Source organism: Oncorhynchus nerka, linkage group LG15, assembly GCF_034236695.1.
Source record: "Oncorhynchus nerka isolate Pitt River linkage group LG15, Oner_Uvic_2.0, whole genome shotgun sequence".
Lineage (NCBI taxonomy): Eukaryota > Metazoa > Chordata > Actinopteri > Salmoniformes > Salmonidae > Oncorhynchus > Oncorhynchus nerka.
Window position 1 is genome coordinate 41006648 of NC_088410.1, and position 66726 is coordinate 41073373.

At 40.5% G+C, this 66726-nt stretch overlaps 1 protein-coding gene across 5 annotated transcripts; it reads left to right on the forward strand.

Annotated features, from left to right (window-relative positions):
- Window positions 1-10164: 10164 nt before the first annotated feature.
- On the forward strand, window positions 10165-59307 carry slc8a1a (solute carrier family 8 member 1a). 5 transcript variants are annotated; one of them, XM_029682293.2, is made up of 11 exons: window positions 10165-10289; window positions 18770-20622; window positions 42063-42169; window positions 44666-44686; window positions 45117-45134; window positions 45235-45249; window positions 49168-49236; window positions 50081-50208; window positions 51135-51234; window positions 52957-53229; window positions 53566-59307. In XM_029682293.2, the coding sequence occupies exons 2-11, from the start codon at window positions 18809-18811 to the stop codon at window positions 53940-53942; spliced, it is 2922 nt and encodes a 973-aa protein (XP_029538153.1). In that variant the 5' UTR covers window positions 10165-10289; window positions 18770-18808; the 3' UTR covers window positions 53943-59307. The 5 variants fall into 5 exon arrangements, with proteins under 5 accessions (XP_029538153.1, XP_029538157.1, XP_029538158.1 ...); XM_029682296.2 differs by lacking the exon at window positions 10165-10289 and adding an exon at window positions 16967-17051; XM_029682294.2 differs by lacking the exon at window positions 10165-10289 and adding an exon at window positions 17060-17230.
- The last annotated feature ends 7419 nt before the right edge of the window (window positions 59308-66726 follow it).

Consider the following 66726-nt stretch of genomic DNA (forward strand, 5'->3'; position numbering starts at 1 on the left):
AAATCCAAAAGTGCGATCTGGTCCAGTCAGACGAAATGTTCAAAAAGTTATATTACAGGTCGAAGAAACTTGTCAAACTAAGTATAGAATCAATCTTGAGGATGTTTTTATCATAAAAGTTCAATAATGTTCCAACCGGAGAATTCCATTGTCTGTAGAAAAGCCATGGAACGAGAGCTAATTCTATTGTGACCGCGCGTCATGGGGCTGTGACACTCTGCCAGACCACTGACTCAAAGAGCTCTCATCCGGTCCCACTTCACAGTAGAAGCCTAATTCAAGTTTCTAAAGACGGTTGACATCTAGTGGAAGTCTTAGGAAGTGCATCTTGACCCATATCCCACTGTGTATTCGATAGGGCGGAGTTCAAAAACATCAAACCTCAGATTTCCCACTTCCTGTTTGGATTTTTTCTCAGGTTTTCGCCTGCCATATGAGTTATGTTCTACTCACAGACATCATTCAAACAGTTTTAGAAACCTCAGAGTGTTTTCTATCCATTACTAATAATATGCATGTATTAGCATCTGGGACTGAGTAGGAGGCAGTTCACTCTCGGCACGCTATTCATCCAAAAGTGAAAATGCTGCCCCCTATCCCAAAGAAGTTAAAGGTATTTCCTCCGACACATTGGTCCGGCTGGCTTCCGGGTTACGCATGCGGGTGTTAAGAAGCTTGGCTTAGCGTGCCATGTTTTGGGGGACATATGACTCGACCTTCGCCTCTCCCGAGCCCCCCATTAGGGAGTTGCAGCAATGAGACAAGATCGTAATTGGAACGGCAACTGGATATCACGAATTTGGGGAGAAAAAGGGGGTAAAGACAAATAAAAGTACTTGCCTTCTCAAAACACAAATACGTTAATGAAAACTATATAACACCATCAAAATTGCAAATACATTCATCAAAAGAACATGACTGCCTGAAAAAAAGATTAATGCAACCATACTTATCTCTTGAGTCCAAACAGACAAAACAGAAAGTTATTGTTTTAAATATTCAGTAGATCAATACATTTTCTTTCCAGTCACTAAATCATGATGATCAAAATTAGAAGTACAACTATCCAAAGGTGCAGTATTATGGGCAATTACTCTCCTTTTATGCATATTTAACCAAACGTTCGCATACACATCAAATCAAATATTATTTCTGATGCATTTTTAAAATCAAAACAAGCACATTGTGTGCAGCATTCATTCATTGGTATTATCACAATCCAAATACAGTACATGTGTTCAATACAAAGGTTGGTTTGCTCATAGATTTGTAGACGTTCCATTGGTGCACAGAACACAATCCACAGTAGAAATAAAGAAAGGTGAATACAATGGAGGAACACAACTGTTATGAGTGCATTCAGAAAGTATTCACACCCCTTGAATTGTTCAAGATGTTGTTGTGTTACTACCTGAATTTAAAATTGATTAAATTGAGATTTTTTTGTCACTCGCCTACACGCAAAACCCCATAATGTCAAAGTAGAATAATGTTTTTCAAAAGGTTTACAAATGTATTTAAAATGAAAAGCTGAAATGTCTTGCGTCAGTAAGTATTCAAACCCTTTGTTATGACCAGCCTAAATAAGTTCAGGAGTAAACATTCACATAATAAGTTGCATGGACTCACTCTGTGTGCAATAATAGTTTTTAACATGATTTTTTAAGGACTACTTCATCTCTGTACCCCACACATAGAATTATGTGTAAGGTCCCTCAGTCGAGCAGTGCATTTTTAACAGATTCGACCACAAAGACCAGGGAGGTTTTCCAATGCCTTGCAAAGAAGGGAACCTATTGGAAGTTGAATAATAATTTAAAAAGCAGACACTGAATATCCCTTTGAGTATGGTGAAGTTATGAATTACACTTTGGATGGTGTATCAATACACCCAGTCACTACAAAGATATAGGCGTCCTTCCTTTTGTGCAGTAGTATTTACTGATTGCCGGAAACAGTCAACGCAATTGCACATTTTTCTCTTCTGATGAAAACAATTCGCTAATATTCTGTGAACAAAACACTTAATAGTGAATTTTGTATTCACTGATGACATTTGTATGTCATGTTTTGCGAAAGGTAGCCTAAGATATGCAAGTCAGGTACTAAGGCAAGAAAATTATCAGAGGTTTGATCATTGCTTTTCCGCTATAGATTACATTTCAACAACAATCTAAAATTGCTTGTACGCTATTGAGAAAAACTGTAATGACTGAAAAGTACAGTGTGTAGTGTATTCTACAGTATACTATGCACTTCTATAGTAAGGCGTAAACAATTGAGGGATACTACAGGGTGTAGTATAGTATTCTACAGTATACCACACAATTCTATATGAGAGATCACCATGATATCACAATAGCATACAAATGTAGTTCTGGGTGAAGAAAGTTGCGGTCCGTGCATGGTTGTGCTCTGTACTTACAAATCAGTAATCGCATAATGTAGTTGACAGTTGTTAATAATGGGATATGATAAAGGGTGAGTCGGTCAAGGATCGATGCAGACAAGGTGGTAGATTGTACAACAAGCGACAGGTTTATTTCAGAGTGGAGATATCTGGTACAGCGTATATACGGGCCCCTCTGTTAGCTCATCAGAGACTAGCAAAAAGGCCCTAGCTAACAATGGGTACAAGCTTCATATACAGAACAGAAAGTAGGTTGATATCTAGGAGATTGGATCTTCGGATTGGATCAGGCTGGGGTGTAGTCATCCGGCATTGGCTCTGTTGTCTGTCCGTCATCGTAGAATCCTGCCATGCCTGTTCTTGGTCGTCACACCATGTTCAGCTGAAAAGGAGATCTGGTGTGTGCGCTATCTTCAGTCACTAAGTCTAGGCTTTCTGCCAATCTGTGGGTGTCTTATCTGGGTGTCCTCGGCAGCTATGTGTGTACTGTATGTGCGTCGTCCCTGTCTTCTGGGGTCAGTGTGTAAAGTGTGTGCGTCCCTATCTTCAGGGGAGTTGTGGCCGAACTGCCGGCTAGCACCTGTGGCTAGGAGTATCCTGTTGTGACAGTGTTCTGGATGATTACAGTGAGTGTGTGTGAGAAATATCCTGTATGGGGCCCGACCTGTTTTACTATGTGTCTCAGCTATAGTAGTGTAATGTCACCTACATAGGAATTAGCAGTAATGTAATGTCACCTACATAGGAATTATCAGTCCTCTACACAGTACAGTAAGGAGCTGACAATAACATGAATCATTGTCAATGTCTCAGTGCTATTTCATGGTGTAATCTCACAATTATCTAGCAGATGACGGTAGTGAGCCAATACCTCTATTACCTGGCTATGTGAAGTTAGTGTGCCACGTTGGTTCGCAAGTGATGACGTGGATAGAAGTGACTGAACCTGAAGGAAGTCGTTTGGGGAAGTCCCCCACACGGAGATGGAATTCATGTCGGAGGCCCGGGTGAGGAAAATGGCGGATGGCGATTTCGATACAGACAAGATAACGCAAAAGTTGTACAAACCTTCCATACCATTTTGTTACCATCTCACAGTATGCATCTTTATTTTATGGCTAAGTTGGTCTGTGAGAGGAAGCAAAAGTTATGAATCACCATGGATATTACTGGTATGTGTTGGTGGTATTATGTTATCGTTGTTGTAGTGTCTTAACACTTAGTACTTATTTATGTAATAAGAAAGACTCGGAATACAAGCAATTGAACTGGAGCTTCACATTTACTCAAACTAGTTAGTACCAGAATAACATAGAACAATACTGCGCATGACCAAGGGTGCTCCATCCTTAAAGGGGACATCAGTAATTAACAGAACATAACAGTTGTTATACCATTATTATACATTTATTATAATTATTATTATTATATTGATACAATTTGTTTGCGATGAAATGATTTATCAGCCCCCGATTCAAATGTTTAAGATATGACTGCATCAGTCCTCGGACCCCATACCGATCCAAATGTAACATGCATTGGTCAGAAAATCAATTAAATTGTCAACATACCAGGCTGGTCTGCGCATGCTCTGAGGACGCGGCTGGGGATGCCGTCTGGGCCTGCAGCCTTGCGAGGGTTAACACGTTTAATTGTTTTACTCATGTTGGCTGCAGTGAAGGAGAGTCCGCAGGTTTTGGTAGCGGGCCGTGTCAGTGGTACTGTACTGTCCTCAAAGCGAGCAAAGAAGTTGTTTAGTCTGTCTGGGAGCAAGACATCCTCCACTTTTCCTACTCCGTTCCAGTGTCCTGCGCTTGACATTTTACACACCGCAGATAAAAAAAAAAAAAACAGATCTACTGGAATGTTGGAAAACCAAGTGTCTGCTTCTCGTCCTCCTGCGGCAATAAGAGAAATGTTACCACTCGAATGATGTCACGACGGAACTGCTTGATGTTTTGTTGCACTGTGGTTTAACGAATTAACATCCAACTGTGACCATATAAGAGAAGTGATGCCCTGTGTGACTAAGCTTTTATGTATAATGCCTTGGATTGTCATTACCATACATTATGATAATGAAATGTATGTGAAATTGTGTTGTAGTAATGTATGTAATAATGTGTTTTAGGGGATAATACAGAGAAACGGGATAATTCATTTTTACATATTTAAAAAAAAACATTTATTTAACTAGGCAAGTCAGTTAAGAACAAATTCTTATTTACAATGACGGCCTACCCCGGCCAAACCCGGACAACGCTGGGCCCAATTGTGCGCTGCCCTATGGGACTCCCAATCACGGCCGGATGTGATACATCACACAAAGAAATATCCAGATGATTGAATCCTTTTGAATAAAACAATGTACAATCCATTTCCCCTACTATCAGTAGCCTACTGCAGATCCCCAAATCACTTGGTATTGACTAAGAATCTGCAGCCAGTGTTGTGTCTGGAAGCATCATGGCAGAACCAGGTATTCGTATGTCTCAGCTGTTTGATGTTTGATGAATAATATTGATGAACCATAACTTGTGTGTGTGTGTGTGGTAGAATTAGTCCGATACCTGCTAATTATCAAAATCCAGAAAATAGACGTTAAATTCTACAACCACCTAAAAGGAAGCGATTCCCAAACCTTCCATAACAAAGCCATCACCTACAGAGAGATGAACCTGGAGAAGAGTCCCCTAAACAAGCTTAGCAACACAATTAGACATAACCAAATCACGAGAAAACAAAAAGATAATTAATTGACACATTGGAAAGAATTAACAAAAAACAGAGGAAACTAGAATGCTATTTGGCACTATAACAGAGAGTACACAGTGTCAGAACACCTGAACACTGTGACTGACCCAAATTTAAGGAAAGCTTTGACTATGTACAGATTCAGTGAGCATAGCCTTGCTATTGAGAAAGCCCACAAAATTAGATGGAAACTGAGCTGCAATTCCTAACCTCCTGCCAAATGTATGACCATATTAGAGAAGCATATTTCCCTCAGATTACACAGACCCACAAAGAATTAGAAAACAAACCCAATTTTGATAAACTCCTATGTCTATTGGGTGAAATACCACAGTGTGCCATCACAGCAGCAAGATTTGTGACCTGTTGTTGCCACAAGAAAAGGGCAACCAGTGAAGAACGAACACCATTGTAAATACAACCCACATTTATGTTTATTTATTTTCCCTTTTGTACTTGAACTATTTGCACATAATATGACATTTGAAATGTCTGTATTCTTTTGGAACTTTTGTGAGTGGAATGTTTACTGTTATTATTATAATAATAATAATACGTTTTCATTGTTTATTTCACTTTTGTTTATTATCTACTTCACTTGCTTAGGCAATGTAAACACATGTTTCCCATGCCAATAAAGCCCCTTAAATGTAATTAAATTGAGAGAGAGCGCGAGTGAGTGACCAAGCATGCGTTGGAAGTAGTGACAGTTCCGGATATGTTTCTTGAGTACATTTCCTGTGAGGCCTTAATAATCATACTTGACTAAATGTACATTTTGTGCTAAATCACAAGAGATAGAGTTGGTAAATCTCAGTGTCATTGGACACTGTGCTATCTAACCTCCAAACGAGCTTCAATGCCATACAGCACTCCTTCCGTGGCCTCCAACTGCTCTTAAACGCGAGTAAAACCAAATGCATGCTTTTCAACCGATCGCTGCCTGCACCCGCATGCCCGACTAGCATCACCACCCTGGATGGTTCCGACCTTGAATATGTGGACATCTATAAGTACCTAGGTGTCTGGCTAGACTGCAAACTCTCCTTCCAGACTCACATCAAACATCTCCAATCGAAAATCAAATCAAGAGTCGGCTTTCTATTCCGCAACAAAGCCTCCTTCACTCACGCCGCCAAGCTTACCCTAGTAAAACTGACTATCCTACCGATCCTCGATTTCGGCGATGTCATCTACAAAATGGCTTCCAACACTCTACTCAGCAAACTGGATGCAGTCTATCATAGTGCCATCCGTTTTGTCACCAAAGCACCTTATACCACCCACCACTGCGACTTGTATGCTCTAGTCGGCTGGCCCTCGCTACATATTCGTCGCCAGACCCACTGGCTCCAGGTCATCTACAAGTCCATGCTAGGTAAAGCTCCGCCTTATCTCAGTTCACTGGTCACGATGGCAACACCCATCCGTAGCACACGCTCCAGCAGGTGTATCTCACTGATCATCCCTAAAGCCAACACCTCATTTGGCCGCCTTTCGTTCCAGTACTCTGCTGCCTGTGACTGGAACGAACTGCAAAAATCGCTGAAGTTGGAGACTTTTATCTCCTCACCAACTTCAAACATCAGCTATCCGAGCAGCTAACCGATCGCTGCAGCTGTACATAGTCTATTGGTAAATAGCCCACCCATTTTCACCTACCTCATCCCCATACTGTTTTTATACTGTTTTTTTTATTTATTTATTTACTTTTCTGCTCTTTTGCACACCAATATCTCTACCTGTACATGACCATCTGATCATTTATCACCCCAGTGTTAATCTGCAAAATTGTATTATTCGCCTACCTCCTCATGCCTTTTGCACACATTGTATATAGACTGCCCATTTTTTTTTTCTACTGTGTTATTGACTTGTTAATTGCTTACTCCATGTGTAACTCTGTGTTGTCTGTTCACACTGCTATGCTTTATCTTGGCCAGGTCGCAGTTGCAAATGAGAACTTGTTCTCAACTAGCCTACCTGGTTAAATAAAGGTGAAATAAAATAAAAAAAATAAAATAGCATATATTGTTGACACTTGCATAGCAACACTGTTGTCTTAAGAATGATCAGTAATTAGGCTACAGTGCTTCTGACATCTGAAACAACTGTACTATGAGGCATGCAACGAAAGCGCTAAACCACAATTCCAATCATTAACATTCGGCGCATCATAATAGTCCAATCTAACAACTTTTTGCCTGGAGATTTTTGTGGGCCTTTATTCATTTTTTTTTTTAATTGACCTTTTGTAGTTTCTTTCTGACAGCTTGAGTTATTCTTTGATGGGTCCTTTGTTTTTGGGATCACTTGAAATGTGGTTCATGTAAGACTCTTTCTCCTGAGCATCAGTAGCGTTGAGCAGCTCCAGCAAATCCCCTCAGTCACATGAAAATCTTGCATCCCGTCACGGGCGGCAAGAATGAGAAGGCGCATTGGGTCCATTGCAATGATTTCATGTCTTCCATAATTATTTGAGTGAACGTGTTATTGTCTCTGTATACTCAAATGATTTACCCTCACAATAAGAAACTGCATTCGCATGGGTATTAATGTCTTAGTTGAGTTTTCAAAACAAATTGCATTGCAATGGGTTTGAATCCCCAAAGCAGGTGTAATTGAAATATAAATGAGAAGAAATCCACATTAGCCTTCATAGTTCTTTCTGTCAGTCTTCACCAAGTTAACTCTTGGATATGAGGGGAATGAGGCATATGACTGTCTATTAATTCAAGTACTTTTTTATTTTTACTGTCAGTTGACTCAAGTCAATCAGCTTGTGATTCAAATCCTCTAACACTCAATTTTCAGTTGCAGCAAAGTACAAGGCCACAACCTAAAATGATATGTACGTGTATGTAAGAAAAGCAATGCATTTCCAATGTCTCAAACAAGACTGGCTGGAATTCAATCATTGCAGATGATAGTTTTCCACACTGCCCTTTACAGCAGCATGTCCGGACGAGAAGAAGTTGACACTTGATTTAGGAATTGTCAGTGCTGTTGTGTGCCCTGGGTGACTTCTCAGCCAAGTTTGGCATCAATACTGAACAGTTCACAACACGAGACTGCCCCTTTCTAAATCACATGTCAACTTCTTCCTTCTGAGGTAAATGCTGTGCAAATCAAACACACTTCTGAAAAGGCAGAATGGAAAACGTAACATCTGCAATGATTGAATGCCAGCTTATGTCTCAAGACTTTTGACTAGATAATATGTTGTAGCATTGTCCTCCAAAATGGTTAATGCTCCATGATGTAAGTTACTCTCAAAACCAAAATAATGTCTTTTGAAATAATGGGGTATTTTGTAGAAACATTATCCATGATTATTTAAAGAGGAAAATATTTAAAAAACAGAGGAAAATAGTGGCAACTTAAGTGGCAAAACCAAGGACCCATTCACTAGGAAAAAGATAAATAACATTTCCGAACATAAACGCTCCCAAGACACCTTCTGAGCTCGTCCAATAGCACCGCTTATTTATGCTTCAAAAGCGATTGCTCCCACTTGAGGTTAATGTATGCGTCCTAACTCTGTGTGGAACAGACGTTTGGCATGACTTGAATTTTCCAGCTTGGATTATGATGTCGATGGAGCACAAAGGCTAGTCCAGTAAATAGAGCAGCGTGCTGCTTGGGGCCAAATGAAATGGAGCTCAGGCACAGATTCTGTGCCACAGACGGGGAGAGATAAGGCTTCTATTTCAAGGAAAGCGAGGAGGGAGCATTGTCACTGCAAATAAGTCACGACTACGACTCGATTGGAGAGGAAAACCAAAATGGTGTGAAAATACCTACGACATTTTGCTTTACAAAGCTCAGCTACATGCTTCGTATTGTTTTATAACACTTAGCATAGCAGAATATAGGGTATGTAACACCCTCATTGATTTAGATTCATGCCTGCCTATAAAGTGCATGAGGGCTAAAATGGCAGATTATGCTAATCAGCTGATTATGGGTTCAGATATGCAGATATGTCAATCATTTTGTCTGAGAGAATGAGTCCTTGTTTTACAGTAGCTTTAATGAGCCTCAACCCCTTTAAGCCTGCCACCCTTCCTCTCAATATCTCTTCTCTTCCACCAGACGCTAGTAGACGATGGTTGATATCTGTGCGCTCATGACAAAGACAGATATCAGTTGGGTGTGCTATCTTCTTCAAATAATCACTGCCTTGCTCTCACCTCAGTTTTGATAGGGAGTTTGTTGGCTTCACACTGGAAAAGGGAGGCACATAAGCCATATGGAAATGGCTATTTGAATGCCTCTGATTTATTATCAATCATAATGCATTTGGCAGCAAGTGGTCATAACTTTGAAACGAATGTTTACAGACTGTACAGTGTCTTAGAGAGTAAAATGATACGATGCATGTAGTCCGTCACACACTGTGAACACGTGTAAAAGGGCTGAACACATATACACACACACACATTCAATAAAGCTTGCAAGTGATGGGAAATCACACAACGTACCCCTATCGTTCACATCTCTGTTACAACGCTTCCAAACGTATCGACAGACTGAAACCTTGTCACTTTGATGAACACATTGGGGAGAACTGAAACACTACTAAGATCCTCTTTTTTTCTCCTCTCCTCTATGGATCCACCTCTAATCCACCCATCCCCTGGATCCATAATATGGACTTCAAGACAATTAATGGAGATATCCAATCTCCATATACCACCTCCACGGTCAAAGGGCCTGGAAGCAGTGGAAAATCACCCTGGAGGGAACCACTTATCCACCACATTCCTCCACTGGTGGGTGAGTTCTACATTGTCTAAAAAGTACCCACCATCCAAATTACCCACCATCCAAACCCTTTATCTCCCATGTGTCGGTGGCGACAAAGAGCTTCCAGATAGCCGGCCTACTCCAGAAGCCCAGAGTGACAGGCTCTATCAGCAGAGTCCTTGTATGGCCATGGATCGGGCTGAGGGGGACGATAAGCAGCAGCCAGCCCAGCTATGCGGCCCATGTTTAGAGAGACACCTTGGGACCGGGCATCCGCGGGAACAGTCTGTTTCTGTTCAATTTAGAGTGGTTATCGCACACCGTTCTTCCCGCTAGGCAGTACGTCTTTTTCTCAGCTCCATTGGGACTAACAGAGGTGAGTAGAGGGGTTTTTGTTCGGTTGGTCATCTCGTTCATCTTTGACAAATTGGAAATGTATTTGTCACCAATGGAGTTTTTTCAAACATGGTGAGATGTTTGGCTTTGTTTTTTTGACTGTGTGAGGTGCATGGATGGTTGAACTTCCATGAATGTCGGTCACCTTGGAAATAATGATGGTGCAGTTGACTAGCAGATGGGGAATCATCATGTATCATCATAATTCTATGTTTTTGCATGATTGTTTTAGTGATATGATTGTCTTGTTTACGGCAGTGAGTATTTCCATTATAATATGGATTATGGGAGATTCAAATATTACATTAGCAAACCATACGATATTGATTTTCAACCCTTGTATCCAATTGGTGGCAGAAGCACCTGAACAAAAGTCCTCTACATTCAGTGAGAAATTGGACTTCCAGGCAAAGGGGGTCAGATAAATCTTCATTCAGACTTAATTAACTGGTGCAGCTCATGGAGCGGGGAAGTTAGACCACGAATAATTACAAGAACATAAATAAAATATAAATCCATGACATACATTTTATATGACATTTAAAGAGATAGTTCTCCCAATTTACAAATGTGTATGTTTGCTCCTTTACCCAGAAATCAGATTATGGACAAGGAGGGCCTGCAATCCACACTTTTGTTTGGTTGAACTTTTGACTGCCACCAACAGCGATGGGACAAGACTGTAACTACCAATTGGATACCACGAAATTGGGGAGAAAAATGGGTATAAAAATAGAAATAGAAATAAGTGAATATTAGCATTTTCTTACCGAAATGTAAGTTGATGTCCCACAGTTAACATAATTAAAATGGCATGCAGTTAACAGACCCGGATACCCGGATGCTACGCTTTTGTCCTCCCAGTTTTTGATTGTCTAACGTAATGTAATGTGCTGCCTATACTCTGAAACTAGGAGAACATGAATATACAGTCGCTGAAAGTGTACACAACCCTCACACAGTCTTCACATTTTGCCACCTTAAATTTAAATCTAAGAAAGGATTCAATTCAAAATTTTCCCCTATCGATCTACACAAGCTACTCAAAATGTTCAAAGTGAAAGACGAATTTTAGATTTGTATTATTTATTATTAAGTTGCATTGACTGCGTATGTCTTCAGATCCCTTTAGGTGGAAGAACCTTAGGCAGCCATTACAGCTGGGAATCATTTTGAATAAGGTTCTACCAACCTTGCACAACTCTTAGGGCAACATAATGGGCATTTGCAAAGTATTCAGATGCCTTTACTTTTCCCACATTTTGTTACATTAGTCCTATTCTAAAATGGATTAGAAACATTTATTAATCCTCATCAATCTACACACAATACCCCATAATGACAAAGTGAAAACAGTCTTTAGATTCCTACATTTTTTACAGTTTTTTATTAAGAAATACCTTATTTACTTAGGTATGTATTCAGGCCCTTTGCTGTGAGACTCGGAATTGAGCTCATGTGCATTCTGATTTCATTCATCATCCTTGAGATCTTTCTGCAACTTCCTATGAGTCCACCTGTGATAAATTCAATTGATTGGACATGATTTGTAAAGGCACTCACCTGTCTATATAAGGTCCCACAATTTACAGTGCATGTCAGAGCAAAAACCAAGCCATAAGGTTGAAGCATGGTGGTGGCAGTGTTTTTTCAGCGTCAGGGAGTTCGAGCCTAGTCAGGACTGAGGGAAAGATGAATGGAGAAAAGTACAGAGAGATCCTTGATGAAAACCTGATCCAGAGCACTCAGGACCTCAGACAGTATTGTGTGTAGATTGATGAGGGGAAAAAAACAATTTAATCTATTTTAAAATCGGAATACTTTCCGAATGCACTGTATATCAATTGATTTTGTTAAAATTGCTCAAGCTCAGTAATTTGGGTGGGAATCATTGATAGACAACAATCTTGTCTCTGATTTTCAAGCAGATTTCAATCAGGACCGAGACTGGACCATTCAGGAACACCTATTGGAAAGACATTCTGGTGTGTCTTTGGCATTAACATTTGTGCTGAAATTGTCCCGCTGAAAATAAAACTCTGTCCCTGTGTTAGGTTTTCAGAAGACCACGGCGGGTTTTCCTCTAAACTCCCCAGTCCCTGCTGGTGCCAAGCATACCCATAACATGATGCTGCCACCACAATGCTTGAAAATACAGAGGATCAACAACATTGCATTGTATTTTTGTTTTAAAAAAGGAGAAAGAATAGTGTTGAAGCCCATGGGCCTGTTATTATGATTTTTGAGCAGATGGATCATCATTTGACTAATAGTCTGCAGTAACATTTTACAGACACCGGTCCCAAAGTAGTTTAGTGGAACGTCCCATCAAACAATAAATGCATACACATATATGGGATGGTGTGGAGAAATGCTATGGGAGTGATTTCTGTTCCCAATCCATACTTGGCCTTACAAATGTGTACACTCTACCGTCCAAACCTAACTTTCATTCAATTAAGCAGCAAACTATCCATGAAAGCTTGCATTCCTACTATATCAATACCTACTTTAGATATATTGTGACTGCTTATCACATCTTTCACTTAGTATGTGTCATACGACGAAGCAAATGACTGTTTAAGGACTAAGGGAGTACAAGCAAAGACTGGCCAAGTGCCTGTAAGCCAAAATAACCCTTTAAGCAAAAATAACTGATAGTAAAATCATGAATGACTAACTATCTGACTGACGTTCAATAAAGTGTGTCCAGTCTGCGTGAGCCAAGAGCAAAAACATGACTGACTCAACTGTGAGTTCACCTCAACTCTCCCTCTCGCTCGATGATGAAGTTATTTGAGGTGAAAGCTTCCCAGCCCTACAATATCCGTCATTCAAACTCCACTGACTCAGAATGGAGTCAGGTTCAACTGCAGGCTGTGTCTCTGCCAAGGGACTTGCATCTACATTGTTTCAAAAGGAAACAAATCACGCACTGCGCATTTGATGAAACTGTGAAGGAAGCACTCTCGCCTCTCCCATAAGGTGAAATTCTTTCCAAGTCAAAGCTTCAAATAATGAAAGGTAGTCACTGTGTAACCTAATGTAGTAGGCGTAGAAAGAAGCCTGAGCAGAGGTCCCACTTCCATTTTTCAGGGGAAACGGAAGTTAGGTTGAAAATATTGTATCCCTGAAAACCGAATGTTTGCGTTTTCTGGTGACTCTGTAATAGGCTAGTGTAGTGCATTTGGAGCAGCATGGGCTAATTCAAAAAGTGACTGTTGCAGCATCATCTGACATATTATTCATATCTGTCAGCTGGTAAGCTAGCCTTCTACCGGAGGCCTGGAGATAGAGTGGGCTAACAAGGGGGGACAAAAGATGTCAGAGAGCTCAGCATTGGGTAACTTGACCTGACATGGCATTGCAGTGATTCAAGATTACAAGCAGGAGCAGAAACTCTTTTCTTTAGTGAGTTATAATTGACCTCAGCTTATCTGACAGGCTGGTCTCATAGACTCGACGTAAGATAGTAAACGGAAATTGGGAACACGCAAATTAGTATGATATGTTATGTTTGGTGGGGTTACATAACACATAGAAACCAAGAACCAAAACTGAAAGGAGGGTGGTTGGTCAGGTGGATAGGTAGGTGTATAATGAGAACATCTAGCAACCCAAGGGTTGTGTGTTTGAATCTCATCATGGACAATTTTAGCTAATTAGCAACTTTGCAACAACTTACTACTTTTTAGCTACTTTTTAACTACTTGGCATGTTATCTAACCCTTCCCCTATCCCTTAAGCTAACTCTTAGAGATATACATATTTCCCTTTCAAGACAATTTGATAAGTATCTAGATACATGGGGTTAAATACTATACAGGAATGATACATTTTAGTTTGAAATTATTCAGTGTGATTCAGTTTGATTAGAGGAATAACGCAAATGTCTAGCAACCCAAAGGTTCTGTGTTTGAATCCCATCACGGACAACTTTAGCATTTTAGCTAATTAGCAACTTTGCAACTACTTACTACTTTTTAGCTACTTTGCAACTACTTAGCATGTTAGCTAACCCTTCCCCTAATCCTAACCTTAACCCTTTATCCAAACTCCTAGGGTGTGAATCTTTCTCTTTCAAGACGATTCGATACGTATCTAAATACACAGCCTCCGATACGATACAGGAATGATAAGTTTTAGTTCGAAACGATTCAGTGCAATTTGGTTTGATTAGAGGAACGAATCGATGCGATTCGGTTCGATGAGATACGATTCGATGCACTAACATTTGTTGCATAAACACATTCATTTTCCATTCCAAATTCAAATCTGCTGTTCATGAGCTGGGTCTCTCTGAGATGGATCTGTCTAAGCTGACTTCTGTGTGTTGGTGTGCGTGTGTGCGTATCTATGGTGTATGTAGGCACCTAAGCTGAGTCACAAGGGAAACTAGGTATCTACCACCCCACTATCAGTGATCTGAAAGCATCCACTAATTAATTTGTAATTTTTGCAGATTCAAAGTGTTTTAAGAGCTAGTAATATATCAATATTTATCTTTAAAAATGAGCTATGATATAGCCAATGAATATATAGCACAACTTTGGATTTCAACCCCGTCTCATAATTTAACGATTTAGACCGTTTGGAAGTTTTGAAGGACTTGGAGCTTCTCTTCTTCTCCTGCTTCGACCATGCAGTGCGGGTAGCAAAAGTGATTGCTGTCTTTGTTATGAAATTATCAAATTTCCCCTGATTGTTTCAAGCAAAATTACCAAAACTATTCCTGATGGTGAACAACGAACAATGTAAATACAATCTAATGTAAGCCCCGATCAGCATACAGTATAGCCTACCTATAACAAGATGAAAGTTGTAGCTTAGGCTGGTAAAACACAATTTTCAACAGTGCATTTAATCAAAATAACCTACTGAATGACATTGATTGTCACTCAACTAATAAAGCCTAATAATGCGCAAGCCATTTTACAAACATTTGAATGCTGAAGTTAACACGCAGATGTGCAAGATCGAAAATAGGCCTACCTCTAGTTGGTCAGCGCATGAAGCTGCGCACAGCACGCAGTTTGAATATAGTAGGGTACTGATATTGCCTGGGGTTGTTTAGCATGCAAAATGACTGGAAAATCAATGACCATCAACATAATTACATGCTTAGTTCGACACTGAAGGAAAGGACACATATTTTTGGAAGGAAGTCTTTTGAGCAACAACCCTAACCTTAACCCCTAACTCCTAGCTAATGTTAGTGTTAGTCACCTAGCTAACGTTAGACACAGAATTTGTAACATATCATACGTATTGCAAATTCTTATTATATTGAATGAATTGCAATTCGTAACATATCATACGAAATAGATGAAGGACATCCACAAATGAATACATACCATACCAAATGTAACATACTAATTTGAGTGTCGTATTTTTTTTTTTGTTTATTATCTTACGTCTACCTCTGAGTCCAGGTTGCATTGGGGCTTCTCTGTAAATACTCAATGAAATAAATAGCTTGGGATCAGACTCCTGAATTGTCCAAATGGGTAAAAAAAAAAAAAAAACGTAGGCCTATATCCTGTCAAACATAACAATATTGCAGTTGGATAAGGATCCTACCATTTTTTTCAATTTTTGCCTAAATTGATATACCCAAATCTAAAGCTGCTTGTAGCTCAGGCATTGAAGCAAGGATATGCATATTCTTGATACCATTTGAAAGGAAACAAACGTTGAAGTTTGTGGAAATGTGAAAATAATGTAGGAGAATATAACACATTAGATCTGGTAAAAGAAAATACAAAGAAAAAAACAGCTGTTAATATTTTTTTTTACCATCATCTTTGAAATGCAAGAGAAAGGCCATAATGTATCATTCCAGCCCAGGCACAATTTAGATTTTGGCCACTAGATGGCAGTAGTGTATGTGCACAGTTTTAGACTGATCCAATGAACCGTTGCATTTCTGTTCAAAATGATGTATCAAGACTTCCCAAAATGTGTAATTGGTTGATGAATAACTTTTCAAGTTCATAACTGTGCACTCTCCTCAAACAATAGCATGGTATTATTTCACTGTAATAGCTACTGTAAATTGGACAGTGCAATTAGATTAACAAGAATTTAAGCTTTCTGCCAATATCAGATATGTCTATGTCCTGGGATATTTCCTTGTTACTTACAACCTCATGCTAATCGCATTAGCCTACGTTAGCTCAACTGTCCCGTGGGGGATCCACTGATCCTGAAGAAGTGTTAAATATCTCTTGTATAAAGGATATTTAAAAAAAATAGCATTATGGCTAAACAAAATAGAGCATATCTAGGTTTGTATTAGGCCTAGGTTGCATTAACCTCCAATACTATATTAATATTGTGCCAATAATGTAGTTTCCTCAAGTAAGTGCTTCTAAAATACATGAGATGAAGATACAGTACTGATTTGTTCAAACTTGATTCATGTTCAAGTTTTGGTTAGATATATTGAAACTAATCCTAAAATAAACTGTTAGAAGAAAATGCATTATTTTTTCTCAAGACAGCAAATCAAATAATATATGGAAATGAATTCCCCCATTGCTTTGCATCAGTATCGAAAAAACATTATTACATCACTTGGGAGATGAGAGCATGTACATTAAAACCAGGATGAGAGAAGAGAGGGGGGGGGGAGACAGAGCAAGAGAGTGAGAGAGAGCAGTCCCGAGGAAGCGCGCGTTGAGAGCCCATGATTGTCTCTAGTCGGCTATCTACAGTGTGGCAGAACATTTCGATTTTTGGGGTACGAAGGGTTTACCTATACAACAATTCAAGATTGATTGACGATGGCGCAACTTACATCATTGTTTTATAAAGGGTTGGAAATTGAGGATTTCTCAAGTACTTCTGTATCCTTTCTTCAACCTCAAATTATTTTTGAGTAGTTTAGAAATTCCGTTCCCCATTACGTGGATTAAAACGGTAGGCTAGCATTCTGGGCAACTACTGTCACTTGAAATGTTACACATTTTTGTAGGCTACTTTATCAGCTAGTTGTCTTTAAATCTTACCTGTAAAGAACATGTGAATGGATGTACTGTAAATTGCGGACTAGATTGCTGTCAGCTGTCATTTTCTGATACTGTATCTTTGTGATTTCATGTTGCAAATGAGAATCATGTAATTAGGACAAATGTTGCCTAGCCTTTCTCAAAAGAATAACCTATGTAAAAGAAAGATAAGACTATGAAATACATTTTACTATCACCAGCTTAAGCCAGCCCTAGCCTTCTGGGGGCCCTAAACAAGATTGGGTTGGGGTGCCCCGACTTCGGGCAAACATTTTATTGACTCCCCTCTTGATGGTGGAGAGAACGTTTTTTGTTTTTAAATTCATTTCCTGCAATTCTACACATTTTGTCATGGGGGTAAATAAAATGTTTCAGTTTTAAAGCAAGTTCTCTGCAATTCTACACATTTTACCATGGGGCAAAGAGAAAACTTTGCCATTTTACACCAAATTTCCTGCAATTTTACACATTCTGTAATGACTTTGCAATGTTAGTATGATATCTGAGGGAGAATGACTAACAAACTCAATGTGGCCCCCATGGATGTCAGAGCCCCTGGACACATGCCCTGTGTGCCCAGTCGGGATTCGGCATGATTACTATAAGTTTGGATGTCTGGCTAGACTAACTGCCAATCTAAAAATATTTTGCTGACATGGCTAATTGAGTGACTGTCAGTGACTGACATAACAAGAGAAAAACTGCTGACGTACCACCAAATTTCGAAGTTGCACCTGGTGTATTCTACTGTTCTTACTCTCAATAGTAAGTTAGACCCCAACTGAGTAACAAAAACATATATAATATGTCAATCAGAACTAGACGTTGAATTGGTTTGAATCCCCGAGCCGACTAGGGGAAAAATCTGTCAATGTCTCCTTGAGCAAGGCACTTAACCCTAATTTGGCAGTATGTCAAGAGGACAATGTAAGAGAAATGTAATCATTGGTGTCATTTTCCCATCTAAACCAGTTATTCAAATGATACAATGCAGGTGATCACTCTCTAAGTAACACACACACACACATACACACACACACACACACACACACACACACACACACACACACACACATACACACACACACACACTCAGAGAGAGAAGTGTGTGGTACACTTGTGTGGTTGTCTGGTTAAACCAGTGTTATTTTCTTGATATTATTTAGGAAGTGTTTCCCCAACCAGGTTAGCCAGATCCCCCTCCTAACCTGGTAGCTAGCCCAGAGAACACCTGAAGCACCCCCACATCTGACAGAGAGAATCATTTAGCTTCAATTGGCTTCAATACTGAATGTGTGATGTGTGCATTGGAGGCGGCTCTGTGGGATGTTGCTTTATATCTACTGTAACTTAGGGAAACACTGGAGTTAGGAATATTGTCATTTGTCATTTTTCAAATTTGAACAGTTTTTGGTAGTTCTGTTCTCATCTATCCCTTTTTTTTGCATAGGTGAAAGGAAGAGTTGGCGCATAACACCTCGTCAGAATCATGGGTCAAACTGGGACATCATCTTTCCTCTTTTGCACTCTTCAACTCACAGTGTTGTTGGCAGTTTTTTCATCTGAAATTACATTTGTTACAGCGGTGAATTCAAACCCAAGCCTCGGAACAAACTCTTCCATTGGCAACCAGACTAACAAGAAGTGTGATTCAGTGGGTACTGAATGCAAAGTGGGTGTCATTCTGCCCATATGGTTACCAGAGAACCCATCCTTTGGAGATAAACTGGCAAGAGCCACAGTTTACTTTGTGGCCTTGTTTTACATGTTCCTGGGGGTCTCTATCATTGCGGATCGCTTCATGGCATCCATCGAGGTAATTACATCACAAGAGAGGGAGATCACCATCAAGAAACCAAATGGTGAAAAAGTGACAACCACTGTGCATGTATGGAACGAGACAGTGTCCAACCTGACCCTTATGGCCCTGGGTTCCTCCGCCCCGGAGATCCTACTGTCCGTCGTTGAGGTGTGCGGTCACAACTTTGACGCAGGTGATCTGGGCCCGAACACCATCGTTGGTAGTGCTGCCTTCAACATGTTCGTTATCATTGGATTCTGTGTTTCTGTCATTCCCGATGGAGAGCACCGGAAAGTCAAACATTTGAGGGTATTTTTTGTTACCGCCACCTGGAGTATATTCGCGTACACATGGCTTTATCTCATCTTGGCTGTCATCTCACCGGGCATCGTACAGGTGTGGGAGGGCCTTGTCACACTGTTTTTTTTCCCGTTGTGTGTCGGGATGGCTTACGTTGCGGATCGCAGACTTCTTGTCTATAAGTACATGTACAAGCGCTACCGCGCAGGGAAGCGAAGGGGGGTGATCATTGAGACGGAAGGGGAGGCTCAACTTCCTTCAAAGATGGACATGGAAATGGATGGGAAAATGCTCAACTCAGAGGGCTTCATGGACGTAGCGATGGGTTTTGATGAGAAGGACCTGGATGAGGAGGAGGCCAGGAAGGAAATGGCCCGGATCCTGAAGGAACTGAAGCAGAAGCATCCAGAGAAGGAGACGGAGCAGCTGATAGAACTCGCCAACTACCAGGTATTGACACAGCAGCAAAAGAGTCGCGCCTTCTACCGATGCCAGGCTACCAGGATCATGACGGGAGCAGGGAATGTACTGAAGAAGCATGCAGCAGACCAAGCCAGGAAAGCTGTTGGTGCATACGAGATCCGCTCCGAAGTTTCGGAGAATGACTTTTCGTCAAAGATCTTCTTTGACCCCTGTACATACCAGTGCTTGGAGAACTGCGGTACAGTGGCCTTGAATGTAGTACGCCTTGGTGGGGACTTGACTAACGCTGTTTCAGTGGAATACCGTACCGAAGACGGCACAGCCAATGCCGGCTCGGACTACCAGTTCACTGAGGGCGTTGTGGTGTTCAAACCTGGTGAGACTGAGAAGGAGATCCGGATAGACATCATTGACGATGACATCTTTGAGGAGGATGAGCATTTTCTGGTCCACCTTAGCAATGTGAAGGTCATATCCGAGGGCACTGGCTACGGACAACCAAGGGCTAATCACGTGGACACTTTGGCGGGCCTTGGCCTGCCCTGCTCAGCCACTGTGACTATCTTTGACGATGACCATGCCGGGATCTTTACTTTTGAAGAACCGGTAATGACCGTGAGCGAGAGTATCGGCATGATGGAAGTAAAGGTTCTTCGTACCTCAGGAGCGCGGGGACTAGTGGTCGTACCCTACAAGACCATTGAGGGTACAGCAAAAGGAGGGGGAGAAGACTTTGAAGATATGCACGGAGCGCTGGAATTCCAGAACGATGAGATCTTGTAAGTTACATACTTGCTTTTAACGTTGTCATGTTTGTATTGTTGTCATGTAAATGAGGTGAGGCCCACAGCACATTGACGTTCAATTTGGACAAATTTTATGTCTAAGTTATGCCAATGTCCCTGTTTCTAGTTTGTCCCACAGAAGCAGCTTTCTGTCTCAAAAAGAAAATAGTTGTATTGTTATCGACTAGCACTAAGAGACTTTCCACTGGGCACAGATGTCAACTTATTTTTAAAATTTACACTTGGTTTAGTTGTCAGCTAATGTGAATTTAATGTGAAATCAACAAAAATGTCATCATGTCATTGGATTTGGGTTTAAAGTTCTGTAAAAAAAATATGAAATTCCGATAAGTTGATGACGTTTTGCAAATCCAATCAGTTTTCACATTGATTCAACGTCATTTTTTTTGTTTATGACATGTAAACAAAGTTAATTCAACCAGTTTTTGCACAGTGGGTTGTACTTTGTATGGCCTGTTGACCTCGTCATTAGTATCCATTCATCTCAATGTGCTGTCCATTCCTATTGTTGTTTTAATCTATTGTCTTAGGTTACATTTTCTCAGGGGATGTAAGTGTCTCTGGGGTTCAGGAAGGAATCCTGTCTTAAGTTTCTATCTGTCCACTGTACTTCATCCTTTATGCTTCACTGTCTTGTGTTCTTTTTCTCTCAGCTTTGCCCTCACTGCCCCTATTGTTTTAATCCTTCATGTGAGCATTCGATTGACTGCCTGACTAGCGCCTGTCTACAAATCTACCAATTAGTGTTTTGCATACCGTATGTAGAGATACTGTGGACTGTAATAGTATTGCAGAACTGGCTTCATTTCATTTCAGTTAAATGGGTTTTTCTGCAATTTCTCCTCCACTTTCGCTCAACACCAGTTGGATATTTTTTGACTTGTAGTGCTTCATCGTAGAACATACTGAACAATTGAGAGTATTCAAGTGTACCAAATACCGTGGTGTATCTCACTGAAGACGGGACTTGATGACTCACTGGTGCTGGAAAAAAAGAGAGAAAACGCATCAATAAATCATAATTGTGATGCTAATGATAATGATACATTAGCATGTAGCATGAATAGACCTGAAACCCCACCTCTTTCAGGAATACCTAGGATAGGATAAAGTAATCCTTCTCACCCCCCCCTTAAAAGATTTAGATGCACTATTGTAAAGTGGCTGTTCCACTGGATGTCTTAAGGTGAACGCACCAATTTGTAAGTCGCTCTGGATAAGAGCGTCTGCTAAATGACTTAAATGTAAATGTAAATGTAATGAATAGATTAGGTATGGAATATGTTGGAGCCCAGAGGCAGCAGCTGTTCTTTGGCTGTTCATTTTGTGTATGCGATGTAAAAACAGTGGAATACCTTCCTGATAAAGATAAAACAAATATATAAACACTAACAGGTGTATCAAAATATGTAATTGACTCTAAACAGTTGGCAAACAGTTACTATTTATGAAGAGCTCCCAACAACTACTAAACTAATTTTACTATGTTATAGGTTCCAGAGAGATACGAGTAGAGAGTCATGAACATAAAACAGTAGGACTCCTACATGTTCACTCCACATGTAGTTTACATTCTAGCTAAAATCATTTGGATCTTGAATTGCTCCGCAGTCTATCCTGTTTTATTTAAACTCAAAACAAACTCCTCAAAACAAACGACCGCCGAGTGCTGCCCGAACAGGGAGAGGGGCCACCTTCGGTGGAAGTCGTGACAAATGCAGCTGCCATCGATACAGATTTTCCATATCAGTGTGTCCATCATTTATAGGAACCCACCAGAATAGAATGTGAGTAAGGCCTTTTTGCCCTTTTTCAATGGGAAATCCAGCAACACTTTTATCACTCCCCTCTTCAAACTGGAACTCCCGTAAATGATATACTGGTATAGTCAGGTATACTGTACATAACTAAAATAGCAGTTGGGCCAGACATTTTCCATGGATTGTGGGGTAACACATGTATTCCATCGAGGATAATCATTGCCAGTTTGAGGATAGCACCAAATGGAAAAGGCCCTGTGCTTGTTTTAAGTTTGAAGACATCCACACATTTATACAGAGGCACACGGATCGCTTTGAAGTGAGCAGTGTAAATCTCCTCAGCAAGCTTTGCATAGAGAAGCAGCACCATATATAGACAAGGCAGCAGCCTCTGTTGGGAAGTCGGTTCTTAAGTTATCATTTGGAAAATGTATTAACGTTGGCATTGACACATTTGAGAGGATGCAGTTGCAGGTTATTTCCAAATCTATTTTAAGATGCGTGCAATGTCCGTTGGAATGTAAACATTTATTTATGTTTCTGCGCATATCATTCACTTATGCTACAGACAGAATATGATTGATAGTAATTCCATTTTTCACTGAAGCAAGAGGCCTGGTTACTCTCAATCATACTGTATCCAGGTAAGGGGAGTTGATTAGTCAAAGATGATCTAGTTATATCGTTACAAGAAGTTACACGGTCAGGACCATGTTCTTTTGTTTTGCTAGTAGGAGCAAGTGTTAGTTGTTGTGATGATATTGGTAGACATTAATGTGTACTAAGGGCTTCGCTTCTGACTGAGCCAGTATAGGTGTTAAAGAATCAGCACCAGGTACTCCGCCAAGGACCTTTCAGCCACCTTTGAAATGTCAAACTAACAATGTTCTACCAAGTACCCATTTCAGTTCAATTTCTACTGGATCTATTCTCACAAAATGTGGTTCGGTCCACTGTAAACTATACTGAATGACGACTATGCTGTAAATGTCCTTTTACATCACAATTTATTATAGCCAGAATGTGTCCTTTGTGTCCTACTGTCCTTATCAGACAAGATCATATCTGCTGCCCTCAACCGTAGAGAATGATGGTTCAACCATGCCTTTTTTTTGTTTTGACAAGACCCGCCCTCTGGTAATGTAGATATTATTAACTTTGCTGCCTACATGTAGTGAAATTAATGACTTTGCTTTGACTACACACATTGACAAGCATGAAACTTGACAGGGGGTTACTTTGGGCTTTAGGAGGAGGTACTATTTTAAACAACTAATTAAATCGTTTTTTTTTGCCTATGCTAATTTTGCCCTCTCGTCTCTGGCCTGCTCTCACATGAGGACAGACCTCGTGCTCCTCCTCAGACCACTGTCATGATCCAGGGCTAGCGTAGCTGCCCCCGCGGCCCAGTGGCGGCACTGGCCTGTGGATCACATGGCTGGGGGAGTGACGTGTTCCCTTGGGCTGCATGACAGCGGGGCTGTCACCACCGCTTCATCAGACAAGCAACAGACAGAGGCAGGGGACCAAGGCACTTTGGACCACAGAGGAGCAAGAAGACCAAGGGTTCAAATCATGTTTGAAATCTTTCAAATGACTCCAAGCTGTGCTTGATTGAGCTTGCCTGGTGCAGGCTCAATCAAATGCTTAAAGTATTTGAACGATATCAAATGCTGTCCAAACCCAGGCCTATCCAAACCCAACCCCCTCAACCTCTGTCTATATACGCCTCACGTTTTCCCTTGCAGCCTTTGGATGTTTTTGAGGGGGTTGGTCAGTGCAGTGCAATGTCCCAATTTCTGGGGAGCTAAACACTTCAGGGGTGATGGACGTATTTGTGTCTTTGTTTTCTGCAGGCAAAAGAGGACCCTGTTGCCTGAAATGTTTATCAGGCTTTCTACATGGCTGAAATAATGTTTTTCAGGCCTCTAATTGGCTGAGACACAGAGACTGGGAGCAGATAATAGCAGACGTGTTACTTACAAAGCACAGTTTGATCAGTCACTATGGCCATCTCGTCTGTGCTGACGGATTCTCTTAGCGTTGTATCCGATTGTATACTTGGTGCAAAAACCGATCACACTTACGAACTTGGCTGCTGCTCAAGTAAGCACATCAATGAAGATGCCATGAAATAAACATACCATGTCATAGCAAAATACATTTACTTTCGTGGAAAGACACTCAATATAGGACACACATGCCCGATAGTCAGAAACAGCATAGTTACATTCTGCATCTCAGCCCCTTTGGGACACTCGGCTGCCTCTCTATCAAGTTACATATTTGTACACACAAGATTACAGTCTATAGGTTATGAATAGCTGTAAGAAAAACTGTGACAAGTGACAAATTGTAGAATTATTTTGACTTTTTTGGTAGCTTTGCTGATGTAATACCATAGGACTTCTTCCCACCAGAAGAGGGATACTTAACATTATGTACACTGCACATAGGGGAACCCATATCTCTTTGTAAATCAATTTAAATTCTGAGACCTCATGAACTCAAATGACATTTTCCATGCTTTAACAGGGAGGAATAAAGGACAAGGAAACCTTTCAGTAGGCTGCATTGTATATTTTGTGACGGAAGCAGCCATTAGCATTGCAAACTGCCTATCTTTGTGAAGCCGTCTTTGGTGTGTAATTTGAATTGTATGATTTACAAAGAGGAAATAGCTTATTGGGGCATTTAAGATGGTAAAATGTGACTACAAAAATGTCTTAAAAATCTTGGAATACGGTTTTCAAGCCTCCTATTCGGCATCTTTCGTACTCCTGCTTCCAGCCCTATGCATGAATAGCAAACATATAAAAAAATCTGTTATGTAAATTACTTTACAGACATAGTGTACATTTTTTTCAGTCTGCACGAAAATATTCTACCTAGTATTACATAGATATCAACAGAATAATGGGCGGCAGGAAGCCTAGCGGTTAGAGCTTTGGGCCAGTAACCGAAAGGTAGCTAGTTTGAATCCCAGAGCCGACAAGCGAAACATCGGTCAGCATTTTTCATAATGAATCTAGTTCTAGAGGCAGCTCTGCAGAGTGGTCACTAGCTGGCAAAGTCACAACATCTGATTCTAATTGTAACCACACTGCTAACCCTAACTGTTAACATTAAATGAAGACCAAAGAGCAAATGTTTGTTATCATTAATTTGTACATTATTCCCAATTTTGACTTTACAGCTGGCAGAAATCGCAGAAATCCCTCAGATCTGCATCCAGGGTAAGATTCATGACAATAAATATCAACCTGCAGAAAAATCTGTCAATATGCCGTTGAGCAAGGCACTTAACCCTAATTGCTTGAGGGTCACCGTTGATAATGGCAGACGCTGGCCATGACACCACTCTCGGAGGTGTTACCTCAGCTGGAGTTGAGATATGCGCATTTTGTATTTTGCCATCCTTTTACCAGGTAAAAAAAACACATTTCATTTCACACATGCTTATTAATACACGTGTACATGTGTGAAATAGGGCAAATAAGCATCCACCAAATTATTATTATTATTTTATAAGCCTCCCTCACTTTATGAGCTGTCTGCCTTCTTACTTACCGCAGTCTTCACGTTCACAAAATCTGCAAATGATTTCAAGACCACTGGCATAAGGATCTTATAGCAGGGCCAGAAATAGAAAATTAATGTGAGGCAGGAAAAACAAATTATATTCATGGTAGGGAAGGCAACTTATTGGTCTGCCGGCTCTTTTAGGCACCTAAAGAAAATGACTCCTGACAGAATCCAATGAGAGACAGACTGTAGCCTACTTTCTGCATGGAAGTATGATGTACTACTGTATGTGGTTGGAAGGTTATAATTGAGTAGGTCGCGAAGGAGTTGGTTAATAGAGTTCTTTCATTAGGGAGTTTTCCTCCTCGGTTACAGTCACTGATAGAGTGGAGTCGCTGAGTCAGGCCTTGTACAGTATTCTCCTCTAGTTAATCACAGATACTGCCGGTCCAGCTGGAGGGCTTGAATGTAAAGGCTAAGCTTAAGTGTATTGGGACTGCTACTCTGTTGTCAAGACTCGCTCTCAGTCTCCTTTTGTGTGGCTGGGTCTGAAGACTAGACTGTTACTGGTTGGTGTTAACTTTTTCCCTGTTAGAATTCTCCATAACAAGGTATGATAACATGGGAAGACCCAAATACACTGAAAGCAGAGCCAGGTAAAACCAGGGTTCCTAGTCTGATGTATGTGGCTCTTTGGAGGTTTTCCTCTGTCACCTCTTGGTGTGTCATATCTATTAAAGCCAGAAATGCATGGATGTGTACAAAAGCATCAGATCTTTAACTATTTAAAAAAGTGTTATTTCCTCTAAGAACCAGACCAAACACAGAAGGTGGGTTGCACCAACATGGTTTACATTTATCTAGGATTAGAGCTAATCTAGGTTTTGTAAATCTAGATTCATAATTAATCAGATATGTGTTGCACCACTTAATTTAAAATCTGGATCAGTAAATCTATGTTTTAAACTATGATTAGTGACATGTTACACAAATATAAGAGGTATTTTGTGAGTTGAAACGAAGTAGCTAGTCGATTTGACAAATGAGGCTACAAAGTTGCTGTTCCATGATAAAATAATAACAATGTAACGTTAGAACTACTGCAACTCCATCGTGAAAGGTTATCATGGGTTGGTTGATTTGAAATAAAATCTGTTAATTGCCAGTACTAGACAGGAAACTAATTTGTTACAGTAGTTTATAAACCAAGCTAGATAGCATAAAATATGATTTATTACTGTCATCATTTAACATTATTTTGCCATTTATTATTTGTCCGTTAGCCACCTGATCATGGCATTTAAAAAAGTTATAATTTCTCCACTTATGACAAAAAAACTATTGTCGGACCTGATAGAGGCCTATAAACCAGTTACACTGTTAGAGCTGAGGTGGTGTGCAATAGTAGGAAGACCACTTTATGCAGCTCACCCTGCACTATCAGCTCCAATGTAAATAACATGAGTAAGTCTACCTCCGATAAGCTTCCCAGTAAAGCATTAAAAACAATCAAGCAATGCAAAAACGTGCTACAAATAGCCCATATAACATATGTAGCCTAAGAAACAAGGTTCATTAAGTCAATAACTTGCTTGTAACAGATGACATTCATATTCTGACTATCTCTGAAACTCACTTAGATAATACCTTTGATGAGACAGTGGTAGCAATACATGGTTATAACATTTACCGAAAATACAGAAATGCCAACAGAGGCGGTGTTGCGGTCTATATAAAGAACCACATTCCTGTAACACTTAGAGACGATCTAACGTTAAATACTGTTGAAGTAATATGGCTACAGGTTCATCTGCCTCACCTAAAGCCCATTCTTGTGGGAAGCTGCTATAGACCACCAAGTGCTAACAGTCAGTATCTAGATAATGTGTGAAATGCTTGATAATGTATGTGATATCAACAGAGAAGTATATTTTCTGGGTGATTTAAATATTGACTGGCTATCATCAAGCTGCCCTCTCAAGAAAAAACATCAAACTGTATCCAGTGCCTGCAACCTGGTTCAGGTTAGTTACAAACAGCACATGAATTAAATCATTGATCACATCTTTACTAATGCTGCAGAATTTTTCTTTAAAGCAGTATCCAAACCCATAGGATATAGTGATCACGATATAATAGTCATATCTAGGAAAACCAAAGTTCCAAAGGCTGGGCCTATTATAGTGTATAGGATGTCATACAATACATTTTGTAGGGATTCATATGTTGATGATGTAAATAATATTTGCTGGTCTGTGGTGTGTAATGAGGAGCAACCAGACTTGACGCATTTTGTGGAACTAGTTATTCCAGTTACTAATAAGAACGCACCCATTAAGAAAATTACTGTAAAAACTGTTAAATCCCCTTGGATTGATGAGGAATTGAAGAATTGTATGGTTGAGAGGGATGAGGCAAAAATGTATGGCAATTAAGTCTGGCATCCCAACTGATTGGCAAACATACTGCAAATTAAGAAATCTAAACTACATAAAAATAAACAAACTATACTATGAAACAAAGATAAATTATATAAATAATGATAGTAAAAAGCTTTGGGGCACCTTAAATGACATTTTGGGAAAAAAGCCAACTCGGCTCATTCATTCATTGAATCAGATGGCTCATTCATCACAAAGCCCACTGATATTGCCAACTAGTTTAATTACTTTTTAATTGACAAGATAAGCAAACTTAGGGATGACATTCAAGCAACAAACGCTGACACATTAAAACAATTTTATTGTCTATCAACAATGACAAGCCACCGGGGTCTGACAATCTGCATGGAAATTTACTGAGGATAATAGCAGACGATATTGCCACTCCTATTTGCCACATCTTCCATTTAAGCCTACTAGAGAGTGTGTGCCCTCAGGCCTGGAGGGAAGCTAAAGTCATTCCACTACCCAAGAATAGTAATAGCCGACCAATCAGCCTGTTACCAACCCTTAGTAAACTTCTGGGAAAAAATGGTGTTTGACCAGATACAATGCTATTTCACAGTAGACAAATTGACAACAGAATTCCAGCATGCTTATAGGGTAGGACACTCAACAAGCACAGCACTTACACAATGACTGATGATTAGCCAGTGCAGCTTTTGACATTATCAATCATAGTCCGCTGCTGGAAAGACTTATGTGTTATGGCTTTACACCCCCTGCTATAATGTGGATAAAGAGTTACTTGTCTAACAGAACCCAGAGGGTGTTCTTTAATGGAAGTGTCTCAAATATAATCAAATTAGAATCAGGAATTCCCCAGGGTGGCTGTTTAGGTCCCTTGCTTTTTTCAATTTTTACTAACGACATGCCACTGACTTTGAGTAAAGCCAGAGTGTCTATGTATGCGGATGACTCAACACTATACACGTCAGCTACTACAGCGACTGAAATGACTGCAACACTCAACAAAATACTCACTAAACCCTAAACCTCAACTAAATCTTGTAATAAATCATGTTGAAATTGAGGAAGTTGAGATTACTAAATTGCTTGGAGTAACCCTAGATTGTCAACTGTCATTGTCAAAACATATTGATGCAGTAGTAGCTAAGATGGGGAGAAGTCTGTCTATAATAAAGCGATGCTCTGCTTTCTTAACAACACTATCAACAAGGCAGGACCTACAGGCCCTAGTTTTGTCTCACCTTGACTACTGTTTAGTTGTGTGGTCAGGCGCCACAAAAAAAGGAATGGCAATTGGCTCAGAACAGGGCAGCACGGCTGGCCCTTGCATGTACACAGAGAGCTAATATTAATAATATACATGTCAATCTCTCCTGTACTACATAGAGGCATGACTACATGGAACTCTATTCCACATCAAGTAACTGACGCAAGCAGTAAAATTACATTTAAAAACCTATTTAAAAAAACACCTTATGGAACAGCGGGGACTGTGAAGCAAAACAAATATTGGCACAGACACATGCATACACACACGCACACACACACGATAACATACACAATAGACATACACATGGATTTAGTAGTGTAGATATGTGGTAGTGGTGGAGGAGGGCCTGAGGGCACACAGTGTGTTGTGAAATAGGTGAATGTATTGTAATGTTTTTAAAATGGTATAAACTGCATTAATTTTGCTGGACCCCAAGAAGAGTAGCTGCTGCCAATGAGGATCCATAATAAATACAAATCAGATGAAAGCGTGCTGGGAAAACAATAAAAGTGAAAGCCAAAAAGGATGCGGCAGAGGAGAGTCGGGGGCTATTTCAGACCGGAGACGGAGTGGGCCTTCGGAATTGATCCTATCACGCAGAAAATATGCGAGATGATTCCCCAGCAGTTTGCCCCTCTCCATAACCCCTATGATGACGACGGACAACTCAACCCACCAATATTTAGTAAGCATAAATAACTTGTGAATATCAATGCCTATAATGCACATTAAAACTAACGGTTAATGCAACTTCACTACTATTACCGTTATCAGGTCTGTTACAGCATGTTGCGTAACGTCATCACTCGTATCAAGGCAGGGTATATCATAAGCCCCTGTTCAATTGTTGTACAAAATGGGCACGTAAATAGCCTACTAATAATGAGTTAATTATCAAACTCAACAGGATTCAACCTGTCTCTAATTATTCTCTGAGGAACTCTGTCGTTTTGGTCTCTCCACAGTAGATATGCTTCCATTTGATCAGTTAAGCCACCTCAAGTGGCAGTTTAGAATTAACCTCCAATCTAAATTGATATTAGATTGGAGGCTAGATTTAGATTTAAGCAACAGGCTTAAAATTAATCTAGGTTAAAAGTGAAAACTAAACTTAGATTAGAGGAAGGACTTAATTTAACTAGGATTAATTTAAAACTAGGTTTAAAATTTGGTGCAACAAGATGAATCGATAAAACTTGATTTAACCCAGTTTAAGAGCTAATCCATGTTGGTGCAACCCACCCAGAGAGCTATACTGCAAAGGTTGCAATGATGTCATTATGAAGTCTTTGATGGTCAGGTTGTATACTAATAGGATGTTTTGTAAATGTCTTTATAACAACCAGAATGATTCTTTTTTTACGTGGTTGAATATGAAGTCTTAACCATAATGTCTTGATGTCGTCATGAAAAACACATAACCGGTTGTAACAGATGTATTCTGATTCTATAACGTCTTCTTAGCCAGGGGCCAACCTATAGGGGCTAGTATTCCACATGCACCCAGTTTATGGTGGCTGAGAATATAATTAATCTGTTTTCCTCAAGGTAAAGAGGAGTCTTTGAACTTTGCACACTAAAAGTGGAAGATTAGGCAATCAGAAATGTTAGAGATTTATGCCACGTGTACGCTCCTCTTGGTTAAATCTGGTTAATGCCATTATCCATAGTCAAAAAGTGGAAGACAAGTGGTCGTAACCGAGCTCTACGCAAAGCAGAGGCAGAAATAACAAATCAAATCAAATCAGAATTATTTATATAGCCCTTCGTACATTAGCTGATATCTCAAAGTGCTGTATAGAAACCCAGCCTAAAACCCCAAACAGCAAGCAATGCAGGTGTAGAAGCAGCACGGTGGCTAGGAAAAACTCCCTAGAAAGGCCAAAACCTAGGAAGAAACCGAGAGAGGAACCAGGCTATGAGGGGTGGCCAGTTCTCTTCTGGCTGTGCCAGGTGGAGATTATAACAGAACATGGCCAAGATGTTCAAATGTTCATAAATGACCAGCATGGTCAGATAATAATAATCACAGTAGTTGTCGAGGGTGCAGCAAGTCAGCACCTCAGGAATAAATGTCAGTTGGCTTTTCATAGCCGATCATTAAGAGTATCTCTACCACTCCTGCTGTCTCTAGATAGTTGAAAACAGCAGGTCTGGGACAGGTAGCACGTCCAGTGAACAGGTCAGGATTCCATAGCCGTAGGCAGAACAGTTGAAACTGGAGCAGCAGCACGGCCAGGTGGACTGGGGACAGCAATGAGTCATCATGCCAGGTAGTCATGAGGCATGGTCCTAGGGCTCAGGTCCTCCGAGAGAGAGAAAGAAAGAGAGAATTAGAGAGAGCATACTTAAATTCACACAGGACACCGGATAAGACAGGAGAAGTACTCCAGATATAACAAACTGACCCTAGCCCCCGACACATAACCTACTGCAGCATAAATACTGGAGGCTGAGACAGGAGGGGTCAGGAGACACTGTGGCCCCATCCGATGATACCCCCGGACAGGGCCAAACAGGAAGGATATAACCCCACCCACTTTTCCAAAGCACAGCCCCCACACCACTAGAGGCATATCTTCAACCACCAACTTACCATCCTGAGACAAGGCCGAGTATAGCCCACAAAAATCTCTGCCACGGCACAACCCAAGGGGGGGGCGCCAACCCATACAGGAAGATCACATCAGTGACTCAACCCACTCAAGTGACGCACCCCTCCTAGGGACGGCATGAAAGAGCACCAGTAAGCCAGTGACTCAGCCCCTGTAATCGGGTTAGAGGCAGAGAATCCCAGTGGAAAGAGGGGAACCGGCCAGGTAGAGACAGCAAGGGCGGTTCGTTGCTCCAGAGCCTTTCCGTTCACCTTCACACTCCTGGGCCAGACTACACTCAATCATATGACCCACTGAAGAGATGAGTCTTCAGTAAAGACTTAAAGGTTGAGGCCGAGTTTGCGTCTCTCGCACGGGTAGGCAGACCATTCCATAAAAATGGAGCTCTATAAGGAGAAAGCCCTGCCTCCAGCTGTTTGCTTAGAAATTCTAGGGACAATTAGGAGGCCTGCGTCTTGTGAGCGTAGCGTACGTGTAGGTATGTACGGCAGGACCAAATCAGAGAGATAGGTAGGAGTAAGCCCATGTAATGCTTTGTAGGTTAGCAGTAAAACCTTGTAATCAGCCCTTGCCTTGACAGGAAGCCAGTGTAGGGAGGCTAGCACTGGAGTAATATGATCACATTTTTTGGGTTCTAGTCAGGATTCTAGCAGCTGTATTTAGCACTAACTGAAGTTTATTTAGTACTATATCCGGGTAGCCGGAAAGTAGAGCATTGCAGTAGTCTAACCTAGAAGTAACAAAAGCATGGATACATTTTTCTGCATCATTTTTGGACAGAAAGTTTCTGATTTTTGCAATGTTACGTAGATGGAAAAAAGCTGTCCTTGAAACAATCTTGATATGTTCGTCAAAAGAGAGATCAGGGTCCAGAGTAACGCCGAGGTCCTTCACAGTTTTATTTGAGACGACTGTACAACCATTAAGATTAATTGTCAGATTCAACAGAAGATCTCTTTGTTTCTTGGGACCTAGAACAAGCATCTCTGTTTTGTCCAAGTTTAAAAGTAGAACGTTTGCAGCCATCCACTTCCTTATGTCTGAAACACAGGCTTCTAGCGAGGGCAATTTTGGGGCTTCACCATGTTTCATTGAAATGTACAGCTGTGTGTCATCCGCATAGCAGTGAAAGTTAACATTATGTTTTCGAATGACATCCCCAAGAGGTAAAATATATAATGAAAACAATAGTGGTCCTAAAACGAAACCTTGAGGAACACTGAAATTTACAGTTGATTTGTCAGAGGACAAACCATTCACAGAGACAAACTGATATCTTTCCGACAGATAAGATCTAAACCAGGCCAGAACTTGTCCATGTAGACCAATTTAGGTTTCCAATCTCTCCAAAAGAATGTGGTGATCGATGGTATAAATAGCAGCACTAAGGTCTAGGAGCACGAGGACAGATGCAGAGCCTCGGAATAAAAGGTAATTTACCACCTTCACAAGTGCAGTCTCAGTGCTATGATGGGGTCTAAAACCAGACTGAAGCATTTTGTATACATTATTTGTCTTCAGGAAGGCAGCATTTTCAAACATTTTTGAGAGGAATGGAAGATTCGATACAGGCCAATAGTTTTAAAAATATTTTCTGGGTCAAGGTTTGGCTTTTTCAAGAGAGGCTTTATTACTGCCACTTTTAGTGAGTTTGGTACACGTCCGGTGGATAGAGAGCTGTTTATTAGGAAGCAGCTCTTTCAGTAGTTTAGTTGGAATAGGGTCCAGTATGCAGCTTGAAGGTTTAGAGGCCATGATTATTTTCATCATTGTGTCAAGAGAGATAATACTAAAACACTTGAGTGTCTCTCTTGATCCTAGGTCCTGGCAGAGTTCTGCAGACCCAGGACAACTGAGCTTTAAAGGAATACGCAGAACATTGCCAAATGTCTATCTGGAACTTCAGGAAAGTGCCAGATGCTTTGTGTTTGTATGCAGGCAACTCAACAAGTCATAGGGAGGGAATGGATCCCTTGTGCCTTGGCCTATGAGGTAGGGAGATGTGTATGTGAGGGGAATCCCAAGATGGCACTGTCGTAAGAGATGCTTAATGATTTTAATTCACAACCTGTTCGTGGGTTATCTTTCACACACTACTTCAACTTGAGCTTACCATGTATCCTGGCTGTCAGGAAGGCCATGGTTGTCCCCTAAGGCCAAGCGGCCTTGTCCCTAAAAGTTCTAGGACTGAAACCCACAAATTCAGTGATGTCAAAGAAAGCATGTTTGAAAAATAAGATTGTACCACGCTGAGCCAGGTGCATCCCAGTAGTTTTAAAGATGTTATGCTGACTGGACATCCTTTTCTATTTGGTTTCGTCTTGTTTAGCATGACTGTTCATGTTCTTATAATAGTACTCATTTGGGTCTGGTCAACTCGATGGCTTTGCTAAGCTATTCTTTAGCACTTAATGTGTCTCCTTTGATTTACTCAATTAGAATAACTTGAAAATGGCAGATCTTGTCATTGATAAGCACCTTAATTGGAACGCAGTGGCTGTAGAGTAACGTGCTATACATGACTTCAGAGCTCAGGTTCTCCACTTCACAGCGCTGCGTGGGTTTTGACTGACAGCCATTATAAACTTGAGCACTACACGCGACAACAAGATGTTCCCATCCCTCCCGCTAATAGGGCTACTTTTGCACATTTGTTGTTGTCTGAGTGAGGGAAATGCTGTAAATCGAGAGGAGTCGATGTGTTCTGAAAGATGAGACATTGAGGGTTATAATAAATATCGCTTTGATGTGTGCTTCACATTTCCATATTTGAAGACATACATTTACAGTATCAAGCTTTACGAGCGCCGTTTGATCCACAGTTACAAGGACGATATGCGTTATACTCCTCTCGATTTACAGCATTTCCCACTTTACAGCACTATTGTAAAGTGGCTGTTCCACTGGATGTCATAAGGTGGATGCACCAATTTGTAAGTCGCTCTGGATAAGAGCGTCTGCTAAATGACTTAAATGTAAATGTAAATGTTGTCCTGAACACAATGAGCTTATGTTTGTCGTATTGTGAAGAAAATTAGACACGAACACGCACTTAAATACACTAATTCTATATGCACCAAAATTACAATCTGTTTGTCTGAAGTGCCTTTTCAAAGCCTAACAATGTACAATCTTATTTTATAACTTAGCTCGCCATGTTGTCAATAAAATAAGCTTTCAAAAGATGCCCACCTGACCCAGATTGCAATTCATAATGGAACGTAATTGTGTGACGGTGCTGTGTTCCAAACAGAAGACTATAAGTGGGCTTGCTTCAGTTCCTTAATGGCAAAGCTAGGAGAGCTCAAAAGAACACGTTATAGTTGATGGCTCTTTCCTTGAGTCATAAAAGGGCATTGAAATTACTTAGGAAATGTGCAGTTTGGAGAGGTGTGTGGCCACCTGGAAACACCAGTTAGACCTCTCACTCAAACCCTTGTCATTGTTTTTTTCTTAGTTTGCGCCAATCCAACATTTCAGTGAACATTCTTAGTATGTTACTGAATGTAACCAGAGTATTTTCAGATTTTGTTATTGACAAAGACTGTGAAAAGTACAGCAAATGTAAAATGCACATAAAATCAACAGTGTAATGTTTGGATTCAGTTTCGTGTCCTCACCTCTGGTTTATTATTTCCCCATAATCTCCAGTGTTCTCTTTCAGTTGCTACCATTGTCCTGCATATGCTTTTTTATAGTTCTGTTAGAAACATTTAAATGTAGCCCTAACCAAATAGGCCAATTTCCACAAGTGTAAGGGTTTTTAAACCATTCATTTTTATTCAATTCTGGTCACAGTAAAGCCTACTCTGAACTTGAGTCTTTCGCAAATCGGACATTAAAGTATAACTATCTGGGGCTGTCTTTCACTGGAAATAAAATTGTCAAGGAAGGTAACTGACGTTGACAAGGCCACTGGTGTTGACATTCAGTGGCAGTGTGACCGTTGACACTGCCTGTTTTGTGGGATGGATGCCTTTGAGTGGGAGTATGGAAGTGCTGAGGACTGGGGAGATGCTGGCTCGCAGCTGGTGGTTGGCCCTGAGTCAAACAGCGCATCGGCTGATTTGACTCAGTTGGAGGGCTGGCTCTTAGGGATAGGATTGACACGGGGCTAAGAAGCCAGAGGAACATTTTCTCTCCTCCCCTTGTCCCCATGTCCTCTTTCTCTCACTCTTTATTTTCTCTCTCCCACTCTCTCTGTCGTTCGCTTCTCTTTTCCCCTTTATGTCCTCTCTGCCCCCCCCTCTCTCTCTCTCTATCAATTCAATTCAATGGGGCTTTTCTCTCTCTCTCTCTCTCTCTCTCTCTCTCTCTCTCTCTCTCTATCCCTCTCTTACTGTCATTGCCATTCAGTCGCTCTGTCATGACTCACCCATTGTCAGTCAGTCTCCCCCCCCTCTTTCTCTGTATCTCTCAGTTAAACTGCTTGTACACTTGGCTTCTGCAAAAGTTACATCCAGAACGTGCCTTTGACAAAGCTGTGAGGAAGCTGTCACATGTAATCCTGCTCAGAGCCAACACTAGAAATAGCCCCTCCTTTTTCAAACCGACTGCTCAACAGGGTTGTTTGCCTCCAACTTTAACTTTGTTGCGCATCCTTGACAAAGGGGACTTTATCTCTTCAATAGCCAGTTGAAATGTGGAGACAGTCCTATACCCGGTTCCTCTTGCTTGTGAGAGTAACAATGGCTCACTAGGGGTGTCTCTCTGTTGATTTTTGCAGATTAGAGCCACTGAATAGGTTTTGTATCCCAAGCCGTCTGAATTTGCCAAATGAGTATTAGTTTGCAGGCTGTACCTGTTTGAAGTTACTGTTTCAGACTGTGGCTATTTGATCATAATGTAGGCCTACTAGAGTGGCCTACCATCAAAAACAATGGAGAAAATGCATCCATAACATTTTAACATGGAAATAGCTGTCAGCTCCTTGTCTGAAGGACAAGTGGATGAACAGGTTAATGCCAAGCCTATATTGAACACCACACATTGGCTGCTACTGTAAGCTTATGAACCATCCCTCCAACTGAGTCAAATCAGCCGATGCACTGTTTGAAACAGGTTCATGTCAAGCCTCACGTCTTTTTCAAAAGTCAAGGAATGTAGACCTACATTGAACACCACACATTGGCTGCTACTGTAGGCTGACAGTAGCAGTCAATGTGTGGTGTTCAATGTAGGCTTGACATGAACCTGTTTATCCACTTGTCCTTCAGACAAGGAGGTGACTGCAAATGTTGTTGTGCTGTTTGATGCAAGAAACCACTTTACAAAATAAAATGCATTATCATTCCCCTTCCATTATTACAGAGAATCAGAGAAGGTATGCTCCCCTCTGCCTAGTGGCTACTTAGCTTATTCAAGCCTGTTTCAAAATACAACACTGCTCATTTAAGACAAAAAAAAGCTCTTTACCGGACTCGCTTTTCAAAGATGTCTAAAAATGTACACGTTTTGTGCTCTTGTAGGAAGCTATCACACCCCCATTGCTGACTACAAATGATATATAACTGGGCTAATAACTCACTAACTAGCAAAGGGTATGAACAAAATGTGCACACCTGGCTACATGCAGCTCTTGCTTTGATCTCAAAACAAACGCATCTACTCACGACGATATGTGAAAGGGAAAGACCTATTTGCATATAGGTCTGCAGCAGCTCTGATTGTTTCTGCCATACAGGTCTGTGTAGAGAACGGCTGAGTCATGCATGTCACTGCAATAGAATCCTACTCAGATGCGTTCTGCCTTTGCATTCTAAGTCTTGCGCAGGTCGTTTTGTTTCAGTATGTTGAATTGAAAGTGGCTAATATTGTGTTGATTCGATCACAATTCCCACAGTTGATAGTGCTAACTAAGGGGGAAAACTGTAGAAAGTTGAGTAAAGTTCAATCTCGTGCTTCTCTTGTGTGGCAGTCTTGGGGGAGCTGCGCAGGTGGATTTAAAATAACTAAAACCAAATCTAAACTGTGTATAAATGATAGTGGACCTACAATGCATTCATATAGTTTATTGACTGTCCAGCTCACTAATAATCACTGTGCACAGTCAATAGACCTACACAAGCGTTCAAAAGTTTGGGGTCACTTAGAAATGTCCTTCTTTTTGAAAATAAGTTGTATTTCTTCTTTAATCAGAACAACAGCTTTCAGCTGTGCTAACATAATTGCAAAAGGGTTTTCTAATGATCAATTTGCCTTTTAAAATGATGAACTTGGAATAACTAACACAACGTGCCATTGGAACACAGGAGTGATGGTTGCTGATAATTGGCCTCTGTACACCTATGTAGATATTCCATAAAACATCTGCCATTTCCAGCTACAATAGTCATTTACAACATTAACAATGTCGACACTGTATTTCTGATCAATTTGATGTTATTTGAATGGACAAAAAATGTGCTTTTCTTTCAAAAACAAGGACATTTCTAAGTGACCTCAAACTTTTCAACGGTAGTGTACATTAGTACAGTTTCTTGACTGTCCAAATCTCTAATAATCGCTAGACAGTTAGGAAGCATCGAAAATTCCCAAAACGATGGAATTTTGATGGCAAGGAAGCATAACCAATTTTCAGTGCGGCCCACCGGACCTCGTAGAAGACCGAATGTGGCACCTGGGGCAAAATTACTTTGACACCCCTGGTTTAATCCATGACACCCAGGGCTGCCTGAGAGGGTGAATAGGAAGTGTCACAAGAGGAAATGACTGACTCCCTGTTATGTCACCTAAGGACCCACCCAGCAGGACTCTTGCTATTTCCTTTCACCAGAGACGCATTCACCTCTGTGGCACCAAGAAGCCGTTGATCAATAATTCATGTTAATCTTAGTTAATCACGTGAACATCAGCTTAATGAAGCTATAAAAAGGTCCTCTGTCACTTAGTAGTTGACTTTGAGTAATGGGCAATTCCAGCGTGATGGATGTGACATTTCCACACCAAATCATAAATTACATTTCTCACAGAATAGACAAACAAAACGTTAATTAAACTGTTGCATGCTCGGGTTGACTATCCCACATAATTGCCCTAATTCTAATCAGTTTGGAGGTTCCAATAAGTTTGAACTAGTTTGTGATTTGGCAATCCCTCTCTAGCTTCCACCTAATGAGGTTTTGAAAAAGTAAGCAAAGTATTTGGGTTCCCGAGTGGCGCCACTGTCTAAGGCACTGCATTCCAGCACTAGAGGCGTCACTACAGACCCTGGTTTGATTCCAGGCTGTATCACAACTGGCTGTGATTGGGAGTCCCATAGGGTGGTTCACAATTGGCCCAGTGTCGTCCGGGTTAGGGTTTGGCTGGGGTAGGCTGTCATTGTAAATAAGAATTTGTTCTTATCTGACTTGCCTAGTTAAATAAAGGTTCAATATGACATTATTACTGACAATTCACCCTTACTGTATTCACACTGTGTAATATTAGCTTCCAGTCAACTCGTAGCCTCTAACCCAAAACCATGTAATGTTAGGAACAATGTAAGAGCAAAACCAGCATACCTCCAATATGCCTATGAGAATATACCTACAAATCACTGTGGAACCCACGTTTGCCAGCCTGGTCTCATAGAGTAGACGTAACATAGTAAATGTAAATCCGAGATACTCAAATTAGTATGAAATGATACGTTTGGTATGGTTATATAAGACAGATGTTGACTTACTGTGGTGGTTGGTCGGGGTGGATGGTAGTTCCATGTAGCTCAGTTGGTTGAGCATTGCGCTTGCAACACCAGGGTTGTTGGTTTGAGTCCCACGGGGGACCAGTATGAAAAAAGTATTTAAATGTATGCACTCACTACTGTAAATAGCTCTGGATAAGAGCGTCTCCTAAATGACTAAAATGTCAAATGATGGATTGGCTTATAATGTGAACATCTAGCAACCCAAAGGTTGTGAGACCAAATCTCATTACGGACAACTGTAGCTACTTCACAACTACTTAGCATCTTAGCTAATACTGAACCTTAACCCATAGCCTAGCTAACATTACCCACCTAGCTAGAATTTCTAACATGTCATATGTTTTGGAAATTTGTAACATATTGTACATTTAGCAAATTTGTAACATATAATATGAATTGTAATTATTAACTTATCAAACTAAATGTGTGATGGACATCCACAAATTAATACTTAACATACAGAATGTAACATATCATACTAAATAGGAGTGTCTTGGATTTACATACAGAATAATATGAAATGGTCTGAGACCAGGTTGACTATACAGCGTGTGTTTATTTTCTATGGCAATTTTCCCTTCCAAAAGTTTTTGACATTTCCAGTTGCTACAAAGCAGCACTGTTTTATCAAGGGACAGCGTAATTCCATTCCAATTAATGACCCTGTTTATCCCACACTCTCTGAATATGTGTAAGCAATTAATATCGCACCAATGTTAACATAATGCCATTAGGACTCGTAATCAGTGTTTAGCCTACCTTTAATAAAGGAAATACATGTCATACCATGGACATGATCTGTTATTAGATGCAGTTAACTGCCCGATTTAAATGGTCCAGCTGGTAAGGGGTGAAATGTGGCAAACACAGCAGTCTTGAAGTATCGTTCATCAACCATCCACCAGGTTACATTTTGTGTGTCACATGGATTGGCGGTTTATTTTATTAGGACGATAAATTGTCAACAAATCGTGGATGCATTTTCTCCATTGTTTTTGATGGTAGGCCACTCTAGTAGACCTACATTATGAACAAATAGCCACAGTCTGAAACTTGTCATAATCTGTTGTGATTATTTGCTATTATTTCAAATCCAACAGCAAATGGCAATCTGCTACAGCAGCTAGTTTCTGCATTATTCAACAGTAGCAATCAGACAATTAATAACTTATAAATTGGCAATGTCATCTCCTGTTTAGGGTCAAGGCAAGTAGAAAGACTTTTCTTTCAAAGTTACCTACATAGTTTTTGTCATTACTTGTATATTTTGTCCAAGTTTATTAGTAGTGTGGTGTTTGGAGATATGTTCAGACATGTTTGGCTAGCTCTTAGAGCGAGAAGCCTGTCATCTCCCTCTCACCTTACCCCTGGTCTGGTCTGGTCCCAGATCTGTTTGTGCTGTCTTGCCAAGTCCTATGGTCATTGTCATGAGTTGGATATACAGCACAAACATATCTGGGATCAGGCAATCATTTCCCCCTGGTTTAGTTTCTAAACAATATGCAAGAGTGCGTCTTCAACCCATGGGTGCTCTGTTTTTGTCTCAGAGAGTTGTTTTAGTCTCCATATTTGGGTAGCATCGCTGTTGAGAGTATCCTGGTCATTCTCAAACATGGGCCTGAGCCACAGTATAAGACTATAAAATAGACTGATAGACTCTCTAGGCCTTATTATAACTTATAATAACTTATAACTTGACCTATTGTTGAGAAGAAGGAGGGAAAAAATGTCCACCATGCCTGTCTGTACATAGTGTTCTTATAGGCCACAGGCCTTAACAGTACAATACAGCACTGCAAAGTCACACTCTTGAAAATATTGTTTTGTTGTGAATTGTTGTGTCCCTCATTTGTCTTAAATAGTGTTTTGATGAAGTGATATATGGGGGAGTTTTCATTTTTCCATGACATTTTTGTATAAAATACATTCATTTCATTGTTTGTGATTTATTGTTTCCCCCCACCGGAATCGTTTAATGTCACCCTACAACCCATCCTCCCATTTTGTTTTTGTGCTGTTGCCTTTGTGTCGTTTGGCGATGCATGGCCCGTCGTTCTTCTTCCCTCATGTTCGCACTCTCCATACGCTGTTCTATCTGCAACCTTGTCTTCTTTCTCTCTCTTCCTCTCTCTCTCTTTGTTTCAGCAAAACTATACAGATCAATATAATCGATGACGAGGAATATGAGAAAAACAAGAACTTCTTCCTTGAGATGGGAGAGCCTCAGCTGCTGGAGATGAGTGAGAGGAAAGGTGGGGCGTTCCCTTCCCAGGCTTTGGTCCCAACCCTGTACCCCTTAACCCCGCCCCCATTCCATTCACCATGTATGGCGTCCCCTACTGGATCCATCCACTATTACTTTGTGCTTGCTTGCCCAGACCTACTGAATTGGGTATACATAGATAAAGGCCACATTTCCATCCTCCATGGAGCATTTTCCCAATCCTGGGAAAATTGAGAACAGAGGAGAACAGTTATAGGCAGGTTTTCCTACCCACTTATCTTTTTTCATTGTTACCTTTCAACCATATTTGTGTAATGGTCAGGTGTATATTTCTTGATTATAAGTCCCAAGATTGATTGGAGCCGAAACCGGCGTACATAGTGGTCCTCCAGGACCAGCATTGATCCTAAAACAATTTTAGTCAGACCTAGACTACAGAGCACTTGTTCTGAGTAGTCACTGTTTTTTAGCTGTGACCTTTTATTTACCTCAGCACCTAGACAAAACAATATCAATGTTATGAGAGGTAAATACCAGGACATAACAATATCAAATGCACAGACAGAGCAATATTGATATTATGATCAGAGGTGAAGATCAATGAAGACAGTTGAGGTGAAAAGTTTTCATCTTTAAACTCAAACTGAGATCATAGAGGCTTCCAAAAAGAGTTCCAACTGTCCCTCCATGTATGCACCACGAGGTGGTACGGGTGTGCAACAGAGCACGACTTCCCCCCTGCCCCCGAACCCCGACAAACTGTTCCATCTGTACATCCATGGATGGCCCAGTGGATAGGTGGATATCGAATCCAGACCAAATCCTTTTTTGGTGTGTGTGTGTGTGTGTGTTTGTGAAACTTGCACAATCTATCCTTCCCCTTTCCCCCACCTCCCGCCCTCGTCCTTCACCTTGCCCTTTTTGTTTTGTACCTTGTCTTGTGTCCCCTTGCAGGAAGACCATAGCGGTTAGAATACTTGACCACGACGAATATGAAAGACAGGCCAGATTCTACATAGAGCTGCAGGAGCCCCATTGGAAATGGCGATTGACAGGTGTGAGAGTAACTGAAAAGAGTAGAAGATGGGCTCAAGCTTCTGACCTCCTCCTTCTCTCCTTCCTCCCACTCCTTCCTTCTTACGCTCCTGTTCTTTTTTTTCACCCTCTTCTGCTCCCTCTCGTATTTTCTCTGCTGTCGCAAGGCTACCTACCCTCTCCTCTGGTTTCTTGTATTTCTACTGCCCCTGGTCAACGCCGCTGTTCAGTCGGGGTGGGCTGAACAGGATTGGAGCAGAGTCAGAGAAGTTTCTTTCTGTCTTGTTAAGGAGTCCCATCCTATGAGGCGTGCAGAGCGATAATAGCTTTTTGGTTGATAAACAAAGGTGGAACGTTGAGTGGTAGTGGTTGTATGCTCAAGAAGGTTCTGTAGAAATGTGTACCTCCACATGTTCTAGCCCTTGAGGGTCTTGTGGTCTTCAGCCAAGCAAATGGTCCGAGTTTACCCTTTCCTAACCATACCCCGTGGGTACTAACTGTGTTCCACTGTTTCTGTTTGTGGTGTTGCTTGGAACACACACTCACAATACTCAAGAACGTTATGAGTTTTGCAGTGTGCATTTTGGACTTTGATTAACTCCTTACTGTAGGATTTTGGAAGAAACGCCATAATACAATATTAACGTCTATATATGGTACCAATACATGTACTGAATCACCACTCTCAATGTATGGAAATTACTTTTTAACATATTTTCATTGTGCTAATGACAAAATGGAGTGTTGCAGTGGTTCAGTTATTAGGCACATTTTGCCATCATAGAGAAGTGATTGCAGTACATGTTTATTGTGGTGCCATTTCATTTAATATTTGTTTTATGTTGACCTCCAAATTAAGCTATGCCAGAGCCTAAGGCCCTGTTTCCCAAAACCCTCGTAACATTACATTTTCGAACATTAGGGACGGTGCATCGTTAAAACGCTCTTATGAGTCTTCTCACGAAACTTGGCCCAGAAGAGTACACTGCAGGTTAATGTTAGCGCATCATTTTGACAATAATCTGTTTTGACTTATTCAGTGTGCGTTTAGGCATCATTTGTCATTGTTTAAACTTCCATCCAGTGGAAACATTTAGCGTGTAACAAATACCACTATTAAACCCTTATTTTCATTCCCGAATGTGTTACATCTTTAAATACTCTTAGATATTGGGAATTGAAATTGTGCTTCTGAGATTTGATTGGCCCAAGTCTTTTATTGGCATTTAGTGTATAACATTTAGAGTCCTACAAGCCTGATTTGAAATTCAAAAACTTGCTAGACTTGTCTAGTCTGTAGTGAACAACAATCTAACCATGACATCTATATATTATAACGAACTTGCCTGATGACTATAACTTTTTGCCACCGGCTTGTGTATATTCATTCCTCTGTTTTCCTTGCTACTTGTTTCCATTTCTCATGTTTCTCATCTCTCGTTTCTCTCTGCTCAACTGTCTCTTGTCTCATCTGTTTCCATCCTATCAGCTGTGTTGCTTCAAGAAATTGGTAAGAAGTCTACTTTTTCTCGCTAGTCTGCTCTGGTGTTCTGTCACACTATTTGTTTCCCTCGCTTCAGAAGTCACTTATTACTTCAAATGTCAATCATTGTCTGTTACTGTTGTCGTGACGTGTCAAGCGTGCAAACACTGGCAGTCCCTGTACATGGTAACCTTCTACGGAAGGGTAAATACATTTCCTAAATGATGTTCTCAGTTGCAAGTAAACATGTGTAACTGTTCTTATTAAAGAGTGATTTAGAGTGAGTTGGAAGTAGGCCTATACAGTATTTTTATTCCTAGAGTTTAATTATCATTTGCTGATCAAAATGTGTCATTAATCAATAATGCTATTAAGATACTTCATATAAACTAATACCCACTCACAACCAAAAGGCATGCTTTGATTTATTTTCTTTATTTTTTTTTTATGGTTTTAGGTGGATTCGTGAAGACAGGTATGGTATATTACTATTGCAAAAAAGTATATTATTTGGATTCAATGTATATATTGATTGATTGATTAATTAATGGGTAATTTTTTATTAATTTTAATAGACAAAAGGCTTTATGGTAAGAGACGATTCAGTGTTGCAATTGGTTGCTTTAAATCGTTGCAGTTTAAAGCAAGTCAAATTCAAGTAACATGTGTCACCTTTGTGAGAATCGTGCGTTCTCCTACCCACTACTAATGGCACAAGCCTTTCAGGCTACTCTTTCATTGTTTAGACTATCTTTGTAAATATGTCTATTTACACAGAGACATTTATAACAAACCGATGTAATATATTGATTATATTGAGAATGCTTTGATAGACTTTAGTTGATTTGAGCATGGCATATTTTCAAATCAAATATACTCCAAAGACAGCACTGAGTACACTTGAATGGATATGTTTTGTGTACTACTGTAGTACTACTATAGTATTTTCTTTGGTGAGTACTAGAAATGTAATTTGTTTGGTTTGCACCTTGATTTGTGGCACTTCCAGGCATTCAATGTGTAGGCCTATCCTATCACTGAATGAGTCACACTTCACTGTGTGCGAAAGAGTGTGAAAGATGATGAATGCGTGTGTGCGACCTCACTGTGTGTTCATGTAGACGTGTACCAGTGGGGTGAGGAGAGGACGGCTCATAATAAAGGCTGGAATGGAGTCAATGGAGTGTTATTAACCGTATGGAAACCACGTCTTTGATGTGTTTAATACCATGCCATTGACAGGGTCGGGGAGCAACGGATTACATGTCATCTGTTACATGTAAGGGATTACAAAAAAACTGGTAACTGTAATCCGTTACATTACCAGAAAACATTGTGTAATCAGATTACAGATACTTTTGAAAAACTAGATGATTACTTTGAGGATTACTTTTCAATTCAGAAAGGATGTTTGCGAAAAAATATCTTTGACCCTTCTCTGTTTTGTCAATGACATTCAACTCAGCATTGAAAAAAGGCGCACATTTAAATTTGTTCCACCTGAGCGAGTCTGACCACTATGATGACTATCAAATGGTGTGTTTGATGGATCATGGGAAAAGAGCAGGAAAAGGCTTTTGTAGGCTAGTCCAAGCTATGTCTTTCAATGGTACGACTGCTGTCGGCATCCAAAGACTACCCAATTTGAATGAACGCTTGGAGGTAAGGATGACAGCAGTGTAGTGTACGGCGATACAGATATCACTTATTATTGATATCTACATAGCGCATTGATGTGAATCACACTGCTGCTCTCTCATTTAGCTATTTGCACCTCATGAATTGTGGTTGTTGTGGATGGCTGCTCACAAATCTAAATGTGTAATGGAACCCAATAATGGTTGAATTCAAGAAGTTCAAGTGAAAAATGTATTCTTGCAACAGCTGCATAGTGCAGATCCCAGCCTATGGAATAAAAGTGGGGCTTTTACTGCTCAATCTAATTCATTCTGATAAAAAAATGGACATACTGAGCGCATTCTGTGGTCCTTTAACGGTTGGGTCGTGAACCGTTAATGGTAGGGTCACACTATTCATCAGGGTTCAATCAAGTCTTTTGGGAATGCAATTTCTTCAAACACGTTGTACTTACTCAACTGTATACAGTAGGCTAATTGCAGATAAGGTAAATACAACAGTGTAATGAACTAGCTCAATTCTGGTTCAAATCATTTCATGTCTCCAGAAACTTGAGTTGAATTCCCCCTATTTTACAGGAAATAGAAATTCATAAAGCTTACACACTTGACACACTTTAATAATGGTAATTTAGGTATTACAAATGATTCATGAATGGTTTATGAATGTGTTCTTTGTTGTGTAAGGTGTGACCAGTTGTAATACCATCTAACATGCCTGGCGATTACTGTATGTGCTGTAGTACAGTTGAAGGCAGAAGTTTACATACACTTAGGTTGGAGTCATCAAAACTGTTTTTTCAAATGTCTTGTTAACAAACTATAGTTTTGGCAAGTCGGTTAGGACATCTACTTTGTGCATGACACCAGTAATTGTTCCAACAATTGTTTACAGACAGATTATTTCACTTATAATTCACTGTATCACAATTCCAGTGGGTCAGAAGTTTACATGCACTAAGTTGACTGTGTCTTTAAACAGTTTGGAAAATTCCAAAAAATGATGTCATGGCTTTAGAAACTTCTGATAGGCTAATTGACATCATTTGAGTCAATTGGAGGTGTACCTGTGGATGTATTTCAAGGCCTACCTTCAAACTCAGTCCCTCTTTGCTTGACATCATGGGAAAATCAAAAGAAATCAGCAGACCTCCACAAGTCTGGTTCATCCTTGGAAGCAATTTCCAAATGCCTGAAGGTACAACGTTCATCTGTACAAATAATTGTACGCAAGTATAAACACCATGGGACGACACAGCCGTCATACTGCTCAGGAAGGAGACGCATTCTGTCTTCTAGAGATTAACATACTTTGGTGCGAAAAGTGCAAATCAATCCCAGAACAAGAGCAAAGGACCTTGTGAAGATGCTGGAGGAAACAGGTACACAAGTATCTATATCCACGGTGAAACGAGTCCTATATCGACATAACCTTAAAGGCCGCTCAGCAAGGAAGAAGCCACTGCTCCAAAACTGCCATAAAAAAGCTAGACTACCGTTTGCAACTGCACATGGGGACAAAGATCGTACTTTTTGGAGAAATGTCTTCTGGTCTGATGAAACAAAAATAAAACTGTTTGGCCATGATGACCATCGTTATGTTTGGAGGGAAAAGGGGGAAGCTTGCAAGCCGAAGAGCATCATCCCAACCATGAAGCACTGGGGTGGCAGCATCATGATGTGGGGGTGCTTTGCTGCAGGAGGGACTGGTGCACTTCACAAAATATATGGCATCATGAGGTAGGAAAATGATGTGGATATATTGAAGCAACATCTCAAGACATCAGTTAAAGCTTGGTCGCAAATGGGTCTTCCAAATGGACAATGATCCCAAATATACCTACAAAGTGTTGTCCTTAAGCCATTTTGCCACAAAAGCCAAGTTGTTGGAGTGGCCATCACAAAGCCCTGACCTCAATCCTATAGAAAATTTGTGGGCAGAACTGAAAAAAACGTGTGCGAGCAAGGAAGCCTACCTTCCTGACTCAGTTATACCAGCTCTGTCAGGAGGAATGGGCCAAAATTCACCCAACTTATTGTGGGAAGCTTGTGGAAGGCTACCCAAAATGTTTGACCCAAGTTAAACAATTTAAAGGCAATGCTACCAAATACTAATTTAGTGTATGTAAACTTGTGACCCACTGGGAATGTGATGAAAGAAATCAAATCTGAAATAATTCATTCTCACTATAATTATTCTGACATTTCACATTCATAAAATAAAGTGGTAATCTTAATTTACCTAAAACAAGGAATTTTTACTAGGATTAAATGTCAGGAATTTTGAAAAACTGAGTTTAAATGTATTTGGCTAAGGTGTATGCAAACTTCCAACTTCAAATATATTTCAGTGGTCACTCCGGTCCTGAAGATGTATTGAGTTTGCAGGCTTTTGTTCCAGCCCAGCAATAACACAGTTGATAGCACTTAGCCTACACACTTCAATCAGCTCTTCGGTCTGGGCTGAGATTAGCTGAATCAGGTGTGTTAATGATGGGCAGGAACAAAACTCTTCACATTCAGTTACTCTCCAGGTGGAGTGTTTGGATCCAATGCTATATGAAAAACAATATTTTCAATCAAACGCAGTCACTGGTTTTCCCCGGATAACTTTAAAAACATATTTCCTCTAGAGCTGCAACTTTAACAAAAGTCTCAAAGCAAATGTACTCGAACTCATGTACTCAACAAAGTAAAGTTTACAGTAGGATCAAAGAATCTCCACAGCTTTTCATTTGAAACGTGCGTTCCTCCACCATAATATTGTGAAATATATTGGATAGTGTTTTTGACTTATCCGGAAACCTTTGAAACTGTTTTTTTAATCTAATGGGAGCTCTTTGTGCAATGAACTGTGAACTTGTCCCTCAGGCAGGGACGTCTACCGGAAAGTGCAGGGTAGGGATAACCCTGTCCCCGCCACCATTATCAGCATTGCAGGTATACATCCTCCCTTTGTACTCTCCATCCTCCCCTCACTTCTCTATCGCCTCGCTCTCCTCTATCCTCCCTCTCACCATCCATGTGCCGGTGTTGTGTCAAAGGCTGTACATACGCCACTGTGTGACTCACGAGTTCTCTGTCACGGTCGTCTCAATACTGCCTCCGGCTGGAAATCTCTGCGAAATAACTGCTGCTATTTTATTTCCAGTGTCACTCTGAAAGAACACCCTTTCTCCATCAGCTCAGTATGTCTCTGTTTCTGCTTCGGTGACTAGCTTTGGGCCATTCAAATGGCTAGATTGTCACAGCAAAGCTAATAGTCAGTATCATGCAGCTATTGCACATTTGCCTCTTTCACACACCTTTGTGGCTTCTCCTACCACAGATCGTTTATGTAGCCTGTGAATGCACATTTTTCCTAGTCCTCACTTTACCATTTCTCAGTTAGCATAAACAGAGCACAAGAAGGTACACTTGCAACAGAAACCTGGACTCAAGTGACATTTTCACACTTATGAGCCTCTCTAAACATAGCCAAGCTGAACTGTTATGCTCTGGCCAGGTTATGCATCCACCACAGTAGCTGGAACTGTGCTAGAAAGGATTATGGGAAAATTAAATATCCAAGGCAGCATAGTATTTAGCACAATATTTTGAAAAGTGTAAAGGTTTTCAAGAGCAAGTGTTGAACAGTCAACAGCTACCTTGACCACTCACGGAAACACATGAATGGCCTCTTATGGGTATCGTCCTTGTCATGGCCGCTAACCACCCAAATGTGTTCTCTCGTCCCTTCCTCTTTCTTTCTCCATCTCTATCTTTCTCCCCCTCTCTCCCTCAGAGGAAGGGGACGAGGAAGCTCTCTCAAAGAAGGAGGAGGAGGAACGCCGCATCGCTGAGATGGGCCGGCCTACCCTCGGGGAGCACGTCAAACTGGAAGTTGTCATCGAGGAGTCGTATGAGTTCAAGGTACGAGACCACACTTCCGCTTTCGTCTGTTTCTGAGGCGCTCTATTTTACTAGATTAATGACTACCTTTTGGTTTCTTAGAAGTTTCCTGGTTACTAAAATGTTCCCCTGATTTTAGTTTTAGTGACACAAAAAGCAATGTACAGAGTGTAGATAATCATTGCAATATCTGAAACGCTGTGAAATATATTTGGATTAACCCAAAAGATTGTATTTTCAGCTCTTGAAGCTGACGTACAAAACTAAAACACAAAATAAGCAAAAACGGAACTTCAAGAGGGGAAGCATAGCATACCGCACAAAGAACTGATCTACCGCTTACCAGACTTGCTTTCAATGAGAATGACGGATCATTAACTCTCATTTATATCTCAAATCTGCCGTGTCGTGCAAAAACCTGCAAATTGTACCTTTAATAACAGTAAATCACAGCTTTGATAGGACCGTAAAACAACTAGTGGACTATAAAACCACCCACTCCACCACCTGGAAAGGGAGTAAGACAATCAGCTGCACTTGAGATTGTATTTCCCATTACTTACAGTAAGTCATACCTCTGATGTCTTAAGTGGTATCTCCCATCTTGTCAATCCAAAAGGTGTACTGATACTGTAAGTTCCATATTCCACATGAAAGAGACAGTGATCAGGATGAACATTTCGGAATTTGAGCATTAAAAATGTCTTTGTAGTTTTAGGGGTAGGAGTCAGGGTATGTTTTGAGGTTGATATAGTGGATGTGAAATGGTTTGGCTCACAGTCTGCCCTGATAAATCAAACTGGTTTGTCTTTATTGTATTTTATAGACTTGTACATCATGTTCACCGCCAAGGTGTATTCACTGGGCATGTATCTGTGTTTGTGGAATGCTAAATAAGCAGGGTTGAGGATTAATAGACTAAAATATTCTCTTCTGGTGCCCCACAGAACACAGTGGATAAGCTGATTAAGAAGACCAACTTGGCTCTATTGATTGGAACCAATAGCTGGAGGCAGCAGTTTATGGAAGCTATCACAGTCAGCTCTGGTAAGCAGATAATTCAATCAATCATTTCATTGGCAGCCTATAGAGCTTTTTTTAGAAAAGTGTTTGTAACAAATTGCCTAACCAACAAACCCCAAAAGAGCAAGCCACAACTAGAGTGGCAGGGGAAAACTCCCTAGGTCTAGGAAGTGCAGGGTAGCCTCTTAAACATAACACCATCATGCGTCCCTTTATAGTGCACTACTTTTTGACCAAGGCCTATAGGGCTCTGTTGAAAAGTAGTGTACTATAGGGAGTAGGTTGCCATTTGGGACGCAACCTATATTCTGATTCTTGGACAACAATACGGGATTATGTATTCAGAGCAAAATCAAATCTTGTCCAAAAGATGTTATTTTCCTTTCATATCACATTTGTCTTAATTGGCTACACAATCACCCTCACCACAATGCCATCCGAAGCACATTCCAGACGCCCTCCGAAAGTACATTCCAATGCACTGTTGATTTATCAGCGGAGCAGCGCCGAAGCACAACAAACTCATCAAGCAACACACACACACACACACACACACACCCACACAAACTCACAAACACACACAAAGTTCCACAGAGAGCCTGAGTGAAGAAGACAAAGCTTGTTAGACATGGGAGTGCACTCCAGAGGAGATTCCTCCAGGGTTAGTAATGCGATCATTAAAAAGTCCATGTAATGAATTAGTCTGCTCGTGGGGTTCTAAACTACGTGTGTGTGTGTGTGTGTGTGTGTGTGTGTGTGTGTGTGTGTGTGTGTGTGTGTGTGTGTGTGTGTGTGTGTGTGTGTGTGTGTGTGTGTGTGTGTGTGTGTGTGTGTGTGTGTTTGTGGCCATGTCCAGAATCAGGCTTTCCTACTACTTATTTAAACTGCATATTGTGTGCTAGTACCACATACTGTTTAGAAAAAAAACAAATTCAGCATACTAGGCTCCTGAGAATGCATCATCTAATGAGCAATCACGTTTATTCCTGCCATTCGTTCTTTTTGGTACAGCACGTCCCCTCAGCTGATTATCAGCTGAAGATTATCTTCCTCAAAAGTGTACAGTGAATTCTACTAGCTGACAAGCTGAAATTAGTATGACATCCTGCCATTTAAAGCATACAAACATTTTGAAATTTCACATACTATAAAACACACACGCCCCCACGCATGCATAGAATCAAGCATTGAAACAGGTATTGAAATGCAGGCCTATGTCTTGAGACATACGCATGGACACAACATGTATTGTATTAGCAAAAATACACACAAACACAGACACACACTCACATACACATATACACACAAAAACGTGACCATTTCCTGCTCCCATGCAGAGAAACGCATTCAGATGGATTTTGCCCATCAGCTATTTTAAGCCACGCTGTCAGTCACCCTAATGAACTCTCCCATGGCTTCAATGAGTGGAGATGTGGCTCACTGTCCCGACTTGATGTGATAAGAGGCTTCATTATTTGTGTAATGTGGAAATTCACTCTCCACACAGTCTGTAGGGAGTGGAGAGAGTGGGGCTAACGCTACTAGGACTGCCTGAACGTCTGTGTTTTAATTTAGAATGGACTAGTGGTGGCTAGTTTCTCTTGCTCCACTCACAGTTTAAGACTTGTTTACTTACATTGCAGAGAAACTTAACATTGTAGCAGAGGTTTTAAACATGTTAAATGTTGAAATTCAACTACGAAGCTGGGGTTACAACACATCTGTCCTCCCCTCGAAATGTCTCAGGCGATGATGATGAGGACGAGTGCGGCGAGGAGAAGCTGCCCTCCTGCTTTGATTACGTCATGCACTTTCTCACCGTCTTCTGGAAGCTCCTGTTTGCCTTTGTGCCGCCCACCGACTACTGGAACGGCTGGGCCTGCTTCGTGGTCTCCATCAGTATGATTGGCCTGCTCACCGCCTTCATTGGAGACCTGGCCTCCCACTTTGGCTGTACCGTGGGCCTCAAGGACTCCGTGACCGCCGTGGTGTTTGTGGCGCTCGGGACGTCTGTGCCAGGTGTGTTCCATACATGCCACAATACACACAGACATGTATACACACACGGTGGGTCTTATTAGGACTCTGTCACCAATCTAGTGTTTGCGGCATTGGGACGCCAGGTTAGTAACATACACCATCTAACTCTACACTCTCATGACAGGGTTTTATCACAATTAGGCATGGTCACTCCTAAAAGCAGTGCTTTGTATGAAGTGTTCTTGAGTAGTACACTATGTCATATCTCTTGTCATGCATGGACATCTAATTTTGGATCCATGTCACCCTACCTCCATTCACAATTCTTCTTTTTCTTCCTTTCCCTTTCTCTTTATCTCTCTCTCACTCCCCCAGACACGTTTGCCAGCAAGGTAGCTGCAATCCAGGACCAGTACGCCGACGCCTCCATCGGCAACGTAACAGGCAGCAATGCCGTCAACGTCTTCTTGGGGATCGGCGTGGCCTGGTCCATCGCTGCCATCTACCACAATTCCAAGGGAAACGACTTCCGGGTGGATCCGGGCACCCTGGCCTTCTCCGTCACCCTATTCACCATCTTCGCCTTTGTCGCCGTGGCTGTGCTGATGTACCGGCGCCGGCCTGAGATTGGGGGCGAGCTAGGTGGGCCCCGGGGCCCCAAAATCGCAACCACCTGTCTCTTCTTCAGCCTGTGGCTCATGTACATCGTATTCTCCTCCCTGGAAGCTTATTGCCACATCAAGGGCTTCTAACTTGTCTATAAAGGATCTGAAAGCAAGATTCAAAAAGCAATATTTAAAAGATATTTGAAAGCTTTAGCTTCTAGAGTCTTCGAAAGCTTCAGAAAGATCTTCGAAAGCTTCTTAGTCTTTGAAAGCTTCTAAAAGGTCTTTATAAAGCTATTGAAATGTATTTGAAAGCTTCTAAAATGAAATTGAAAGATTGAAAAAAAATAATAATAATTATCGCTTTCATCCAAGACCTCTGAACTATGTACGATTAAATCCAAGGTTTTTGGAGGCATTGACGTGTCACATCCAAGGTCTCCTACGCCATTGACTACCACGTCCCGTTGTCCTAAATCTAACATCCATGACATCCAATGCTTAAGCCATCTACTGCCACATCCAAGACATGTGAAGAATCCACTACTACAACTAAGCCTCTAAACCAACACCAGCAGGATGGTGGCCCAAAAAAATTCAAACGTGAAAACGGAGGGATTCTGTTTTTGTTTTTCTAACTACTAATTTAGTGTTTGTCCTCTAGCTCCTTCAATCCTGTTGTTGCAGCTTTATTTTAAATGGAAGCTCTCTGTTGACTTTCATTGGATCAAGACTCCTAAGGCTGTGTATCCAAAAATGTAATTTCAGATGAAGCAAAAAACTTGCTTGTTTGGTTATACAGAACTTCAAAGCTATGCCTAAAAGCGCTGCTGGTTGGCATCCACAATATCTATTCAGTGCGCCCCCCCCCCCCCCCCCCCCAAAAAATACACTAGACAAATATGTCATAATATTCCTGTAACACAGAAACATGAGTGGTTGTTTAAATGCGAAGAGCATATGGATGATAAATACATAGTTACTGAGGTAAATACCTAAATGAGACTATAACTCCTGTTATGTCTACACAGTACAGTTGCAGTCATGACTGCATCTCCAATACTACAGACACTAAAGAAACCTTTCCTTACTAGAAGAATGACCTGATATAAAATGTCACTAATGCACATGTTATATATTTTTAGGAATTCCCCATGAAACATTTATCAGCGACAATACTATTACACTAGACAAGTCAATAAATTATGAATTAGTGGTGTGTAACGGGATTCTTCTGTCGAAGGAGAGGAGGACCAAAATGCAGCGTGGTTGAAATTCATGTTTGTTTTTAATAAGAAAACTATACATGAATAAACTACAAAAAAACAAACGTGTAAAACCAAAACAGTCCCATGTGACACTGACACAGGAGACAATCACCCACAAAAACCCAACACCAAACAGGCTACCTAAATATGGTTGCCAATCAGAGACAATGACTAACACCTGCCTCTGATTGAGAACCATATCAGGCCAAACACAGAAACAGACAAACTAGACACACAACATAGAATGCCCACTCAGATCACACCCTGACCAAACAAAACATAGAAACATACAAAGCAAACTATGGTCAGGGTGTGACAGTGAAATAAGCACTAAGGCTTTGTGAAATGTATTTACTGTATATCCTATAATGTCTTCTATGATCTTTCTTTTAATTGTGTTAAACATATTTCATTCAGTCGGCTTTGTCTGCTAACAGACCATTTTTACAATGAAGAGATTGTGAGAATGTTATATAGTGGAGACAAGTGTAAAAGATGAGAATATCACAGAATAATACACAGAGATGTTTTGTCAAAAGGGGATCTGAATTTTCACTAAAATACATTTAACACAATTTACTAATTAAATATCATTGTAAAACAAAAACTAAACAGTGTAAATTGAAATCAAGTTTTATCAACAGAAAATATATAATTGGAAGGAATGAGCCTAGATATCTTTCAGTGAAAGCTTTTTGAAAATGTTTTTAGGAAAATGAATCAACCTTTTCTAGCGTGGTTAGTTGAGTTGAAGCTCTTTTGATTCTTATCAGACCTCTTATGACAAGAATTATATCCTAAGACAAGGATACAGTATGGATCTTCCATATTTGGGTGAATAGGACTTCCATCGTAGTAAGACGATAAAGTCCAGAAAATGTATAATATGCCTTGGATGGGCAACTTCCTTGGATAGGCCTGCGGACCAATAAATCAATTCTTAGGAGCTTCGTTGGAGTCTCAATTTACAGTTGAGAGTTAGAATAATAGGATACACAAGGTGCGATTTCGAAATTTGGTTGTGCATCAGCCTCCACCCAATGGCAAAATTGGTAGAATTGCATGAAATTAGCTGTAAAACTGCAAATATTTCTCTCCGCCCCATGGCAAAATTAGTAGAACTGCATTAAATTAGTTGTAAAATAAACAAATATTCTCTCCGCCCTGTTGCAAAATGTGTGGAATTGCAGCAAACTTGCTTTAAAACGGCAAAATGTCTCTACACCCCATGGCAACGTGTAGAATTGCAGGAAATTAACTTAAAAACGTTAAATGTTTCTCTTCGCTGTCACGAGGGGTTCGCTAAAATGTTTTGTTCGCGGGGGGGTGGTATTGATGTGGGTACGCAGACCCACGAGCTACTGCAGTCCCTCATGATGAGGTCCATTGCTCATCCCTGTAGTAAGCTATCAAGATCTCCAAGACAGAGACTGCCAATCCCTTTATATATTTGATGTCCCTAGCATCTTTCATTTTGTCTGTTAACTACTGCAGGTGACAGAGAAAACAACAAAAACTCTACAGTTGTGCTTCTTTCATAGAAAAGTCAAGAATTTCTTGTGTGTCAAGTTTAGTCATACATTGTTGTTGATTCCTTGTCCAGGTGTGCGGCGATGTTCACTTTAGCGCCGTGGTGAGCATAGTGTGCTAGTGTTGTCTATACCTCGTGTTGTCTATGTCTGAATAATCCTCAATGTTGGATTATCAATGTGCTACTTGTAAACTATATGCATGAGTGTAAACATAACTGTATATAATAAGCCGGAGTTATCATTAACATTAGGGGACACGTTTTGATAATGAGTAGTAATGGATTTGGGTTCATTAAGTTTGTTTTTGTGTGTTTGCTCCTGGAACAATGTCATCTGAAAGACTACACTCTTTAAAGTAATGTGAACAAATCATTTTCTTATTTGTATGAAAGGCAATATCTCATACTGTTGTGTTGATGATAGTTATTCGTACTGTCCAAAACGACATTGCTCTGCTTGAGTTTGCTGATGTCAAGTTTGAGGAAAAGACGAAGCAGTACTTTGTCTGTGTTATCTTTTTTGTATATAGTGTACAGTGTTGTCAAAGTGAGGTAGTTGGCCTCAATGTTGAAAATATAAGATTCAAGCTATTTATTTTCATACCCTTTGGGGACACAAGAATAGCTAATGTTACCTTCCAGGGGAGCTGCGTTTAGGGCTGACTTTCACCCCTCTTTTCCTCTATAGTTCTGAATGAGTCTGGGTGGTTCTCAAGGTCCTTGAAGAGGCATTTATATCCTTTCTTGCAATGGAAGTTGTCTTGTCATTATTCAGGGGCCAAAACGGATACTACATACCTACTACAGAGTGAATTCAGCCAAACCTAAAAAAGAAGTATCACTTTATCAGTATTGTGTGAATGCATGTAACTTCTTGCACAGTTTTGACTGGTTTAAACAAAACAAAAGGAATCGAGCCCAATTTTTTTTCTCTCACATTAAGCACATTGATTCACTATTAGGACAGCTGATGCGTAAAAAATAGCCATATTATAGCATCTGTTTATTTCACCTTTCTCATTGTTCCTATTAGTGATGTCACACACATTGACAATGTTTGATTGATTCACTCTTCCTCAGCTTGTCACAAGCCTAGGCCCACCTCTAGACTCGTTGTTTTATGTATTAACATTGGTCATGTATACTGTATAGCCTGGTCCCCTTCTGTAACTGTGCTGTAGCCAACTTTCTATTCTATCCTTGTCAAGCTACACATACACTATATATACATATGGAAACCCCCTTCAAATGAGTGGATTCAGGTATTTCAGCAAACACCAGTTCCTGACAGGTGTATTAAATCGATCACAAAGCCATAGACAAACATTGGCAGTAGAATGGCCTTACTGAAGAGCTCAGTGACTTTCAACATGGCACCGTCATAGGATGCCGACTTTACAGCAAGTCAGTTAATCAAATTTCTGCCCTGCAAGCGCTGCCCCGCTCAATTGTAGGTGCTGTTATTGTGAAGTGGAAACATGTAGGTGCAACAACGGCTCAGCCGCGAAGTGGTAGGCCACACAAGCTCACAGAATGGGACCGCCGAGTGCTGAAGTGCGCAGCGCGTGAAAATCGTCTGTCCTCGGTTGCAACACTTACTACCGAGTTCCAAACTGCCTCTGGAGGCAGCGTCAAGATCTTCATGAAATGGGTTTCCATGGCCGAGCAGTCGCACACAAGCTTAAGATCACCACGGTCAATTTCAAGCGTCGGCTGGAGTGGTGTAAAGCTCATCGCCATTGGACTCTGGAGCAGTGGAAATGCGTTCTTTGGAGTGATGAATCACCCTTCACCATCTGGCAGTCTGATGGATGAATCTGGGTTTGGCAGATGCCAGGAGAACACTATCTGCCCCAATGCATAGTGCCAACTGTAAAGTTTGGTGGAGGAGGAATAATGGTCTAGGGCTGTTTTCATGATTCGGGCTAGGCCCCTTAGTTCCAGTGAAGGGAAATGTTGACACTACAGCATACAATGACATTCTAGAAAATTATGTGCTTTCCACTTTGTGGCAACAGTTTGGGGAAGGAACTTTCCTGTTTCACATGACAATTCCCCCATGCACAAAGCGAGGTCCATATAGAAATATTTTGTTGAGATCGGTGTGGAAGAACTTGACTGGCATGCACAGAGCCCTGACCTCAACCCCATCGAACCTTTGGGATGAATTGAAACGCCCACTGCGAGCCAGGCCTAATTGCCCAACATCAGTGCCCAACCTCACTAATGCTCTTGTGGCTGAATGGAAGCAAGTCCCCGCAGCAATGTTCCAACATCTAGTGTAAAGCCTTCCTAGCAGAATGGAGGCTGTTATAGCAGCAAAGGGGGGACCAACTCTATTTTAATGCCCATGATTTTGGAATGAGATGTTCGACAAGCAGGTGTCCACATACCTTTGGTCATGTAGTGTACATCCTGTATGACAAGGAACAAACACAGAGAGGAGTTGGCAAAAGCGTAAACAGACTGGACCACCAGGCTAGGTAATAAGAGCACCATATTTCTCTCAGAATGCTTGTTCTAGGTTTCATTGCGTGTTTTATTTTATTTATCAGGGTTTTTGTTTTAAATGTATTTGTTTGCTGTTAAAATGTATTTGAATGTCATGATTTTTATTTCATTGTGCACGAAAAGCAGGAGGGACGTACACAATCTGTAATGTGTACCAAGGCTGAATTAGTTCTGTCGCAGAAAATAAAAGTTTTGAAACCGAGCTTTATTCCGAGAAATCAGTAGAGTTGTTATTGGTATGTACATGATTGTGTATGACGTTAGGAGTTGGGTATTTGGTCAAATAGATGTTTCTGATAAATTTAAAATGTAAATGTAAATGTAAATGATAAACAGAAAGTTGTCTCCCCCTTCTGGTACATTTAGCTGAGACTGTATTGACAAAACCTTAAGATACATATTACTGTATTCTCTTACAGGATTTGGACTTTTTGCCCTTCAAAAATGTTTCGATTTTTACCATTTTGAAAAAATTACAAAATATGAATCTGATTGTATAAAAATGTCCTTTAAACGTCTCTGAGTGTGCGGGTCAACCAGAAGAGATTCATGAAACGACAATCTGCAGTTAACACAATAACAAAGCGGTCACCCTTTAGTCGGGGCTATGGATGCAAGGACTGACCATCACTGAGATCAAAATGATAGTTTTAACCATGTTTTGAAGCTATACAGTGTCTGTTTACAATTACATTGTTAACAAATAAGTAAGTAAAACAAACATAGCTTTTGGGTCCTGATAGGGTTAAAGGACATTTTTATACAATCAGATTAATATTTTGACTTTTTTTCAAAATGGTAAATATCTAAACATTTTTGAAGTGCAAAAAGTCCAAATCCTGTAAAGGAATACAGTAATATGTATCTTAGACCAGGGGAGAACGACTGCCCCCTCGCATTGAGGATTTCAAGTTGAAAGCCGACCGAGGTACTGCAGGCTGCCATTAGCAACTAAATTGTCCTTATAACTTCTTATGTGTGCAATTTCAAAATAATCAGTTGAAAGACATACATACACCTAGTGTATTAGAACCAATTATTGGTACCATGATTGTATGTTTTTATATATCCATGAATATTGACCACATAGATCGCCGTTTCCTCATTCACTATAATGGGGGATTGTGTTTTCTGGAAACAATACCTGCCGTGCTTCAGTCGGCCTTCAACATGAAATCCTCAATGCTAAGGGGCAGTCATTCTCCCCTGACTCAATGGAGAGGAGGCAGCACTGAGCTAGCCTGCAACGTCACTTCCTAGAGAAGCGCTCAAACTGCACATGCAATGTTTTTGTAGCAAGATGGTGACACGCTGAAATGACACTTCTTGATCTTGAAATGTGCCACTGAGCATTCTCATAGGAAACAATGGGGTGACGTCATCGATGGCTTCGTTGTTTAGTCTGTGGGTTAAACAGTTGATCTATGCACATGGGGCATTTATAGGTTATAATCTTCAAGAGTCAATGGCTTTATATTATTAATTTAAAAGTCCACAAATGGAAGTAGCAGTTGCAGATTGCCCAGCTGATGGAAAGGGTGGGAAACAGAGGCCGGGAGTGAATCCAGCCAGAGAGGAAGAGGTTTTACTCAGCCCAAAATCTCTCCATGAAGATAAGCCCACGAAGTGAGGTCAATGAGAGTGTCAAATTTGGTCAACAAAAAAATGTAATTGCTAATTTTCTAAGTGAGGCTTATTTGATCGAAAAGGAGTTTCGTAATGGTTAGGTTGTTAGGAATGCACTGATATGGATGCAAATGGCATTTCGGCAACTTTGAAAAAAACAACTTTATGTTGGAGTTGTGCCTGTTGTCATAAAGATAGATAGAGGACGTATCATGGATATAACCTGTTTTAGCATGGACACTGCAATGGAGAGCTTCCACGATTTTAAAGTAGCCAACTGGGTGGGGATTCTTATGAGTTGGGACAATTGACTACTTTAAAATGGAGCCTTAATGGCGCTGCCCATGCTGTCATAGACGCTATGATGGCACAGATACAAATATGAGTCCTCAATCTCTATAGCAGAAAACAGGATCCCCCATTATAGTAAATAGAAAAATGGCAATCTTTCTGTAAATATATTTTTCATGGTAACAATAATTGTTTCAAATAAACCAGGTGTATGTCCTTCAACCGAGTATTTTAAAATCGCACACAGAATAAGTTATAAAGCTAATATAAACCCATTTGGCCTTCAACTTGAGTTACTCAATGAAAAATATATATATATATTATTTTTATATAATTGAAGGCCTCCCGGGTGGCGCAGTGGTTAAGGGCGCTGTACTGCAGCGCCAGCTGTGCCACCAGAGACTCTGGGTTTGCACCCAGGCTCTGTCGTAACCGGCAGTGACCAGGAGGTCCGTGGGGCGACGCACAACTGGCCTAGCGTCGTCCGGGTTAGGGAGGGTTTGGCCAGTAGGGATATCCTTGTTTTATAGTGCACCAGCGACTCCTGTGGCGGGCCGGGCGCAGTGCGCACTAACCAAGGTTGCCAGGTGCACGGTGTTTCCTCTGACACATTGGTGCGGCTGGCTTCAAGGTTGGATGCACGCTGTGTTAAGAAGCAGTGCGGCTTGGTTGGGTTGTGTATCGGAGGACGCATGACTTTCAACCTCCATCTCTCCCGAGCCCGTACGGGAGTTGTAGCAATGAGACAAGATAGTAACTACTAACAATTGGATACCACAAAATTGGGGAGAAAAAAAGGGGTGAAATTCAACTACAACAAAAAAATATATATATAATTGATGGTCCATGGACTAAGGAGTAATGTTAGCCCGAACAGGAACGTAGGACAGGGGACTGACAAGCACAGGTGTGGAGGATAGAGGCCCAGGTCCTGAAGTAGCCCGTGGAGGACAGGGGACTAACTGATGCAGCTGTGGACCGGATGCTGGTAGAGCAGGACGAACGGTGCCAACGAGAGGCAGGTCTGTCTCCAGCAGTGGAAATGTCAGGTCCTGAAATTCCACAAGCTCCACAAAGCCCATCCACCCCTTGGACATCAGAATCTCCAGCTCCTCAATGGCAGCCTTGTAATCCTGCAGCACCAAACCAGTCAGATCAAAGAGGTACAAACCCATCAGCTCCCCTAAAGAAAAAAAACTGCAGAAATATATGAGAATAGACCGGACTGAGAATGGAATAATTCTATAATAACATTTCACAAAGAGAAATGTGTTGCTGTTTGTTTTAAATATAAAAGCTGCATTAGATTATTAATTACATAAAAATTATATTGCCATTACCAGTGTATTTGCGTGTAACGGTGTAAGGAACCATATGTTCCAACTGACCTTCCTACTGCACAAAATGTGGGCAATATAGCTGTACCTGGGCAAAGTACCTCTCCATCTCTGCAGATGGTGGTGGAGGGCGGTCCCACCACATTTTGTCAACCCTGGCAACGTCCATCTCTGGAATCCCATTTCCCGACCACCTGAACAATGCCTTGGACACCCACTTATGGTCCACATCAGGCAAAATGCATTGCTATCCCTTGGGAAGGCATGTGTCTCTCCATGAAATCAAAAGACAACAACATCCCCACACGAGAAATAATGTATTGATGATAAATTCCCCAAAGAACAGGTCATCATATCACATGAGACATGCTGTGTAGGCCTAGTATATCATTTAAAATGCAAGTCATCACTATAAATACTTCAAATACAGGCTGGAAGGGCTGAAAAGTAGAACTTCATTTAATTAGATCAATAGATTAAAGACCATCAAGAGACGATCCTTTGTTTTACTTATCTACTACCTCCATAAACTAAATATCATCATTAATGAAAATAATAACTCCAGATTAGAATGAAAATAGTGGGGTTAACAGACTATTTTGATGGTCAGTGTCGTGTGGAAAGACGGACCAAGGTGATTAAAGTGATTAAAGTTCCACACCTTTTAATAAAGCGAAACTTCCAAACAAAACAATAAACAAACAACGAACACCGAAACATCAGTGGTGCTACATGCACATACACAAAACAATATCCCACAAAACAGGTGGGAGAAAGGGCTCCCTAAATCTGATCCCCAATTGGAGGCAACGATTACCAGCTGCCTCTAATTGGGAACCAGACAAAATCAAAAACATAGAAAAACAATGACTAGAACAACCCCGTAGTCCCGCTCTGCCCTTAAACACCATAGAGAACCAAGGGCTCTCTATGGTCAGGGCGTGACAGTCAGAGTCATCGGACGTTAAACCAGCTATCAATTACTTTCAGTGATCATGTTTCATATTTTTTTCATGTTTTTAATTATTAGCCATTTAACCCACTTTAGCAGTCATTGTTGAACAAAGTGCTCATTCTACTAGCAGGAAGTGGTGGTAGAGCTGCAAGCATTTTATGATGCTACATTTGCCTCTGACATTAAGGGTGATGTGTGTGAATTAGCTCTGGTGGGAATGGTAAATGACATCTTTGAACGTCAATTTGCACGAGAGTTTTGATATACGTCCATCATGATCCACAACACCTCATAGCACAGCAAACTGCGAAATACTAATATAAAAATATCATTTTATTTCTACAAACATGCATGCAACATTGTGTAAAAACATAATACATTGAATTACCCACACAAATCTCTAACAACGAAGCCACATGTCAAGTTGTTGCAAGAATCTACCATTCTATAGTTGAGAAAAAATATTAGGAAATTGGAATAAATTAAAACTTCTTAAGGATCGGTGTCCCGCCATCAGGACAACTTCCAGTGAAACTGGAGGGTGCGTAATTCAAATAAATTCGAATAGTTATTATAGCGGTTAAACATTTAGGTACATAAGTGTCTGAAACCTTAAATTCTTGTTGATCTAACTGCACTGTCCGATTTACAGTAGCTATTACAGCGAAAACATGCCATGCGATTGTTTGAGGACGGCCCCCCACATCAAAATATTTTTCCACCGGCACAGGTTTCATACATTCCCATATAAAGAGTAAATATTCACTTACTTTTTGAAAATCTTCCTCTGATTTGTCATCCAAAGGGTCCCAGCGATAACATGTAGTTAGATAAAAATATTTTTTTATATCCCAAAAAGTCTGTTTAGTTGACGCCATCGATTTGAGTAATCCACTCGTTCAACATGCAGAGAAAGGAATCCGAAAATCTATCTCATAAACTTTGTTTCAACAAGTCAAAATATGTTTATCTTTACCCCTCAGACACCCTAAAATGTAATCAAACTATAATATTTCATACGGAAAGAAGTATGTTCAATAGGAAAACTATTTTAGTAGGTGCTCAACTTCATCATGACGTGGATTGACACATATTTTCAAGACTGTCCTCATACAAAAACTGTTATTTCTTATTCGTTTTGGAAGTTACAAGCCTGAAACCTTGAACATAGACTGCTGACACCATGTGGAAGCCATATGATTTGCATCCAGGGAGCTATTTTACAATATGAGCTTTCTCTTGCATTTCTAAGAGGATGGTCTCTCAACAACAACAACAAATCTGGTTGGTTTTTCTTTGGATTTTCTCCTGTCATATCTATTGTGTTATATTCTCCTACATTATTTTAACATTTCTACAAACTTCAAAGTGTTTTCTTTCCAATGGTACCAATTATATGCATATTCTGGCTTCAGGGCTCGGGCTACAGGCAGTTTACTTTGGGCACGTCATTCAGGCGGAAATTGAGAGAAAAAAAAAGGAGTCTATCCCTAAGCACAATTTCCCTTGTAGTTGTTTTTACACACAAAAAATTGTTTAGATTTTGCAGAATATGAAATTGAATTAGCATTTTCGAATTTCATGCATTTTGAACACAAAAGTGAGGTAAGGTATTACAATTGAAGTTAAATCAGAAACCTGCATACTTATGTGAAAATCATCATATTTACCAAGCCCCCGAATATTTTTCTGGGTGGTTTGGACTTTACCAACAACTTTTCAAAAATAAATAATTCAGCAGAAATAACATACTGTTTCACTGTCTTCACACCTCTTGACTTTTTCCACATTTTGTTGTGTTACAAAGTGGGATTAAAATGGAATAACTTTTCATTTTTGTGTCAATGATCTACACAAAATACTCTGTAATGTCAAATTGGAAAAACAATTCTAACATTTGCAACAAATGAATGAGAACTAAAACATTAATATATCTTGATCAGATAAGTATTCAAACCCCTGAGTCAATACATGCTAGAATCACCTTTGGCAGCGATTACAGCTGTGACTCTTTCAGAGTAGGTCTCTAAGAGCATTCCACACCTAGATTGTACAATATTTGCCCATTATTATTATTTTAATTCTTCAAGCTCTGTCAAGATGGTTGTTGATTATTGATAGACAGCCATTTTCATGTCTTGCCATTGATTTTCCAGCCGATTTAAATCAAAACTGTAACTAGGCGACTCAGGAACATTCAATGTCATGTTAGTAAGCAACTCCAGCGTATATGTGGCCTTGTGTTTTAGGTTATTGTCCTGCTGAATGGTGAATTTGTCTCCCAGTGTCTGTTGGAAAGCAAACTGGATTTTGCCTGTGCTTAGCTCCATTTCCGTTTCTTTTTATCATAAAAACACCCCAATCTTTGCCGATGACAAGCATACCCATAACATGATGCAGCCACCACCATGCTGGAAAATATGGAGAGTGGTAATCAGTGATGTGTGTTGGATTTGCCCCAAACATAACACTTTGTATTCAGGATAAAAAGTATATTTATTTGACACGTTTTTTCTAGTTTTACTTCAGTGCCTTACTGCAAACATCATGTTTCGGAATATTTTTATTCTGTACAGGCTTCCTTCCTTTCACTCTGTCAATTAGGTTATTTTTGTGGAGTAACTACAATGTTGTTGATCCATCCTCAGTTTTCTACTGTCACAGCCATTAAACTCTGTAACTGTTTTAAAGTCACCATTGGACACATGGTGAAATCCCTGAGCAGTTTCCTTTCTCTCTGGCAACTGAGTTAGGTAGTATATTTGTAGTGACTGGGGGTATTGATACACCATCCAAAGTGTTATTAATAACTTCACCTTGCTCAAAGGGATATTAAATGTCTGAATGTTTTATTTATACCCATCTACTAATAGGTGCTTCTTTGTGAGGCATTGGAAAACCTCCCTGCCCTGATCTTTATGGTTGAATCTGTGTTTTGAAATTCACTACTCGACCGAGGAACATTACAGATAATTGTATGTTTGGGGTACAGAGCTGAGGTAGTCTTTCAAAAATCACATTGAACACTATTATAACACACAGAGTGAGTCCATGAAATGTATTATGTGACTGACTTGTTAAACACATTTTTACTCCTGAACTTTAGACTTGCCACAACAAGGGATTTGAACAAAAATATAAACACAACATGTAAAGTGTTGGTCCCATGTTTCATGAGCTGAAATAAAAGATCCTAGAAAGTTTCAATATGCTTAAAAAGCTTATTTCTCTCAAACGTTGTGCACAAATGTATTTACATCTGTGTCGTGATGTTGCTATCGTTAATGTGATGACATGCTATTTATCTAATAATTAAGTATGTTTATTATTATGTGATTCAATGAATCATGTAACAATTAACTCAGTAACCTGGGGTACCATCGGAAAAGTTTGTTTAATGAGTTACCGTTTC

What these genes read in the sequence shown, in the direction of transcription:
- slc8a1a (XM_029682293.2), top strand. Translation starts at nt 18,809, where the DNA reads ATGGGTCAAACTGGGACATCATCTTTCCTCTTTTGCACTCTTCAACTC. An exon ending in GGAGATGAGTGAGAGGAAAG is followed by an intron (nt 42,170 to 44,665) that starts GTGGGGCGTTCC and finishes CCATCCTATCAG; the next exon opens with CTGTGTTGCTTCAAGAAATT. An exon ending in GCTCGGGACGTCTGTGCCAG is followed by an intron (nt 53,230 to 53,565) that starts GTGTGTTCCATA and finishes TCACTCCCCCAG; the next exon opens with ACACGTTTGCCAGCAAGGTA.